The following is a 72,089-nucleotide window of genomic DNA, read 5'->3' as shown; positions in this document are numbered from 1 at the left end:
AAGGGATTCATTTTTTCTCAGTCAATAATGTCTCAGCTGAATAAATTCACTTATGTCTAACGATTCATTTTGGTCATGCCTTCTCCTCTTTACTTTTTATATTTCCATATGCAATGATGGAGATTGAGTACTTGGATCAGCAGAATAATAATAGTTTGGAAGATATTTTGAGAAAAGGTTTTAGCACAAGTGCATCTTGGTTGATACTGGAAAAAAATCACTTTTTTTTTTTTTTTTTCAAGTGGTGTCTCAAGTTAATGCTACAGAAGGCTGACTATATGCCAAATGATGATGGGCCAAATGATCTCTAATCAAGATTATTTATAATTCTTGGAAATTTTATTAAATTCCATTTTCAATGAATCCCAGACCAATCGTTTCTGAACTGTAATGAAGAAGATGCAAAGGATTTTGTAAAACTGTGCGATACTAATTTCAGTCCTGTGCACCAAATCTGTTGATTGGAAAAGGCCATGCTGAGAGCTGAGGTGATGTCTTCGGCATGCGTGACAGCTTGTTCAATTTTCTTTCAAATGGGACCAAGATCACTCGAATCCAATATGTATCAAAGGAGATCCAGTGTAATTATTGGTGTGTAAAGATGATTGAGAAAGCAGTGTGGGCCACAATACCAAGGACTTTGGTGGGTGGATTTCAGTCGTTGATCATGGTGACCATGGGTCTTAGATTGGACATATGATATGCCTTTGACAGATTTAGTGTTGCTCACATTTATTGGGTTTGTTGAGGAGTGATTCCTCTTGTAGCCCTTAGGAACGTGAGATTGGACATAACGGTCATTGGCCTGGGAAAGTCGTGTCCCATAGATTTCAGTACCTTGTTAGACCATGACTGTTATAGGTGGATCAGTCCATAGGATGTACGATCATCTTGTGTGAGGAGACTGACTTGGGTAAGGATGGACGACAATCTCCACCATCAAGAGTAAACTTAATGTTAGTTTATGCCTTGCTCTTACCGTATACAAGAGTGTAAGTGTGGAATGTACAAAGGATTCGAGTTTAGAGTTTTGGTAACTCACATTGGTAGATCGAAATCAAGTCAACAGATTAAGGATCCATTAGCTTAGACTATGATTGTTTATTAAGGTCTTTTTCAACAATTCCTGAATTTCATTGAAAAATTCAACCAATTAATTTCCCAATGTTTCCTTACGTTTTCCAAAATGTGTTATAAATTACCTGATACAAATGATTTATCTCGTGTGATAACCGATACGTATCTACATCCCAAGGGTGCGATACATTACGCGATAACTATATGGAAAACATTAGTTATAATATTCGACCAGTGGCCCACAAACAAATGTTAAATAATAATAATAATAATAAAGATGATCTACCTTTAACAGAAAGAAGGCCAGAGATTCGGTGGCTAGGATCTTCCAATCTAAGAGGTATTTTGGGTCATGATCTATACATGTTGGAGCCTGTCATGTTAATCATGGAAACCACTGGTAAAAAAGACCCAAGTAAACTATACATATCTCCATGTTGAGGATCATATAATTTCCTTGTATAATGTTCGATATGGATTCTTTAGGCAGTTTCAATGTGCTCTAGAAGTTTTGCTTGTGAAAACTTGAATTTTCACCAACCAAACGTTAATTTCCAATTCCTAGCTGTAACCTCAGTTGGCTCGTAATCGTCTAGATGAGCACTTTCACAATGGTCCATCATACAGCTCCTCATATACCTTTTAAATCATCTGACGAGTTGAATGCTGCCGAGTCCCAGCTTGGTGGGACAGTCCATTGCAACTATCCTCGTTGGTAATGAATCTATATCCTGCTTTGCAAATCTCTCTCTCTCTCTCTCTCTCTCTCTCTCTCTCTCTCTCTCTCCCCCCTACAAGTAAACATGGCTTTAACCATAATTTTTTTAGTTTCGGTTTAAAAAAGTGAGGCTAAATGTGTTTTTTAGTCTCGATTAACTACTTAGGAGCCGTTTAGTCCACTTTTTAACTATGGTTGGTAAGAAAATAAGGTTAAGAGTCTACTTTTTCACTTCTATTACAAAAAAATCGAGACTAAAAGTTCATTATTCCACTTCGGTTGATGAGAAACAGAAGCTAAAAGTATGTTATTTCACCTCAATTAATAAGAAATTGAAGATAAAAGTCCACTATTTCGGCTTGATTAGGTTACTAAAGAACTGAAGCTAAAACTGAGTTTTTAGCCTCGGTTGCAAAGGAACTGGGACTATTAAGTCTGTTTTTTCACCTCCGGTCTTTTCCCCCCTCGATTGCAAAAGAATCGAGGCAGTCCACTATTTCACTTCAGTTGGTAAAAAAAGTGAGGCTAAAAGTTTTTTTTTTTTTTGTCGCGATTTGAAACTGAGGCTAAAAGACTTTTTTCTTGTAGTGGTTGGGTCCTTACTCTTGCCCCGGGGCTTATAAGAGTTTCAGCACCAGGTCATGGATTCAATTACATATAAGGTGGCGATATCCCACTAAAGCGTGAGTGTGTGGGGGCGTAGAAAAAAACGTGAGGCTACAATTCTCAGTAGTTCAGTTGGTCCAGACTGTCTGATGTGACTGAATGGTGGACCATGCTCCGAAAATATCCTCAACAGGATAAGCCAACCATTCATTTTGCGGTCTGCAAATAGACGGTCAAAAAGAGTCCAGCAGTGGTCCACATTTAAATGACAAAAGGCCTGACTGGCTAGGATCTTTGAATCTATGGACGACTTTTTTGTTATGCTATGTTATGGCCCATCCACTGTGGTTTAAACAGGAAGATCCTAGCCACCTATCCTGGGCCTTTTTTCAGATCTATGTCTATTATTAGCTATCTATTTTCAGGCCATCTAACGTGTGGTCAGGATTGTTCTATCCATGGGTAAATTTTTATTTTTTTTGGCATAGTCAATCCAGGTGAAACAGACCAGTGGTATGGTCCCCCTTATACAATCTGAAAATTCATATCCATGGATTGAAATTCCTATAATTTCTCTTGGGTGATGATCGGATCACTTGAGTCTTGACAATGACAATCTTCTGATTTTTCATGGAATGGCAATAGAATCTATAATCCTAGAGAAATGATGAAAGCATCATTAGCTGATTTTCACTATCTTTCTTACAAGATAGAGATCCTCTGTCACAATATCAATGTACACATCCCACACCATATTTCTCCGAGGATACCAAGCTACAACCTCCAGGCAGCGCATCAGTCTCTCCAAGAGAACTGGGGCAAGGTAAGCTTCATGTGATATAAGAGGAATTACATCAACCTTGTACTGATGCATGGTATCCTTGAGCCTGATCTTACCTTTGGTCTGGTGGGCCTCAATGTGGATGAGAGATTCCCAAAAAATGTTGCTGATGGAACAATTTGAACCCTCCATTAGTGGCCTGCAAATAGACTTTTTATTTTTTAAAAAAAGCTTGTAAGTACACCCCACTGTCAGTTCACACTTCAGTGTTAGCCACCCCCACTAGGGAATCGATACAATGACCTCAGTGTTGAAACGAGGTATCTTTCATTCAGTCTACCACTTGAGCTATGGATCAGGTTTGCAAATAGACAGTTAAGAAGAGATCTGACATGGGAGATCTTTTGGTTATCTTCCAACCATCATGTGGCCCACTGTATGAATGACTCAGATCACCATATAATCCGTGCTGCACTAAGTTTACCAGGTATCTGGTTCAATACCTGACTCAGCTTGACTTGGGCAAGTCATGACTCGACTGGACACTGGACGAGTGTGTTTGAGTCGCGAGTCTTTTAGGTGGAATTGATACCATTATTACATAATGGTCTCGAGTCATGACTCGACTCAAGACAAGCCTGTTTGGAACATGGGATTAAGGAATTGCATTAGGTAGAATTGACACCATTATTATGATTATATGTCTAGAAACGTCATAGTATTTTGATCATCAAATCCCACATTTGTGATTAAATTCTTCCGTTGGATTTAAAAAAAAAAACACTAAAATGAACCTTGCATTTGGTGGACCATGGAATTGTAATTAACAGACCAGATTTCACAACTAAGAACAGTTACTTGTATTAGTATAAAACTTCATCGTCACATGCATGTAAATGGCGCATATGGATGGATAGCATGGATAAAACACATGCATCAACGTGGGGCTTGCAAATGAAGTGTATTTTGAAATCCCTAGAAATCCTAACATTTCTCCTTCTAGGATTGGATTATGATATCCGGATTAATCCAATACTAACCACCATTTTCAAAAGTTGGACGAAATTTACATTGGATCAAATGCAATTCTATACCACCTAATCTCACCTAATCTCACTTTCCAAACTGGCAGTATATTCTCTCTTCAATCAATTCATGTTTCTTAAAGCTTGATTTCAAGCCCAAGATCTTGAAACATTTTTAAAAAAAATTTAAAAAATAATAAAAAAAAAAAAAATCTCCCATGGATAGACCCTAAAAGACTCACACGAACAGTATCTCAACTAAGCGACCTGGAATTGGCGATTAATGAAGACGATAATGACAACATGTCACATATAAAACAAGGAGCAAAACTACATTAATTGCTTTTGAAGACATTTCCCGGCCCCCCAAGATTCTCAGCCGATCGCATTCCTTCGAAAAGTAATGCCCGACTACCTATGATTGCGTAGGTCCATTTGATTATTATTATTATTATTATTGTTATTATTTAGCTAAAACGTACGCCACACACCATTAGACTACCAACAACGAATTTGAAAGGATGTCAGCAATAAATATCATAGATTGATGTATTCAACTAATATGGAAACCTTTTGTTATGACATGACTATTATTATTATTATATATAGGCACGACTTTGATGCACGCTGGGGTCATCGATACTCATGCAGGCCATCATATCTCATATTTTAAAGATGGTTGGCGGGAATCTAGCAGCATTTTAAATACCGAAATTTTCAAGAGTCCATTTTGAAACACGTTATTAAGATTCCCACCCATATCATTTATGGTCATATATTAATAATTAGCTAATAGAAAATTATTGAATACTGTATAGCCATTTCATTTATTGCCTTGTCTCCTCTCTTCTATCTTATGTCGGGATGATAGAAATGTAAAATGTGAAATTATAAGGTAAATATATGATTTATGTATAAAAAGGGAGTTTGCAAGTGTTCCAAACCACTCGTTTGCTGGGCCCTACTATGGAATTTGGCTCATCATAATCCTAACTTGTGATTGAGTAACTTAGGTAATGGAGAGTAGGAAGTGTTGATTGATGTCTTAAATCTGCAAATCAACTGTCTGCCAATGTGTAACGCCCTAGATTTTAGGTGCCGAGTGGATACTCGACTCCCGATATTCCAGGTGTCACTTATGCTTTGCGGAAACGGATTCTATAGTTTGTTTTACTTGGCATGTGAGCATTCAAGAGATTTACAAAGGACTATGTGACATACTCTGGATTAAATACAAATTTTAACTCAAAATACAACTAACAAGAAAACGTATATACTAGTGTACGGGACTACATCCCAGTAAAAATACATATAGTTCCAAAATATAGAACGTATTGGCCCAAAATCTCATCACTGCCCCTAAGGTGACCTACAACGGCCCGCCCATCAACTGGAAGTACGAGAGCTCTTCCTTTGAGTCCACAAATGCCTCCTTTAATGCGTCGGACTCCACAGTACCTACATCTATAATAATGTCTGGTTGGTGTTTTAAAACACCATCCCAGAGTGGGAGTGAGTGATCAACTCAGTGGTTCCATTAACTCTAAGTTACACATGTTATTGATTCCACTAGCACAAGTAATGATAAAACAAATTAAACACTCAGTTCCTGAATACTCTTATTAATGCACACGTATGCTTTATGAGATGATGCATGCCTTCACAATCCAACACTCCCTCATAGTGACTCCAACTCCTTATTCACAAATGGCTAACACTCTCTCATCATGCGACCTCAATTCCCGAGTCGCCACACCTAAATAATGCAACGTGATGAATGTTCATGTTAGCCAAGTGAATTAATTAAGTCCATTCATCCAACAAAATTGGAGAAGCAAGAACATCTCCATATAATTAATGGTCTTATCCAGATTGCTAGACCCAAGGTAGCCATAGTGGATCTATGCTTGCGATCCTTAATTCATATTAGGGTTTACCACCCAGACGACAACTCTCCAATCAATGTGTGACACAGACCAGATGCACAGGGTTAGGTCGCCCATCAATGGGTGAAGGGCACCCACAAGTGATGTAATGGTCGTCGCCCAAACACATTTGTGTCGCGGTATCATTACAGTTTAATGTACTAGGCTCATGGCCTTATTGGTTGCTTATTAGTCATTATGGGGATGCTCGTCACCCCAGCATAAGCTGATAACACAGACAGTGTGTCATACCATCATGCCCAACTCTTGAGACTTGGGGATCGTATCACTAACGATTATCAGTATGCCTCTCTAAGATATGTGGGAGCTCTATATTCAAGCAGACGCAATGTAACGTCCTAAATTTTCGCTATTATGGATTTCCAAAAACCCTTGAAATTTTTCATTAAGATTAACTTATGTTGTCACTTACTGATTATTAACACTTGATGTTAGCATTTACGCTAGTGGTACCAATAAAGAACCACACCAATCTGATTAATCAATTGTAGGAAGCCAATGAATCTAGCCGATCACTTAAACACCGAGTTTAGCCACACGATTTGCTCACGTAGGGTCCAAATCTAGCCGACCTATCACTGACTAATCGAGACAACCGTAACTAAATAAAGATTAATCCAAAGTCGAGACGAGTAAGGGTCAGATCTTAATTAACAAACCAAATCAATCCAATCTAAAAACCGATCGTTTAGGGTTATTAAGATCGAATCGCCATTTTCACTAATTACGAATAGACCACACTATGAACATAGTTAATCCAAACCCTAATCATTGCGCACAAGAAATCTTGCTACCTAATTCATTTTAGAAATGCCTTGATTATCCAAACGAGCTCTAAATCGCTCATTAGTAGGGCATTAGTTCCAAAACTATAGAATAATATCCGTCTTGCTGGGCTTGACGTCCATCGCGGGAGTCGGACCTGTGTAGTGTCCAGAACTGCTCAACTTGAGCTAAGGGACGAGTGCATGAGAAGTACAAATACCCTAAAGAAAGAAGCTGAAACTTAAGTGAATTAGGTCGTCCACTCTTACGCAAAGTTGAGGATTTCAAACTGTCGGTTTACGACCAAACTTCACAAGTAGAATAAGGATATTTCCCCACACATATCTATATAGCCACGGCCCTGATCGATCATCGGTGACCGTTGAACAAACTTTTAATCATATTTGTCGATCGGCGCATCCAAATAGCGGGCTGATCATATCCATACGTAGATCGTCATTAAGGCTAATTATCCTATGGTGTATATCAATATGTACACCCCATAGTTGGCCCTAGAGGTTAGAAAAACCTTTTTATAGGGCTAGTATAGTAAAAACCTAACCCTTGGGGGCCATTTACACCAAATCTGACACTATATAAGGGCTTCATTTGGGCACCCCCTTCTCCCATACGAATTTTAACAAGAGAAAAGGAGGAGAAATGGAGAAAAAAAGAGGAGAAAAGAGGAGAAAGAGAGAGGGAGAGCTTGAAAGTATGAGGGTTTGTGCACCTTCACTCTCTCACCTCCTCTATAGTAACGTTGTCCTTCATTGGTGTCGATTTAGCAACGATTGAAGGTAAGTATTGAGTTATGTTTGTAGGTTTAGGTCTTGTGTTTGATTCCTTCCGATTCTTACAAGCTTGTATGCTTACTTAGGTTCTCGACAATCTTTTCCCAACGCCCAAACCTTACGAACATCATGAATTGGGCGAAACGTAACAAGGTGCAGACCATTATCTCTAGGTTATCATTTATCGACCCTTGAGGGTCTCAGTTAATGGTGTCTTATGTTGAATGTGTTGTAATAGCTAGCATGTTCATATGTCATGTTTGATTGTATTATATACTATTAGTTGAATATGGATTCTCACATGTTCTATGAAATGTCTAAGGGGTAGAATGTATTGCTTTGTCGATGTTCACATGCTTGATTTATTGCTTAAGTGATTGTATTACTTTATGCATGCTCACACGTTTGATTTAATGCTTTAGTAAGTGTAATACTTTATGGATGCGCACGTGTTCGATGAAATGCCTAAGTGGTTATGTAGTGAAATTTATACTATAATTGTGTGATATGGAGTTTAGTCCATAGAAATACTTAAGATTGTTAAGATGTTGGGTTAGTCAGTAAATTATCCAAACTAAGGGGTGACCCTAGTTAGGCTAGCCACCCTAGGCTTATTTGATCGACTCGGGTAAACACGGATGACCGATAGTAGCTAAACTACACGGGTTGCTTTCACCCAATGTCAGTTGTATGGTGGTTCTCCTAGGTCAATTAAATTAGTTCACTAGCCGACTGATCGTGTATGTTCACAATGTATGACACGACTAAATGAAATTTATGATACCTTGTTTTCAATGGATGTGTCCACTCATAACCGTTTGTGCGATACGATCCCCCTAAGACTCATGAGCCGGACATGGTGGTATGGGACACCATGTCTGAGATGTCGGCCTATGCTGGGATGACGAGCCTCCCCATAGTGACCAGTGAGCACTAATAGAGGTGATAGACCATTGTTTGAATGACCCCTGTTAAATTACTCGCCCGATGATTGCGTGCTAGAGTACCGTTTGAATGACACGGGCGTGAATGGAATTGGGTGACGAGCCCTTTCCTTGTGTAATTTAGTTGTATGTGATAAGCCATACCTCTGTAACACCCCATCCATTGTTCATCCGGGTTGTGGTCCGAGCATGGGTTGGGGTGAACCGTCTAATCCGAACCCCCTTTGAAAATAGCGCTCCAGTCGGTCAGGACAGCATGTTGTGGGTTGTTACAACCTTGAAATTGAGTGATCACATTCGGTTTGGGTGACGAACCATACCGAGTTGATCCTCATACATTTAGGTATCATACTGTACCCTTGGAATTGTTGATTTATAAGATAAACGGGTGACACCTAAATTTAAATCAAGGGAGACTGGTAAGGAGTTGCTACGTGCGGCAACAAGCCACGTGATTCGAATAAGGACTCGTGATATAATGTCGGTATCATAGCTTCGCCAATATGCTAAATGAATTGAACTTAATAATTACTCGGCTAATATAATCATTTATTACATCGTATTAAATTAGAATGTGGCGAAACAAGCATTGAAGTTACACGTTTGAGGGAGTGTTGTCATTTGCGAACCAAGTGGTCGGAGTCGCGTGTGAGGGACTGTTGTTTGGAAATGGCATGCATCATGTTATATCTTCATATGCACATTTAAGAGGAATATTTATGAATTGTTTGATTTCTTGTATATCATTAACTGCGCTAATTGTGTCGATAGCTTGTGTAACTTAGAACTAATTGAACCACTGAGTTAGTTACTCACTCTTACCTGGGACGGTGTTTTAAAATACCCATCATTGATGTAGGTACTAGTGAAACCTCAGACAGGTAGGGTCATATCGGGTTGTGCCAATGTCGTTATGTTTTGAAGAATTGGGTGTAAACTGAAGGCTTTACACTTTAATCGTTTTGGGTATGTATATTGTGGATTGTAGTTTGTATAATCCCATTTTGAGCAATCATCACAATTAGAACTATATTTTTAACTCTTAGCCCTATATTTCTAAATCTATTGTTATCTCTACCTCGCTTTGGATCTGTTAATTCGAATTGCACTACACTGATTATCTGTGTGTGAAATGAATTTGAATCTGAATGAAGACACGTGCATTCTCATTAGGTTAACACCCGAAAACTCGGGATCAGAGTCTTTATACTCGGGTGTCGATTTTTGGGGCGTTACATGTGAACATAAAATGTGGACACACATGGTTGGTTAAATAGTAGACTAGTTTGGTAGACTCGGTGAACCTCGACACAACTGGCACTGGGTGCAAGCATCCCATGTAATTCAACTACTGTCGGTTGTCCGCATTCAGCCTGGGTCAATTGGACTAGTTTGGGGCGGCCGACTCATTTATGATTTGCCAACCAACCCAATTAACCAAATAGCCGCAATTAATTAATATACTAATAAATTAATTATCACAGCTACAGGAAAGTATACAAACATCAAATCAGAAAAATTCTACTTTGTTTGGGCATTTTATCGAACATGCAGGTGAATAATAGGAAGCATGAGTAACAAATCTAACAATTTCAACTTATTCTAACATCCAATTGAACATATAGGCTTCATTACACATGGATAGCAAATCATAGAAAGTAAACGGGCCATACGAGTACACACAGGTTAGCATGCATTCATCCATTCATAGCAGAAATATTAATCATGACATGGGGTTTGATAGACGACAACCTAGGGGTAATGGTCCGTACTTAGAAGTGATTCGTCGAATTTCTAGCGCCGCTCCTAGGATTTGGGTCCATAGATCGGTTTGTCGGTGCCTTACACTAGCGTGGTTAGCTCGCAAGGGCACATGTGATAGGTCTTCAAGGTCCAAATCTCAAGAAAATACTCAATAGTTACCTCTACTTTCACCAGGATAATTTCGGTGGTGTGGCACGGTCACGGCTACTTTGCGAGCTAGCGGTGGTAGTGAACTCTCCGATCAGCCCATCCTTCTCACACCTCATTTCCCTTCTTTTCCTCTCCCCCTACTTTGCTATAGCTGAAATTTCATATGGGAGTGAGTGAGTGAGATTTGAGGCTATTTATAGTGCATGGAATGTGCATAAATAGCCTTGGTGCTTCTTTTTCTATTAAACTTGTCATGGGGGAGGGTGTTTATGACTTATAAGGCCTCAACGGAGGCCCACAGGCTCATCCGCACTAGAGAGTAGGTGTCCCACCATGTGATCTATGTTACATCACAATTTGGCGGTAATCGGACGTTTCAATAAATCGTGGGGACCCCACTTGCGATAGACGGCCGTCGGTGATCGATCGAGGTCGCGGCTATACGGATATAAGCAGAGAAATATCTTTAGTCAGTACCCCAACTTTGACCAGGAATTGACGGTATGAAATTTGTAACTTCATGAAATAACAAAGTAAGTAGTTTCACTAAAGTTCCAGATTTCAGCCTAAGGGATTTGGGCATTTCAAGCACTTGGCTTCCGGCTCAAGTTGAGCAGTTCTGGGTACTTTTTTGGTTCACTGTCCACGATGGGCGTTAAGCCCATTGAGACGAAAATTATTCTATAGTTTTGGAACTAGTGACCCACTAACGAGCGGTCTAGAGCTCATTTGAAAAACTAAGGCATTTCTGGAATGAATTAAGTATCAAGATTTCATGTGCGCAATGATTAAGATTTAGATTAGATAAGTTTATAGTGTGACATATTCGTAACTAGCATAAAGATTTGGTCATAATCACTCTAAGCCTTTGGTTCGTAGGCTAAATGGATAATTGGGTCACTTTAATTTGTTAATTACGATTTGACCCCTGGTTGTCTCGGCTCTGGATATATCTTTAGTTTAATTGTGGTCGTCTTGATTAGTCAGTGATACGTTGGCTAGATTTGGGCTCTATGCGAACAATTCACGAGGCTAGACTTAAGGTTTAAGTGATCAGGCGAATTCGTTGGCTTTCTACGGTTGATTAATCAAATTTGTGTGGTTCTTTACTAGTACCACCCATGTATAGGTTCACATCGAGCATTAATGGTCAGTAAGTGACAACGTAGGCTAGTTATATCAAAAAATTTTAAGAATTTTTTGAAATTTAAAATAATGAAAATCTATGACGTTACACAATGACAGCTCGATGATATCGAAAAAAATTAATTCACAATTGATTGCTAGGCACTACGCTTTCGAAATGATCGCCAACGAGGCGATTAAGATGGGCGATTCGCTGCGGGGTTAAGGAGCGGCATCCACTCAAATATGTGTTGTGCAAGCATCCGGACCTATGCCGAGCTCGTCGAGATGTCCATACGGGCAGAACAAGATGAGGAGTGAGTCTCATGGACCCGCTCACAGCTCGGGCCCCGAAACTGGATGGAAGGACCGTCCTCTTCTCTCGCTTTATGCATGCTCACACGTTTGATTTAATGCTTTAGTAAGTGTAATACTTTATGGATGCGCACGTGTTCGATGAAATGCCTAAGTGGTTATGTAGTGAAATTTATACTATAATTGTGTGATATGGAGTTTAGTCCATAAAAATACTTAAGATTGTTAAGATGTTGGGTTAGTCAGTAAATCGCCCAAACTAAGGGGTGACCCTAGTTAGGCTGGCCACCCTAGACTTGTTTGATCGACCCGGGTAAACACGGATGACCGATAGTAGCTGAACTACATGGGTTGCTATCACCCAATGTCGGTTGTGTGGCGGTTTTCCCAGGTCAATCAAATTAGTCCACTAGCCGACTGATTATATATGTTCACAATGTATGACACGACTAAATGAAATTTAAGATACCCTATTTTCAATGGATGTGTCCACTCATAACCATTTGTGCGATACGATCCCCCTAAGACTCATGAGCCGGACAGGGTGGTATGGGACACCATGTCCGAGATGTCGGCCTATGCTGGGGTGATGAGCCTCCCCATAGTGACCAGTGAGCACTAATAGAGGTGATAGATCATTGTTTGAACGGCCCCTGTTAAATTACCCAGCTGATGATTGCATGCTAGAGTACCGTTCGAATGACACGGGCGCGAATGGAATTAGGTGACGAGCCCTTTCCTTGTGTAATTTGGTTGTATGTGATAAGCCACACCTCTGTAACACCCCATCCATTGTTCATCCGGGCTGTGGTCCGAGCATGGGTTGGGGTGAGCCGTCTAATCCGAACCCCCTTTGAAAATAGCGCTCCAGTCGGTTGGGGCAGCATGCTGTGGATTGTTACAACCTTGAAATTGAGTGATCACATTCGGTTTGGGTGACGACCCATACCGAGTTGATCCTCATACATTTAGGTATCATACTGTACCCTTGGAATTGTTGATTTATGAGATAAACGGGTGACACCTAAATTTAGATCAAGGGACACTAGTAAGGAATCGCTACGTGTGGCAACAAGCCACGTGATTCGAATAAGGACCCGTGATATAATGTCGGTATCCTAGCTTCGCCAATGATGTTTTATTTTTAAACCAATCTGATTTAAATGATTTTAAACTCGCAAGTATACGAATCAGATGTAAATATGGTACGTATTACGAGATCGTTCCCACGAGGACTGGTTGTCACAATTTAAATATACGATTCTTCTTAACTAATCCAACAAATAATTGAGCAAACTACTAACACAAATATATGAAAAATAATCAAGAATAATGAGAAAAATTCAATTAAGGAGAAGACTAGGACTTTCGAATCCACCCCTAATTATCCTAACCCTTGTTTTACCTGTTGATTCACCTTATTCAGATTGATATAAATTAAATAAATCACAAACTATGTCCTTGGTCGGGCACACAGAATGTATAATCCCTTAAAGCATATGGATCACATCTTTCCATCCATGGTCAGGCATGAAGAGATGTAGATTCCTGTTTCTTCCTCTATAGGAAACCTATTCATGGTCAGACACAAGCACCTATAATAAGATTCCAAACAACATCCATAACTAGACTTTGGTTGAGCTCATAGAATGGAGAAGTACGAAGATTTCGGTTAAGCACACTAGAGAAAGAAACAAATCAATCAAATCAGATGAAATCAACACATACAAGAGTCATTCAAATTAGGGGCTTCATCTCAGCCCTAGCTAAGAAATTAACAACTCATGGGATGGAACAAAGAATTTGGAAAGAAAAATATAATAGAAAACAAACACATCCCTTTGATTGCTTCACGTCAAGCTCCTTTGCTCTCTTTCTTCCTTTTCTTTCTTCTCTTCTCTTTCTTCTCTCCAAACCGAGCTCTCTCTCTCTCTCTCTCTCTCTCTCTCTCTCTCTCTCTCTCTCCCTGGCTCTCCCCAAGCTCTGGATCCCCCCCTTACCACGTCCAAAACTCCTCTTATAGGTGCTGGAAGGGCGGTGGAAAGGCTGGAGTTAGTGGAGAGGCTGTCGCAGCAACAGCCGCGTACTCCTTTTCGCAGCCAAGTTCAGACGCAAAATAGCTCTTCTTTCCTCGCACAGTTTCCAAATAAATACCGTACCTTAGGACTTTTTCGAGTGATCTACATGATGGACAGTTCAGATCTGTCATATGATCAAAGATGGTGGGCCACAACTGCCTGGAAATTCAAATTTTCGCGGTCGTGATCAGTGGGCCCCACAGAGGTATTTTAGGAAAAATCTACCCCGTCCATTAGATTCAGAACAAAATTTCAGTCAAGAATGGATGGTTTTGAACGTCCATTGATGCGACCCATAGAAGAAATCACAATAAAATCAATTTTGAACGTCACAGGACAGTCCACTTGTGGCCTCTGTATCTCACACATGTGTTTGTATGAAAATAAACATTCAACATTTTTTTGAAGGGGTTTTCCCCCTCTACAAGATGGACGGCTTGGATTTACCGTACGGGTCATGAGTGGGGCCCACAAGCTTCCGTAAGACGGACAACGTCCGTCCGTTCGCTGCGCCAGAAACGGCAACTGCCGTCTTGAGAGGAAGAAGCAGGTCAGCGCCTGCTGACCCGCCTTAGTCGGTCCAGTGCTTTTCGAGCGTGTGTATACTATGTACACATGATGTACATATGGGGTCCACTGTGATGCTGTCGAGAAATCCAATCCGTCCATCCTGTTTCTCATCTTATTTAAACCGTCTAGGTCAATTTTGAAGTATATCCAGATTGTAGGTGGGCCTAAAATTGGAGATTAATGGGATGATCTATCCATTGGCCCACTTCTCGAGATATCCAATGGTTGAAATTTAATATGTACGGTTTATTTATGGTCCCCAGGCGATGTATGAAGTTTCGAGCCAATCGGATGGCAGGAACCCTGTGATCTTGCATTTTGGAGCAATTTCGAGCCTCTTTAACGTGAACAGCTTGATTTTCTCGGATCCCTAGTGTGTAAATTCTTTAATATTGGTCCTCTGGGATCCTGTCCATCACCTTGGTTACTTCGGAGCATCAAATCCACGCTTTTAGTACTTTTTTTCAGTCAACGCTCCTGATTACACCCTGCAACAAAAACACGATTAAAATATTCCATTAAGCATTATCATATACGTAAAATCATGCAATAATTAGGGTCTGATATGCAATATTCGACCCTTATCAGCTAACATGCTAAATGAATTGAACTTAATAATTACTCGGCTAATATAATCATTCATTACATCGCATTAAATTAGAATGTGGTGAAACAGGCATTGAAGTTACACGTTTGAGGGAATGTTGTCATTTGCGAACTAGGTGGTCGGAGTCACGTGTGAGGGATTGTTGTTTGGAAAGGGCATGCATCATGTTATATCTTCATATGCACATTTAAGAGGAGTATTTAGGAATTGTTTGATTTCTTGTATATCATTAACTGCGCTGATTGTGTCGATAGCATTTCCCTTATTTTCCTCTCCCCCTCCTTTGCTATAGCTGAAATTTCGTATGGGAGTGAGTGAGTGAGATTTAAGGCTATTTATAGTGCATGGAATGTGCATAAATAGCCCCGGTGCTTCTTTTTCTATTAAACTTGTCATGGGGGAGGGTGTTTATGACTTAAAAGGCCTCAACGGAGACCCACAGGCTCATCCGCACTAGAAAGTAGGTGTCCCACCATGGGATCTATGTAACATCACAATTTGGCGGTAATCGGATGTTTCAATAAATCGTGGGGACCCCACTTGCGATAGACGGCCATCGGTGATCGATCGAGGTCGCGGCTATACGGATATAAGTAGAGAAATATCTTTAGTCGGTACCCCAACTTTGGCCAGGAATTGATGATCTGAAATTTGTAACTTTATGAAATAACAAAGTAACTAGTTTCACTGAAGTTTCAGATTTCAGCCTAAGGGATTTGGGCATTTCAGGTACTTGGCTTCCGGCCCAAGTTGAGCAGTTCTGGGCACTTTCTTGGTTCACTGTCTGCGATGGGTGTTAAGCCCATTGAGACGAAAATTATTCTATAGTTTTGGAACTAGTGGCCCACTAACGAGCGGTCTAGAGCTTATTTGGAAAACTAAGGCATTTCTGGAATGAATTAAGTATCAAGATTTCATGTGCGCAATGATTAGGATTTGGATTAGCTAAGTTTATAATGTGGCATATTCGTAACTAGCATAAAGATTTGGTCATAATCACTCTAAGCCTTTGGTTCGTAGGCTAAATGGATGATTGGGTCACTTTGATTTGTTAATTACGATTTGACCCCTAGTTGTCTCGGCTCTGGATAGATCTTTAGTTTAGTTGTGGTCGTCTTGATTAGTCAATGATAGGTTGGCTAGATTTGGGCTCTATGCAAACAATTCACGAGGCTAGACTTAAGGTTTAAGTGATCAGGCGAATTCGTTGGCTTCCTGCGATTGATTAATCAAATTTTTGTGGTTCTTTACTAGTACCACCCACGTATAGGTTCACATCGAGCATTAATGGTCAGTAAGTGACAACGTAGGCTAGTTATATCAAAAAATTTTAAGAATTTTTGGAAATTTAAAATAATGAAAATCTATGATGTTACACAATGACAGCTCGATGATATCGAAAAAAATTCAAGAATTTCACAATTGATTGCTAGGCACTACGCTTTCGAAATGATCGCCAACTAGACGATTAAGATGAGGCGATTCACTGTGGGGTTAAGGAGCGACATCCACTCAAAGATGTGTTGTGCAAGCATCCAGACCTATGCTGAGCTCGTCAAAATGTCTATACGGGGCGGAACAGGATGAGGAACGAGTCTCATGGACCCGTTCACAGCTCAGACCACAAAACAGGATGGAAGGACCGTCCTCTTCTTTCATCGAGAAAAAGGCCACACCCAAACTCTCCGCCCAGGCTAGCTGTCACACCGGCCCCTTCTGCACGATCTACACAGGTGTGCAGCTATTGTGGGACGACGGGTCACTTCGAGCCATATTGTTTTACAAGGATGAGGGACCTTGGTTTCACGCCACCTCAGCGCAACAATAGACCTCCACAGCAAGCATTGCAGTTCCACCTCTACGGACGATGGGGCCTAGCCGGCAGTTCCGTCGTCCCCCTCTACCATAAGTTAAGGCCACCACGATGGCCTATGCAGCGGCCGAACCTTCCACAGCAGGCATAAGTATATGCACTGGCGGCAGAGGTCCAAGATGCAGTCACTCCCACTCCTACGGCCTTCAAGGTGATGGCCCACATATAAGGTACTCCCATATTTCTGTTGGTGGACACCGGGTCACTACTTCTCTCATTTCACATGCAACCGTCAAGCATCTAGGACTACACCCTACTCCATTCGTTGGAGTAAAGATTATTACCACCACCGATACTTTCTCAAAAGCAACGAAGATATGTTGTAATTGCCCCATGGACTTAGGATGCAAAGTGGCGCTTGTGGATTTGGAGTGACAAAGATCTTCCATTATGACGTCATCATGGGCATGGACTGGTTGACCATGATGAAGGCAGAGATTGACTGTGACACTCTGATAGTGAAAATATACAAAGACGATGGCACTTCCCTCACATTCCCAGTCCAGGTTAGCCACGATTGTAGGATTTTGTGTTATGCTTCATTGGAAGACTGTTATGATAAGCCCTCGATAACATGCACACCCGTGGTCCAAGATTTTTGAGACGTGTTTAAGGTTATACCTGGACTTCCTCCTCGACGTGAGATAGGCTTCACGATCGATCTGACTCCGGGTGCCACGCCCATTTCCTTCCCTACTTACCGCATGCCCCCGTGTGAGATGGAAGAACTCAGGTCTCAGATTGACAACTTCCTAGAGTTAGGCTTCATTCGACCCAGCGTATCGCCCTGGGGAGCCCCGGTCCTATTTGTGAAGAAGAAGGACAGCTCATTATGTCTGTGTAGATTACAGGAGATTGAACCAATTGACGGTTCAAAACAAATACCTGTTGCCTAGAATTGACGACTTGTTTGACCAGCTGAGGGGTGCTCAATACTTCTCAAAGATCGATCTACAATCAGGGTACCATCGGCTACGAGTCAGGGACGAGGATATACAGAAAACAACTTTCAGAACCTGTTTTGGCCATTATGAGTTCCTAGTTATGTCGTTCGGGCTCACCAATGCTCCAGCGGTATTCATGGACCTCATGAACAAAGTCTTTCGGCCATTCTTATACAGATTCGTCATCGTGTTTATCGACAACATATTGATTTATTCAAAGAGCCGTAAAGAACATGAAGAGCATCTAAGGGCAGTCCTCGAAACCCTTAAGAAAAATCAGTTGTTTACATAATTTAGGAAATGCGACTTCTGGAAGGAGGAGGTCAAATTTCTGGGACATGTAGTGTCCAAAGAAGGAATATCTGTGAATCTCGCCAAGGTGGCGACCATGCAGGATTGGAAGCAATCGAAGTCGATCACGGAAGTGAGAAGCTTTCTTGGTCTCATCAGCTATTATCAAAGATTCATTAGAGACTTTTCAAAAATAGCTCAGCCGCTATCCCAATTGACCCGGAAGGACCTCAAATTTGCCTGGAATGAGAAGGGAGAGGCGGCCTTTAAAGAGTTGAAAGATTAACTGACGTTGGCACCTGTACTTGTGCTGCTTGAGCAAGGGGTCAAGTACACTGTCTATACAGACGCCTCTCGATTGGACTTGAGTTATGTGCTCATGCAAAAGGACAGGGCAATTGCTTATGCATCTCGGTAGTTAAGAAAAAATGAGAAAAACTACCCTACACATGACCTCGAGCTTGCGGCAGCAGTTTTCATATTGAAAATATAGAGACATTACCTTTATGGTGAGGAGTTTGAGCTCTTCTACGATCATAAGAGCCTTAAATACATCTTTACTAAGAAGGATCTGAATATGATATAGCATCGCTGGATGGAGACGTTGAAGGACTTCAAGTTCGATATCTTGTATCACCCTGTCAAGGCAAATTTAGTGGCGGACGCCCTGAGCCGCAAAAGGGCGCTTGAATTTGCGGCCCCACTTATGGTGAGAGAGTGGGACATGGTAGAATTTGTACAGGACTTCGACATGAAGTTAACCGTGGAGGAGTCATACAAGATCATAGCCCACATCCAGGCCCAGCCAATGATTAACAGTAAAATCGTTGAAGCCTAGGAGGGCGATGAGTTATTGAAGAAGATGAGAGAAAGAGCAAAGAATGATGTAGAGTCTGAGTGGATGATCGGTACCGATGGGGATTTCGGTACCGAGGCCACCTTTGTGTTCAAAATCTTCAAGGACTACGGGAAGTTCTAAACACCGCTCACAACTCCAAGTTGGCGATACATCCCGGTAGTACCAAGATGTACCGAGATCTGAGGCAAAACTATTGGTGGGACAACATGAAGAATGAGATAGCAGAGTATGTGTCCCGATGCCTCACCTATCAACAAGTCAAGGCCGAACACCGCCGACCACCAGGCCTTTTGCAACCAATGCCCATAGCAGAATGGAAATGAGACTTTATATCAATGAATTTTATTTTCAGGTTACCCAAGATTAGGAAGCGGCATGACTCCATATGGGTGATCGTGGACCGGTTAACTAAATCAGCCCATTTTCTGCCGATAAAGATTTCTAACTCCGCTAATGATTTGGCTAAGTTATATATCAAGGAGATAGTGCGACTTCATGGCATCCCATTAGAAATTGTGTCGGACCGGGACACATGATTCATGTCGATCTTCTGGACTTGCATCTAAGAAGCCATAGGAGTGAAGTTAAAGTTTAGCACCGCTTTCCACCCGCAGACAGATGGGCAAACTGAGCGGGTGAACCAAATATTGGAAGACATGTTGCGAGCTTATGTACTGGACTTTTAAGAGAGTTGGGATCAATGTCTCCCGTATGCCGAGTTCGCCTATAACAATAGCTTCCAAGCTAGCATCGGTATAGCGCCTTACGAGGCTTTGTATGGGTGTCCGTGCCAAGCCCCGCATTGTTGGGAAGAGATTAGCGAGAAAAGCTTGCTAGGATCGAATTTGGTGCGGATTACGACCGAAAAGATTGGAATTATCTGGCGCCGCCTCTTGACGGCTTAAAGCAGACAGAAAAGTTATGCCGACACGAGGCGGAGAGACTTAGAATTTGAAGCTGAGGACCACGTATTTTTCAAAATCTCCCCAATAAAGGGTGTTTTACGCTTCGACAAGAAGGGAAAGGTTGCGCCACGATTCATCGGGCCCTTTGTAACGCCCCGGTTTTCAGGACCCGAGTATATGACCCGTGTCCCAAACACCCGAGTGTTAGCTTTAAGGATGGTAGAATTCAAGTGTCTGTTTTTTTTTTCCTTCATCAGAGTAAGCAAATGAGCGTAGTGTGGACAAATCGACATAAAGGAAAATTTCATTATCATTCAAATTTACAAGAAGCTGCCCATAATGACTTATACAAACCAATGTCTCCAAAATTAACAAATAGAAGAATTACATGATCTAATACATGAAGAATAATAGAAAGCATATAAATATAAGCCGCAAGATCACACAGCTCCTTCAAGCATACAGTCAAGCATTCCTGGTGATCGTAACCTGCTTCTTATCAAGTCTGAACATGCATATCACTTAAGCCACCTATACTACCTGTACGGTTTTATATTTGATGGATGAGTGGCCAACTCAGTGTGAATTTCCCTCAAGATTACACACCGCCGCATTAGGTAAGAGATAGTATAAAACATCTAGACAACCAAAATAGAGTAAATGAAGTCTTATTAGGTGCATGGATGCATGAATGCAATCATCGACCCGGGTAAATCTTCCGGACGGTCGGTGCCCCAGGAAAAACATCCAGACAGGCAATGGGGTCGTCACCCAAAGATGTGAGTGGTCATCAGCGCAACACGCAACGTAATCGTATGGGCATGAATGATCCAAGTCATCATCATAAATCGATCGGCTGGTCATTAGCGCAACTCGCAGCGTAATCGTATGGGCATAATGATCAAAGCCATCGTAGTATGTCATGCATGCATGATTAGCCAAGTCATTATTAGTCCATTTACAACCAGCCAATTTAGATAAGCTCAAAGGTCACTACGGGGAGCACAAGGCCCAGCGTAGGCCGACAGCTCGGGCATAGTGTCCCATTACCACCATCCCCGGCTCATGAGGCTACCATCTTAGGATGTTTAATAGAAACTCATCGACTAGTGGCCAATCATATTACAATATATGGGGCTTACCATCGCATGGTTACACAGTATAAAACATCGAATCCATATAGAGAAAATATCAGAACAAAGCCACATAGGGCGAAATGAAACAAGCCACATAGGGCAATTATCAAAATAGGCCTCATAGGGCGAGTGTCAAAACCATGCGATAAAAGACCATCCTTGAAAACCATTTGGACACAATAACCCTGGATGGTAGGCCCACATCAATGGTTCATTTAGACCACCACTCAATAACCACTAAGTCGAAGGTCTATTTTAATCACAACTAGTCGGGTTACATCCCAAGTATGGGTGTACATTTATAGGTGGAGATTTTCCACTGATGTACCAGTTTAAAGTCCATAAGCAATACACAAATAATCCACAAGCATGAACAAATATACAGGATAAACATTAAGCAGGCAATATAGCAATTTGATTTCCACAAGCTAACACATGTGATTATAAGAGAGATATCAATTATAATTTTTAATAAAAACTATTAAGCTAATAAGAAGATGGAAAGCTCAAGGGGAAGAATCATCACCTTGTACTTTGAATCACCTTCTAGTGTCGCTAAGTGCTTGCACCCTTAGAATTGTACCCTACCACAAATCATGAACTTGTATAATTAGGTCCAAGTTCTAATCACTACCTAAGGTTTGGATTTCTTTTAGGGTTTTAATATGGAATTAGGGCTTTATCCTGGGGTTTTAGTTCTAGGAGTCGAACTAGGGTGTAGGTGTAGCTTAAACACAATGTAATAATATGGTTAGTTACAGTTTTAACGTTAATGATATGACTAATATTTGTGACCATGGTAATACTAAGTATTACAATGTAACGGTGTAATTTATTTTTAATGATAATATTCTTAGGTGATGGATACTACACTAACATCGTTAATGGTAACTTTCTTATAATGACTAGCATTAGCGCAACCAGTGTGTTGATGTAGAGCTAGGTTTCCATCCTAGAGTTTAGCCTTAGACTTAGGTTCTAGGATCTACATTGTATTTGGTGTACAATAAATTACAATGTTAATTTAATGATTAGAAAAATGATTATTAACCTTAATGTTATAATTAATGTTATCAACATGGTGATAATAAATACTATGATCTATTATTAAGGCGACACCTATTATAGTACTAAATCAATCGATTTACTTTAGGAGGGAAGGTTGACTTATATCTTAGTTGAGATTAGGAAATCTATTAACCAACTAAACTACAAACTGGAATTTCAATGAGAGGTAGAAGAACGCACCTAGTCGACTCGGTTGAGTCGACTCGACACACCATTACTCGCCTCTCTCTTCTTCTTTCTACCCCCTTTCCTTCTATGAATGACAAGTCTATCAGCCGAGCACCCGCCCTGGTCTTGGGTCATCAGCTAGGTCAACTCAGTTAAGTATTACAGCGACTCAGTGAGTCGAGCACACTCAACTCGGCAGCGAGTGCAACTTGCACTCGCCCACTCACCCTCTCTCTCACAAATCTCCTTCTCCTTCTTTCCTTCCTTCTTCTCTCCTTTCTTCCTCTACTCCCTGCTCTCCTTCTCAGTCACGTCGATTATCTGGACTTAGCAGGACTCAACTCAGTCCATGACTTGCTTGAGTCATGCTACTGCAGCAAACAGCAGCCAGACGCACTGCCTTCTTTCTTTTTCTTCTCATCTTCCTTTCTTTTCTTCTCTTTTCTTTCTTTCTTCCTTCATCAGCTCTGTCCAACAACTCTGCTGGACCAGACAATGTCTGGACTCGACCAGACCGCACCCAACTCGGTCTAGACTCGGTCCAGATTCGTCGGCCGTCAGGCCCAGCTCGATGCAGCAGCACGGTCGCACCTTCCCTCTCTTTTCTCTGTCGTCTTTCTCTCTTTTTCTTCTCCCTGCTGGGACGTCCAGCAGTGAGACTAGCTGAACCAAACCCAGCCCGACTCAGTCCAACCTTGACTCGGCTTGAATCAGCAACGTGGTGCAGCTGCACCACGTCAACCCTCTCTCTACTCTCTTTCCTTCTGTTTCTTCCTCCATTTCTTTTCTTTTCGCCTACTGAAGGTCTAGTAGAAACATTCGGACGTCCAGTAAGATCCGACCCGAACTGCGTCGACTCAGTGTGGTAAAACGCCGAGGAAGAAGATGCAAGCGTTAATGGCAGATTGCAGACGGGGGTTTATTTCTTCAAACTGATTGTTGTAGGTGGTGTGTGTGAGCTCAGAGGAGCTTGTAGAATGGTTGGAGTGAAGCTCCAGGGAGGTTTTCATGGTGGGTTCGAGCAAGGGAGGAAACAACCGGTTTCATGGTTGTGGCTGCGAAAATGGAGGGTGAACTATTGTTCCCCGATCCATACGCCTCTTATGCTCGCCCTAAACCTTTCTAGACCATCGGATCAACAACAAGTGGTCCGGATCTTCTCTGGCCGAAACCACCTCCAAATACGGTGGGCAAAACCGAAACTGAACATGGTTTTGTTTGGAAAACCATAAGAAAATGGACGGCTGAGATAGCCCTCCAAGGGACGGTTGAGATGGAAGGATGCACGGGGACGCGGATTGCCAAGCTGGCCTGCCAAAACAGTTTCCATTTTTTGAGAAGTTTGTGTTTACAGAACTTGTTTGGGCCGGTTCTCGTGTGCATATAGGTGAACCCAGAAAGTGGAGGTTTCATGGTTTTCTTCAGTGCTGAGGGACGCACACGATGGACGGTTCCGATCATTAATATGGGTCCCCTCTGGTGGGCCACCGATCATCACAAACGGACTTCTGTCCGTCCGCTGTAAACAGCGAGGTGAGAGAGAAATCTCTCCATTTTTGGAAAGACGCGGGTCAGACCCGCCTGACCGAGCTCATGGTCCCGTGCACTTCATGCACGGGTGGCCTTCGTGCACTTTCACTCCATGTGAGGATCCACCGTGATTTTTGTGACCAATCCACACCGTCCATTCCGTTTGCAGGGTCCTTTCATAGCCCTTTACCGAAGGCGGGCCAAATTCATGGCCCAGGTGGGGCCCACCACTTGATCAGTAGTCCTAAGGGTGGTTTCCCGTTAACCTACTGGTCAGATGATTTCGAAGCTGAACGTTAACGGCTAAAAGAGTTTAAGGGTCCATTTAAGGCTTTCATCATGCATTGTTAACTAATACCCATGTTAATATGGATTTTCTTGTAATTAAAATAATTAAAAACTCTTACACATATATACTTATAAATATAATTTCTAATATTAACATGCTACTATTTGCATGCTATTAATCACGTATTTATTAATATATAATTCCCAACATACAATATCCTATTACACATGTATGGATTGAAAATTGTACAATGTCTCTTTTAAAATCTCGTTGTTAAATAATATACCATCTTATTAAAATATCTCATAGTTTTTTTTTATAAAATATTTAATACTACGTTGATATTTATAATTCATTTATATTTCATAAAATTATTATCCATCATGCTTAGTGAATATAATATTATTTTCATAATACTTTATGTACATTAAGTATATAGGTGCGGACTGTTTTTTTTTTGTTTTTTTTTTTTTCAACGGTCAAATTTAAACTAGGATGAACATAAGTGTTTACCTAGAGACACTTAAGAAAAATCAACTATTTGTGCAATTTAGGAAATGCGACTTTTGGAAGGAGGAGGTCAAATTTCTAGGACATGTAGTGTCCAAAGAAGGAATATTTGTGAATCTCGCCAAGGTGGCGACTGTGCAGGATTGGAAGCAACCGAAGTCGATCATGGAAGTGAGAAGCTTTCTCGGTCTCACCAGCTATTATCGAAGATTCATTAGAGACTTTTCAAAAATAGCTTAGCCGTTATCCCAGTTGACCCGGAAGGACCTCAAATTTGTCTAGAATGAGAAGTGAGAGGCGGCCTTCAAAGAGTTGAAAGATAAACTGACGTCGGCACCTGTACTTCTGCTGCCTGAGCAAGGGGTCAAGTACACTGTCTATACGGACGCCTCTCGAGTGGGCTTGAGTTATGTGCTCATGCAAAAGGACAGGGCAATTGCTTATGCATCTCGACAGTTAAGGAAAAATGAGAAAAACTACCCTACACATGACCTCGAGCTTGCGGCGGTAGTTTTCATATTGAAAATATAGAGACATTACCTTTATGGTAAGGAGTTTGAGCTCTTCTACGATCATAAGAGCCTCAAATACATCTTCACTAAGAAGGATCTGAATATGAGACAGTGTTGCTGGATGGAGACGTTGAAGGACTTCAAGTTCGATATCTCGTATCACCCTGGTAAGGCAAATTTGGTGGCGGACGCCCTGAGCCGCAAAAGGGTGCTTGAATTTGCGGCCCCACTTATGGTGAGAGAGTGGGACATGGTAGAATTTGTACAGGACTTCGACATGAAGTTAACCGTGGAGGAGTCGTACAAGATCATAACCCACATCCAGGCCCAGCCAATGATTAACAGTAAAATCGTTGAAGCCCAGGAGGGCGATGAGTTATTGAAGAAGATAAGAGAAAGAGTAAAGAATGATGTAGAGTCTGAGTGGATGATCAGTACCGATGGAGATTTCGGTACCGAGGCCACCTTTGTGTTCAAAATCTTCAAGGACTACGGGAAGATATTCTAAACACCGCTCAGAACTCTAAGTTGGCGATACATCCCGGTAGTACCAAGATGTACTGGGATCTGAGGCGAAACTATTGGTGGGACAACATGAAGAATGAGATAGCGGAGTATGTGTCCCGATGCCTCACCTGTCAATAAGTCAAGGCCGAACATCGCCGATCACCAGGCCTTTTGCAACCAATGCCCATAGCAGAATGGAAATGAGACTTTATATCAATGGATTTTATTTTTGGGTTGCCCAAGACTAGGAAGGGACATGACTCCATATGGGTGATCATGGACTGGTTAACCAAATCAGCTCATTTTCTGCCGATAAAGATTTCTAACTCCGCTGATGATTTGGCTAAGTTATATATCAAGGAGATAGTGCGACTCCACGGTGTACCATTAGAAATTGTGTCGGACCGAGACACACGATTCACGTCAATCTTCTGGACTCACATCCAAGAAGCCATGAGAGTGAAGTTGAAGTTTAGCATCGCCTTCCACCCGCAGACGGATGGGCAAACTGAGCGGGTGAACTAGATATTGGAAGACATGTTGTGAGCTTGTGTATTGGACTTTCAGGAGAGTTGGGATGACTGTCTCCCGTATGCTGCATTTGCCTATAACAATAGCTTCCAGGCTAGCATCGGTATGACGCCTTACGAGGCTTTGTATGGGTGTCCGTGCCGAGCCTCACATTATTGGGAAGAAATTGGTGAGAAAAGCTTGCTAGGACCGGATTTGGTGCGGATTACGACCGAGAAGATTGGAATTATCTGGCGCCGCCTCTTGATGGCTCAAAGCAGGCAGAAAAGCTATGCCGACACGAGGCGGAGAAACTTAGAATTTGAAGTTGAGGACCACGTATTTCTCAAAATCTCTCCAAGAAAGGGTGTTTTACGCTTCAACAAGAAGGGAAAGCTTACGCCACGATTCATCGGGCCCTTCCAGATTTTGGACCAAGTTGGTGTGGTTGCCTATCGCTTGACACTACCCCCGCCTCTTGCCGGAGTGCATAACGTCTTTCATATATCAATGTTGAAGAAGTATATCCCCGATCCTCCGCACATCATCAAGTGGGAACATGTGGAGATCAAAGAAAATGTCACATACATTCTCCGACCTACTCGAATACTAGATAGGAAGTAGGTCCTACGCAACAAGGTCATCCCATTGGTCAAAGTACTATGGACCCACCACGATGAAGAAGATGCCACTTGGGAGACAGAAGCAGAAGTCCGCAAACATTGCCCCAGCCTTCTTCAGCAATATGAATAGGTACAAATTTTGAGGACAGAATTTATTTATAAGGGGGGTAACTGTAACATCCCGTCCAACCAGCACAGTGTCATGTGGCGTCCATGTAGGATTTGTCATAGGACCATTCATTTAAACTACCTGTGGTGAGGTACCGCAAGTAAATTAATCTAGGATTAGCCCAATTGAGTAGACCAGACGGGTCATGATAGGACCTAGTGCAGGCCGCCAAACCAGATGGTCGTTTACACTTAGCAACAGCCCGTGCGGACCATATAGTGACCAAGGAAGGTCAAAAAAATCTAAAAATTTAGGGAACCGAAGATCTCGTTGGGCTTGTGGTCCATCGCGCACCATGGACTTAGTGAACACCCAAAAATTAATTATCCGTGCCATTCCAGCAGCACTTATCAAATGCAACCGACCCAAGGCCAGCATTGAAATCTGGCACTCTTAAATGAAACTGAAATGTGAGACGTTTCAGCTGTCGAATTTTTTCTAAATTTATGGTGAATGTCTAATGTATTTTCCTACGCCCGTTCATAAAATCTGGGACCCGATCGTGGAACGGTAACCGTTGATCGCAAATCGGACCTGTACGATCAAACCTCATATCCAATCGTTCTCAAATTTTGCATGACCCTTCATCGAGCCATGGAGCACCTATCTTATAAGTTTCATGGCCAGAGGGCCACTAGAACTCCTCCAATCACCGGAATGGACCCCACAGGGCCATTTAAAAATCGGAACCGTATGGTCAGACCCCATATCCGTTCATCCGTTTGTTCCCAAAATTTGCATGACCCCTCATCGAGCCATGCAACACTTACACACTAAATTTGGTGGCCAAGGGGGGTGTTAGGGCCACCCCAAACCCAATAAGGAGTTCTAAAGGGTCATTGTGGGCATTTTAGGAAACTTAAGGCTAAGAGGCCCAAGTCTAGGAAATAAAGCCCTAGCTCTCTCATAACTCTCTCCTTTACTATAACTACCAAAGAGAGTAAAGGGAGAGTAAGAGAGTAAAGAGAGAAGAAAGAGAGAGTGAAGAAGAGCAAGGGTGGAGCATAGATTGAGGTGGAGCCCAAGGAAGCCCCATCTTGCAACTCCCTACCTCTTCTACAAGAAAGCCCTTCACCACAATCGCAAGAATCGCTCCATTGATCATATAGGTAAACCCCTCACCCTTTTTTCTTGAAACCCTTGAGTTGAGAAGGGATTTGCATGAAATTCTAACATGCAAATGTGTGCTTTAGGAATTTCGGCCAATCGACCCCAAATACACACTCCTAGGTCGTCTTCCAAGTCTTCAACGATCTATAGGTGTGGACTATTATCCTTAGGTGGCCTAGCACTAACTATATCATGAGCCTAATGATTTTGATTGCTTGGATGATATATTTGAAATTCTAAAGAAAACCTAGGAATTGTATGTTTTGCTTAGATTGCACGAAATGGTATGTTTTGTTTAGTACTCACATGATGTTGTTTTTACTTCTCACATGAATTGCTACAATGGTTGATTACATGCTCATGTCTTATTGATTTTCTCATAAGGTATTACTTTATAACATGTACAATTCCTTAATTCTTGTGCTATTTGATTCCATGAAGTGTGGGAAGTGCTTAACTTCCTCACTAACCCACACCACACACTTGTACCCTTAATTCACATCATGATTTACTTTGCTTGGTAGAGAAATTCGAGATTTATGTTGGAAGATATGAGCGTATGCTTCTACTTATATCGGATGATAACCGTGATTGTGGCATGCTATAAAATTACCCTCAACCCTTGGGTTAGTCAGAAAAATGAGGAGAGTGAAGATGGCCCCATTGGCAGGGCTATCCTGAGGCTAAACCCATGGATTTGGGCGGGTGTGTGTGGGCGAGTAATTAGACTACATGAGTCGCTCGTACCCAATGTCGTCTGTCATTTGCTTACCTGAACTCATGTGGTCTAGCCTACTTATTGACCCACTTTTTTTGTTAACCCTATCTGCTCACTTATGAATGGAACTTGGAACACCCTACAACCGTTGTAGCCAAGAGATAACCAAATTGAAGCCAATCCACCGACTCGTAAGTCAGACATGGTGAAATGGGACACTGTGGCCGAGCTGTCCACCTACGCTAAGGTGACGAGCCTCCCTGTAGTGACCGCGAGCGATCCCTTTCTTTGTACTCCCCATGTGATTGAAGTCAGGGATGAGGAACCCAACAGGATCAAGGATCGCGGTGCCCTTACCTCGCACGTTGAGGGGCCCTGGCACCGCAACCAGTTCAGGGCATTTGATACGTGGGTGTATTAGTTTCCCCAACCTGCTGGATGAATGAAATTAACTAAGAACTTGACTAACATTATCATCGCATCGCACTAGCTAGGTTGACGACTAGGCAGTCGAGGTTACTCTGAGGGAGTGTTGGTCATACACGATCGTTAGATGGAGTCGGTCGAGGTAGTGTTATGGCGAGGGCATGTATCATATCATCTATCATGCACATGCATTAATAAGATTAGTTAGGTACATTTGAATGATTGTTTTTCATTAAGTTTATAATGTAATTGATGCCTGTTACAACTTAAGATTAATAACAATTACTGAGTTAATCACTCAGTCCCACTCTGGGATGGTGTTTTAAAACACCAACTAGACTCACCCATATATGCAGGTGATGCAGAGTATGAGGAGCCCGGTGACGAGAGCCTCGAGGAAGAGGACGAGTTCTCCTACTTACAGTTGATGAGCAGGTCTTTATTGGCTCAGTAGATTGGACGTTGGATCGCTGAGTAGTAGACTCAGCTCTATTCTTTTGGACATACTATTTTTTTGTGATTTTGTTGGGCAACGCCTGATGCGACCCATGTATATTTTTGGACCTGTATATATATATATACTTGATCTCTTTCATTTCAGTAGACATGTGTGGTTATGCATAATGTATCAGAAAATTCCAGGCTGCGCATTTAAACCTGATTAAACACATATTAATGAAAATCGGTTATAAGTGATACTCGGGAACTCGGGAGTCGAGTGTATGCACGACCCCCGATTTTCAGGGCGTTACAAGCAATTAGGGATGAAAACGAAGTGTTTCTCCCACCTTCTGTTTCCAAAGGAAACAATTCAGATAGAAAACGCAGGGATTCGAGCATCTTCAAATGCTCAAAGAGCTTGCTGCTCGTTGATGCTATTTCCTTCTATGAAGCGAGTGTTGGGTTTTTTTAAAATAAGAAGAAAAGGAAATTGGAAAAGAAGGATTGTGGCTTTGGTGATTGTTGGTGTGAATGGTGATGCCTCTTGGTAAAGTGAGCATCTTTTGAATTTGAAGTGGAGGGATGCCATTGTTGGAAAGACACCACCATTCACCCCAACAAAATGGGATAGCAGAACGGAAAAATAGGTCTCTCATAAACATGGTAAACTCTATGCTCAATAATGTGGATTTTAGTTCAGGATTTTGGAGAGAAGCCCTATTGACTGTCTGTCATATCTTTAATAGGATACCTCACTCTAAGACTTGTAAGACTACATATGAACTATGGAAGAATATGATTCCTAACATCTCATACTTCAAGGTATGGGGTTGAGGAGCCTTAGTTAGGCTTACTGATCCTAAAAGGCCCAAGATAAGGTTGAGATCTCTTGAGTGTATTTTCATAGGATATGCACAAAATAGTAAGGCTTATAGGTTTCTAGATGTAGAGTCTAATCATACGATCCCAATAAACACTATTATAGAATCTAGAGATGCCGAGTTTTATGAAAACTCATTCTCTTCTATGACTAAAAAAGAGATAAGACCTCAAGATCCTAGTACAAGCAGTAGTTCTTATATACCTGATCAAGATATCAGCAGTCTCGATAAAGAGGACATAGAACCTAAAAGGACCAAGAGAATCAGAAAAGGTACATCTTTCAGACCCGACTTCTACCTTCTGCTAATAGAAGGAGATAAAGATAACATAACAAAGGAAACCACATTGGTTTGTAACATAGAAAATGGTCCAGTAACAATAGATGATGCACTTAAATATCAGGATGATTCCTTTTGGAAGGAAGCTATAAATGATGAGATGGATTCTATATTGCAAAATGGAACATGGAAACTTGTGGATCTGCCCCCAGGATCAAAGACAATAAGTTATAAATGGATTTTCAAAGAAAATTAAGACCAGATGGAACTACAGAAAGGTTTAAGGTTAGATTAATAGCTAGAGGATTTACACAAAAAGAAGGTATTGATTTTTTCAATACCTATACTCCAGTAGCAAGGATATCTACTATCCGAGTTTTAGTTACTCTAACATCCATTCATAAGTTCGAAATCCATTAGATGGATGTAAAGACAGCTTTTCTAAATGGTGCCCTCGATGAAGAGGCTTATATGGAGCAACCAAAAGGTTTTATAATTCCAGGACAGGAAAATAAAGTGTGTAAATTGATTAAATTGCTATATTGACTTAAACAAGCACCTAAGCAATGACATGAAAAATTCAATAAAGTAGTCACCTCATATGGCTTTAAGATTAATGAATCTGATAAATGTGTATATTCAAAATTCTCTGATAATAAAGGAGTAATTATATGTCCCTATGTAGATGGAATGCTAATCTTTGGTACATGTTTAGAAGTTATAAATAACACTAAAAGATTCTTATCATCTAGTTTTAACATGAAAGATATGGGTGAAGCAAATGTAATTTTAGGTATCAAGCTATTAAGAAACAATGATGGTATAATTCTATCTCAATCACATCATATTGAGAAGATACTTAAAAAGTTTGATCACTGTGGTAAGAACCCGATTTTTACTCTTTTTTATTCTAATATCAAGTTAATTAAAAATGAAGGTCGTAGTGTATCTCAGTTAGAGTATTTCAAGGTGATTGGCAGTCTTATGTATGTCATGATTTCTACTCGACCTGATATTGCTTTTGTAGTAGGTAAATTGAGTAGGTTTATAAGTAATCCAAGTTTAGATCATTGGAATGTTGTTTCTAGAGTACTCAGATACTTGAGAAAAACTATTAATTATGGTCTACATTTTTCTGGTTACCCTAGTGTACTTGAAGGGTATAGTGATACAAGTTAGGTCACTGATTCTAATAAATCCAAGTCTACCATGGATGAATTTTTACACTTGGAGGAGCTACAATTTCTTAGGGATTTAAGAAGCAAACTTGCATATGTCACTTTACCATTGAATCTCAATTCATAGCTTTGGCAGCTAATAGTAAAGAGGCAGAATGGTTAAGAAATCTGTTATTATAAATACCATTATTGGTAAGGCCTGTACCACCGGTCTCTATCTACTGTGATAGTGAAGCGACACTATCAAAGGCATATAACAAGACTTATAATGAAAAATCCAAACATATTAGTCTAAGGCATAATTTTGTGCGGCAACTACTTAGTGACGGTGTTATAACAATACAATATGGAGGGATGTCATTGTTGAAAAGACACCACCATTGATGAAAAGACATCATGGAAGAAGATGTCTTTTCATGAAAAGAGCCTTAAACATCTCTTGTGATTCTATATAAATCCATCTTTGAGTCAATCCGAATTCACAATTTCCAACAATCTCTCTTCCATCTTCTTCTTCTTCACCATTTTCGTTTTTGGAAAGATACAGTTTTCAGGAGCTAAATTGCAAATAGTTTTTCAGGCAGTAAATTACAAACAGTTTTCAGGAGGTAAATTGTAACAGCACAGAAGTCACGGTTGTACGCTGTAAAAGTGTGTTCAGGGTGCGGTTTTTCGATTTTGTAGGCCGAAACCCACATTTCTCCGGTCTTGGAGAAGAGGTTTATTATATCCTGGAGGCAGATTTGCTGTAACCCTCTTGCAAATTGGTTTAATCACTACTAGGGTACGAATATCGCCTTAAAATAGCGACATCGTAATGCGCCTTAAGCATGTCTTTAAGTGATTCATTTTCTACTTTTCCGCCTCAATAAAAAACAGCGAACAAGGAAATCTCATTCCCGTCTATGAGAACCCAGATTTCATCACCCAAGCCCCTTTATTGGTGAAACCAAAGCTCGTATTGCCATCGATTTTGGAAAACCACTCATTGGTACTGGGGAAGACGGTGGAACAGGGGTTTCTGCTGTGGGTGTTTCCAACATTCTGGCAGCTCCGACGTCCCTGGCGACGTCTTCCGACACTTCCCTTTCTTCTTTAGCGACAGAAAAATCCATCGTCTGCAGACGGTGGTTCGGTGGAAATGAATTCAGAAGCATAGTCGGAAAAAAGAGTACCTGTGAGCCATCAGCAAGATCGGCGACAGGTGGGTGTTCCTGGAAATCCGGCAGCTCCGGCGATCTCTGCGTCGATTTCCGACGCCCCCTTTCCTTCTCCGGCATCAGATATCTCTGATTCTTCCACTCTCTTCCAACGGTAAAAAAAAGTTGACCGTTGCGAGAACAGGAGTGTCGTGATTACATTGGGCCGGTGCCAGCCAGTGTGGGCTTATGTCATGTGCTTCTCTTTAATCCAACGGCCCACAAACGTTTTCTCTGGTAGGTCAGGCACGACCCCAAAATTTCGGAAGCGGATTGGCAGGTGTTGCTGGTGTATTGACGTCAGCAAGTTCTGTGGGTCTGATCATGAGGCATATTTTATATCCAAACCGTCCATCCATTTGGCGAGCTCGTCTTAAGACTTGAGACGAAAAATAAGACAGATCTAACTATCAAGTGGACCACACTACAAAAAGAAGTGGGAGATTGAACGTTTACCATTGAAACCCTTTTTGGGGTCACAGAAGTTTTGGATCAACATGAAATTTTTTTTTTTCCCTTTTCATCCAGGTCTTTGTGACCTTATGAACAGATTGGATGGAAAATAAACGTTATGGTGAGCCCTACGAATTTTTTAACGTGAAAATCATTATCTCCACTGCTATTTGTGGTATGGTCCATCTAATCTTTGGATATGATTCATCTTTTGGGTAATGCTCTAAAATGATCTCTAAAAATAGATGAACGGTGTAGATATAATAAATACATCACTGTGCGCCCATGTAACTTTGATCTCCTTTGAACGGCTCGTACAACTCAGAGCTCGAGGATCGTCAGTGCTCGTCTTCGCACGACATGTACCTACAGCAGCTATGTAGCTGGTGTGTGGTACATCAGCCAATCCGCTTCCCAAAATTTCCTCTCTCAAAATCAATCGTAAGTGGGCCCATTCTCTCTTCTCTTGGAGGCCCATTCAGGCCGTGCCAAGTGCTTAGTCATGGGCCAGGCCAATTTCAAGGCCCCACCTCGAGTCAAAATAAAAGCTTTTGAAAAGCCCAAGATCCTATTTCAGACCAGAAACTTACTGATAGTGGGCTCAACCTCGAGCCCATCTCAAAGTCCATATGTGGGAGAGATCATGGGCCCTATTGTAAGTTGAAATTCGAATTTAAGTTCCTCCATTGGTAGGGAGGCTACTGTCATGATCCAAGGTGGACAAGGAATGGGTAATGCTTTAGAGAGTGGAAATGCTCCATCAAATGAACCTTCTACTCAGAGTTGTGCACAAACCGAGTATGGACATTTTTGGTAATTTATTCAAAAAGTTTTCGGGGAACGCCTGGCTATTCACTATTCTGTCGGTGAGCGATTTCATTCTACTCATTCGCTTGCCTCCAATCCACTGCTTGAAGGATGTTGGGCTATGAAAGGGTGACTCGTTCTGTTGATCGCAAGTGGCGATAAATGGAGTTTGACATGTATGATCCTCCATAATTAGATCATCAAATTCTTTTTTTCTTTTTTCTTTTTAATGGACTTCTCGAATTGTATCTTCACCAAAGCACTGAATTGTTTATAACAAAAACATGAAAACACACTTGGTTAACTTGCTCGTATCAACTTGGATAAGCTTGACTTGACTCGGCTTGAAACTGGGTTTGGATACTGAATCAAGCTGAATTTTTGAACTTGAAAAAAATTTGAGCCAATTCGGAGCTAGCCCGAGTTCAACTCAAATCGAATCAGTCCATAATTCAAACTCGGCTTGAGCTGGCTCAAGCTGTTGACCAAACCGGGCCAAGCTGGACAATCAAGCTCAAGGACTGATCCAAGCCGAGCTGGGGTTGGCCGATGGCCGAGCTGAGCTGGTTTATGCTGAGCTCAACTCGGTTGGACTCGTATACCACTTCTACTAGGCTGAAATGCTCCCAACCTGGATCCCTACTCATGGCTCAATGGTTGACTCTGTTAATTTCAACATTGAAGTCATGGGTTCGAGTGCTTATTGTGGTGTGTGTAAAAAAAAAAAATCCCAACCTGACGAAAATCTACCTCTGGATTAAATTCCCCCATGCCTCGGATCCTTTCAGTGTTGTCTACTAAGGAAGATACCTAAGGTGTCAACAAGGCATGAGGAAACTCCTTGGTGGGATATTTCCTTGGGTTGAGGCCTTACCTTTTAAGGGTTGAGGGGCTCTTGAAAAGGCATAAAACGTCCCAAGCGAGGTCAATTTTCACTCTTTAGAAGATGATTTTTGTTGAACATTAAACTAATTCTATGCCAAAGGTAGGGATGACAACAAATAAGCCTATACGTAAATGAATTTCACACCTAGGTCAAGGTGCAGATGAGATTGCTCTCATTAAATTTGTTGTGCCATGGCAGCCTGTCATCGGATGTTATCTATGGCTTGAAAGCTTGAGCTCGAACTCGACTCGAGTTGGCCCAAGCAACTAACCAAACTGGGCCTAGCTGGACAGTCAAGATCAAGGACTGAGCCGAGTTCAAGCTAGAGTTGGCTGCTGGCCAAGCTAAGCTGTGTTATGCCAAGCTCGACTGGTTCAACTTGTGTATAACTAAACTTCTACTACGCTGCAATGCTCCCAAATTGGGTCCCTACTAATGGCTCAGTGGTAGATTCTGTTAGTTTCAACACTGAGGTCATGTTTTTGAGTCTTATTGTGGTTTGCGGTGTGTGTGTGTGTGTGTGTGTGTGTGTGTGTGTGTGTGTGTGTGTGTGTGTAAAGAAATGCCCCCAACCTGACGAAAATCTTTCTCTGGATTACATTCCGCCCATGCCTCCTCAAAGCCTTCACATTATTGTCTTCTAAGGAAAATACCTAAGGTGCCCAAAAGGAATGAGGAAACTCCTTGGTGGGATATTTCCTTGGGTCCAGGCCTTACCTTTTAAGGGTTAAGGGCACTCTTGAAAAGGCGTGGAAAGTCCTAAGAGAGATCAATTTTTACTCTTTAGAAGATGTTTTTGGTTGAACCTTAAACTAATTCTATGAGAAAGGTAGGGGTGACAACAAATAAATCTATACATAATTGAATTTCACACCTAGGTCAAGGTGCAGATGAGATTGCTCTCTTTAAAATTGTTGTGCCAATCAGTGAAGAGAGTTATAAAAATTCTCTAAGCAGATTTCCCAATTGAATACAATAGTGCAAGTGGTCTTTGTGGCAATTATCCCTTTGGGCCAGCCAGGGGGGTGCATACAGGCCTGGGTATAATGTAGCATATTTCACAAGAGTATACAATTAGCTAAGGTTTACAAACCACTTCACAACCTTTCTTCCTATCCCAATGTGGGTCTAAAGAATTAAAAAAAAAAACACAAAAAATAAAATAAAATTATAGTTATTCTCTCCTTTTTCAATGTAATTTTTATAAGGTTTTGAAATACCTTTAACAGTATTTACTTTTAAAATTTTAAATACTTCAATGAAAGTTAGGAAAAGTTCTTGAGAAAGGGCCATGGTTCGTAAGTGGACACCCTTTAGTGCTTAAATGTTGGACCTCAAAGCTTTCTCTTCAAGAAGAGGAATTGGATACCATACCACTTTGGATTAAGCTACCAAATCTAAATTTCAGTTTTAGATCTGAAAATGGCTAAAGCAAATTATCAAGTACCATTGGTAAACTGCTTTTCAAAGACAAACTAATTGCAAATGGTACTCAGCTTGCTTTTGTGAGTATTTGTGTAGAAATGGGAATAAACTCAATCCACCCTGTCGGCATTGATATCATTTGTAAGGGTTCAAAATTCAAACAAAAGGTTGAATACTCATGGAAACCTTCGGCATGTGAAAAAATGCTCCGCATTCAACCAATCTAAACTGCCTACACAATGCTCCCACTAACAAACCAAACTCTATGAAAGTGTGGATAAAAAAGAAGACTGATACTACTACTATTACAGAAGCCATCAGACCTAATCACAAAGAAAACTCTATGGGGAAAAACAATTCCTTTAGCCTTGTAAAAATTCAAGGTAAACCTCATGCTTTTACCATAGCTAATAGCTCAAAAGGTGAAGAAATGCTAAAAAACCCAAGTCCCGAAGGAAAAAAAGGACATCAAAAGAAGTTTCAATATCATTCAAATTCAAACAAATGTATGGCATTGTCTGATCTCGAAGGCAATTCAAATGTTGATAGTTTAGTTATGTCTGCAGTGTCATAATAGATTGACTCAGCCATTAGAAGTAAATCTCATTCTTTGGTGCTTGAAGATCATCCTACTCCACACCAAGGGAAACGCAAAACTGCAGTTGTAATAAAATGAAGGCCCTTATATGGAATGTTAGCAAAACAAAAAACAAAAAACAAAAACAAAAACAAAAACAAAAACAAAGAAAAATAAAATCAAAGATTCCATATATTTCTTGTTTGAATTTATCTCTTATTTACATCCTTGAATCAGGAATCAAACATTTATTTAGGAAGCGTTTGGATTGTAAGTTACTTGAGATAAGGTACTTACATGATGTAGGGAAGGACATGTAGAGGTCGAGCACCGTCTTCCTTGGGAGGATAAGTACTCCGAATTCACAGGGCTTCTCTAGACTCTCACAGAGATGCCTCGAATCCACAAGGCAAAGAAGAAAATAGAAAATAATTTCTAGAAATTCCAAAATAATTAATCGATTCTCGAAAACGAGTTTACAACCTCTTAATTAGTGACATGAACCCTAGGAAGGAGTTTCGGAATCAAACTACAGCTAAAACTGCCAAAAATCGTGACTTACTATAAATAATAAACTTACTACATGATTTCCACTAGACCTTATAGTTTTCAGCCAAAAATAGTGAGTGTCCTATTTGGCTCAACCATGCTATTCTCCTAAATTTTCTAAGTACTTTTCATGTTGGACACAACTCCTAAAGCCCAACAAATGAAGAGTTACAATCAAACTAAAACTTACTATAAATATTAAAAAACAAAATTAAAATCGATTTTCGACCATCAATCTGATGGAATCTCGCAAATTCTGTGTGGGTTGGTTGGCTAAAGTAGCTTCTCCTACCCTAAAATCATATATGGTACATCGAATAACTCATTCTAGTTTGAGAGATATGCCTGTCCGAATCGCTTTCTCATCCAATTGGGCCTTCTCTGGTCCATCTTGGCCATGAAATTGTCCACGACCCGCCCTACATCATTATGCCTTAAGTAGCTTATCTTAATTTTTACTTATTAAACCGAAGTGATTAAGTGCCTTTAAGTAAAAGAGTTACTTATAATTGATCTTAAGCCAAACTTATCTCAAAAGACTCAAATAGGTTACATATCTACTGTTGTAAGTAAAAAAAAAAAGAAAATAAAAAAGTAACTTATTTGGTGCTATCCAAGTGGGCCATTGGTGTGCAGATCCTTTCTTCCCAAAAGTTGGATTGTGTTACTAATGTTGAATGTTGTTCAAAATGCAGGATCATCATAGCTTGGAATTCTAGCATCTCGCTAAATGTTTCATCCCAATCTGACCAATTCATAAATTGCAAAATCAATTTACTTTGTTTTCTGGTCATCTTATATTCACAGCCGTGTATGGTGCTAATAATTCTCGCTAAAGATCTCTTTGGAATACTGTATCTCTCATAGGCTCTAGTGTTGCATTCCTTGGATTCTTCTTGGGGATTTCATTTGTATGCGATTCTCAAAAAAAAGAGCTGGGGTGTTGATACAGAAGCACGGCATCAGAGTAACATGACTGTCTATCTATGGTTGCCATTGAGAACATTCATATTTCAAATTATATCTTTTCTTGGTCTAACTCTAGCTCTTGTATGAATAGAACTGTCTATAGACTTGATAGAATTCTTTTGACCCGAAATTTTTCAATAATTTTCCTAACTACAATGCTACCTACTTACGTCTAGGTCTATCAGATTATGACCCTTAAAAATGAATAAATAAAAATAATTTAATTAATTTTTTTAAAAAAAAAACAAACAAAGTAGGATAGTAGTTTCCTAAAAAAAACTCCATTAAGTTATATCAATCAATGGGGAAAATGGAGGGTTTATATTCCAATGAAAGGAATTCATATGTTTGTCGTTTTCTCCAATTGAAAAATGTAAGAATACCCTTAAATTTTGAATCAATAACAAGCTTAAACTCTCATCTCAAATTATTGAAGCAAGCAAGTCTTATATGACATTCAAACTCGTATTCCATTTGACCTTTCGTCTTTGAATATCGATATAAAAAGAAGAGGCAAAGTTAACATAGACCATTTGTCATGCTCTGAATTTCAGGGGTCGAATATACACTCGATCCCTAATATTTCGGGTATGAACTTTTGTTTTGTAGAAACATGATTATTTTGTATAATTATATTAACATCCAAATAATCATAAGAGATAAATTAAACAATGTATAAAAGTCCAAGAATAAATGTAACTGAGTCAATGATCCAAAATATACATCCATCCAAACACCGGAGTCGACTCAGTTGGGAACTCCAATATACAGGACCAAAAATGTGTAAGGTATGAAGTGTGAAGTCTCCGGCCAGAATAAACGCACCGGACTATTGCCCATCCAAAGTCTGAAAATATGGGAACCCCTCCGTAGGGTTCACATAGGTTTCATCTAAGGCATCAGCCTTGGTGGTACTTGTGTCGACAAAGTTGTTTGGTTGGTGTTTTAAAATACTGTCTCAAATGGAAGTGAGTGATCAAATCAATAGTACCATTTTTCTAAGTTACATATGTTATTAATACAATCAAGCACAGATATTGATAACATAACAAAACAAACAGTTTCTTAATCTGGTTTATTAAGTGCATGGATGGCATGATATGCGGATGCATGTTTCGGGAATAATGACAATTTTAATACTTCTCGTCAACCCCATAATTCACAAAATATTCATCATGTTGTCATGTAGCCCATCGCTGTTAATATCATCATCCACAAAAACATCTATCCTATTGTAATGTGGCCCGTGACTACCATTACCAACGGATATCATGATATGCATAATTGGCCAATTTTTTATTAATGCAAATTCAAACAATATATTGGCCACATATGTTTTTTAGAAAAATTTGTATGTGAATTGTCATTTGGTAACTCGATGGTTATTGAGTTTATATGACTTACTACTGAAGAGAATATTTAGCGAACAAAGAAAACTCAATCTACAAACAAGCAACACTTAAAGATCTTGTATCTAAACATGTGTGAAGGGGAGAAGTGGCACATATTGAACGTCATTGGTTTCTTCGTATATGTTCCATGCTTAGCATGATTGATACCCATGCTCCAACTTTAAGGGAAGTATTAGATTATTACATGATATGTATGTACAACTGTAATACTATAAATAACCATCAAAATAAATTCATGCATATCTGTTAAGAATTTCTGTAAATTTTTATAAATCTCCCAACTTTTTTTATATATTTTGAGTCATTCTCAATTAAATAAACACAATACATGATTTCTATAATGTAGTTTTTGATGCATAACACTATTAAAAATGAGTTGACTTGAGAAGGACTCGTTCAATTCTTGAAGCCCTACTCTTTACAGACTTGTAAGGGAAATGATGCCGTGGTCTTAAGAACTATGGTCTTTAGTTGTTGTGGCACCCCCATGTTGTGTGCATGGCATACAATGCATCCACGATGGTCGCTCCACTATTAAATAAATATAAAAAAATGGGACGCTCCAAAATTCCAACTGATCTAATGATTTAAAAAAATAATGTAAAAATGCCCCACAACTTACAAATTCAAGTGACAAACACTCATTGTAGAATGGCATGAACTCTAGAGTTTACCATCATCATCATAGTGTGACGCTATTGGATGGTTTGAATAGCGCATACACATACCACGTGACACTAAAACTTACTATGACAGTTTTTGGGTGATTTGTTTTTTATGGTGTAACCTACCTGTGATTGAATGGCCTGATTTTTAAGTAGGGTGGATATCATGGTGGAGTGAATCTGCTGTCCAGGTTGGATGGTGCATGTATAACACATGGCCCATAGAGACAACCGTGACTTACATCATCCTCCCCAATGTTCATGGTGTTCATATGAATTTAGTACACAGATAGGGCCCATGGTTTAGCGATCTAGATCATTGGTTTGATATCTCAAGATGGATTGACCATGCATCAAAGTCTCTTCACTGATCAATGCGTTGTAAATTGGTGGTTAAGAGAAGAAATGCAATGAAGGTCCCACTCACCTAAATTATTTCAAAAAATGTGTGGGTAAGATCTTTCAATTTCGGAAATTTTTGGGGTACTGCAGTCAATGAAAGAAAAGATCAACTTGTGATTGCCGGTTAGAGCAATGTCATGGATGTAAACTAGATATATACAAGAAGCACCATTATACAAGAGTTTGTGTTGTTGATCTTCTGCTCTTTCTCCCCTTTAGATGCAAATTTAGAGATTGAAAAGTTGCAAAAACATAAAAGAAGTTTGAAGATTGTCTTCTATAGATGTTATTAGTGAACTTGGACTGTGAAGCTTTACCATCCACAGTTTTTCAAATTTTCATTTATTATTAATTTTTTTAACCTTGTCGCGTCTTATTTGAAGTTTCGTAGATTTTTTATTTTTTATTTTTACATTTGTTCAAATTTTCTTGGGTTTTAACATAAGAGAAAAAGAAGCAATCGACTGATCCATCCTCCCACCTGAACGGATTATATCGAATGAAAAGGCACCATTTGCAAGCGCATGTATAGGCATAGGACCCACATGAAAATTGCAAAAATGACATTTCATGCAAGGAGTCTTTACTTTTTCACTATAGGTTCCATATCGCTGGATGCTTGTTGGACTAAATCCGCATCCTTACTTTACAACCTATGCTGCTCTTAAAAGCTCAACCCTTCTTATTTTCATTGCCCCTATGAAATTATTATAAAAAAAATTGTTGTAAAGTAATTTATAATGCTTCCAAATATTAAGGGCATTTTAAAATAATTTCATAGCCTTGTTTTCCTAGTTTTTCCTCTCTTTTTTTTTCTTTTTTTTTTTCTTTTGGATTTTTTATGTAAGTATTTCATTTTCATCGACCCCATGAAATTACATAAATGCCTTTTTTTTTAAAAATTTAGCTATTAGAGTTTCTTTTGGTAATTGTTTAACCTTTTAAATTTAAACATGTATCCTTAAAAAGTTTGAGATTTCAAGGATGATTAAGTAAAAATCATAAAACAGGTTCAAATCCTTACCTCAGTGATAGACTCTAGGGGTGTTTGGTTCGTGAAATTGAATAGTATTAGATGGGATTAACATCATTATTGTTTAATGATTGCATGTTTGGAAATACCATGGTATTGTAGCCATCCAATCCCATGTTTGGAATAAACTTTTTGCTATGGGAAAACAATGGATTAAGCAAAATCATGTTTGGTGGACCATGGAATTGTAATCAAAGGACCAACTTTGCAACATATGTCGCTCACTTGTACACATATATAACAATAATGTCACGTGTAAACAGTGGATATGGATGGACGGCATGGATAAATACATCCATCAACGTAGGGCCCACACGTGTAGTGGATTTCAAAATCCACAGAAATCCTGCATGGGACCAATCCATGGGACTAAATGCAATTCTATCCCACCTAATCCCATCCTCTCCAAATGCTAAATGGAATTGCATGGGACCAGGTGCAATTCTATCCCTCCTAATCTCATCTAATACCGTGTGCCAAACGCCCGTAGATGGTGAAATCCCATGGGTGACTTGTGGCACCTTACCATATTTTCCACTAACATGCCACTATTGTCGTACATCACTGCCACTCAAAGGGTAGGGTTCGTCGCTACAAAGATCGCCTGGCTCAAAAATAAACCTATTTTGCTCATCAAATGGGCCACAATGTTAGAATCAATGGATAGCCGTTGGTTTGACTCGACTTACAAACATAGCCCACCTAAATGGTGAATTAGCTTCATTTTTTACAAAGATGACGTTCATAGTGGGGCCTATCTCTTTGATGGTATAGATTTTCTAAAAAGGTATCATGTTGTCAAGAAAGGGGGCAGCAGTACCACAAAATTTGATACAGTTGCAGTTATCAACTGCCCATTTCTTTGGTAAAATTGTGAAATGTTTTTTTTTTTTTTTTTTTTAAATAGCTTGTTAGTACGCCCATTGTCAGTTCACACTTCACTGTCGCTCAAAAATTGAGAAAAAGATGGGGTAGAACAGCCATCTTTTTATAAGATACATGGCTGGGTGATATTATTGATTGGGTCCATCCATATCAATAAGATGGATGACTATGTTTTAAAAATAAAAACATAAGATAATCCCATCTATTTAGGGGTGTACACCGAGTTGAGCTGACCTCAGCTCGACTTGGGTCGGCCGCTAGCTAACCTCAGCTCGACTTGGGTCGGCCGCTAGCTAACCCCAGCTCGAACTCGGCTCGGCTCGGTCCTCGAGCCTGACTGGCCAGCTCGGCTTGGTTCGGTCAGCGGCTCTGTTCGGTCAGTAGCTTGGGGCAATTCGAGCATCGTTCGAGCCAAAATCGATCCTCTGTGGCATTTTCACAAACACATACAGGGCACTTTCAATTTCTCATTGTATGTAAAACAGCAGCAAAGTATTTCATCAAATACCTTATAGGCAACATCAAAATCAAGGAAAAATGGTATTTGTTTCATATACATACCTTCCTTACCACTAGCCAACACTTCGTTGAGTCATTTCATCAAACACTTTGTGAGCAACATCAATGTCAAAGTAACCGAGTCACCGAACTAGTTCGATCTACGTTCAATTTGGGTTGGGGTTCAATCCGAGTCGAGTCGAGCTTGGGCAAGCTCGAACTCGGTTTGAAAATTTTTTCAAGCTCAAAAAAATCAGCTCGACTCGGCTCAAACTCAGCTTCAAACCGAGTCGAATCGAGCTTTTTCAAGTCGAGTCAAGTCGAGCGAGCTAACCGAGCTAACTCTGTTCATGTACACCCCTACATCTATTATTTTTCTATGGTTCATCCCACTACATATTTGACAAGTAACTAATTTCATTTTACATCATTAATTAAATAGACAAAAAGAAGATGGTTAGGATTGCCTAATTGTTATGATTCTTGATATTTAAACTATCCATGCTAAGGCATTATATATGAGCAGACTGGATTTGTGCATTGCCCTGCCACATGCCACATTTCATTTCTTCCACGCTACCATGTTATTGGAATTGTGCCATGGAAAACCAGTGTTAATTTTATAAAACTAACGATATGGATGGTATCTAATGATAGGGCGATCTTGATTGTAGATTATGATGGCTATGGGCCTAAGATAGACCGGGTACATTACTATAATTAATATCTGGGAGTACATTAAATGTATATAAGATGGGTAAAATTAGTGAATTTCTATAATCATCTATGGGGACTCTAAAGTGAACATAACATTCGCCAAGGAAGAGTTGTTGGCCATAGATCTCAATACCCTTGTTGGCCATAGATCTCAATACCCAATTGAGTTATAGGACAAATCCGTGGTTATTATCTTTATTTTGTGGTCATCTTGTGTGAGCATACTGATGATGGATTGGGATGAAAAGTCTCCATCAAGCATGACCATGAGCCGTAGTGCCTTTGCCCCACCCCATCAAAATGTAGTAAGCTCTCGATTTTGGACCTATTGAGCACTTTCATTAGTAAATTAAGTTCAAGTCTTGAAACTTGGCCTAATTGCCATCATCTTACATTCTTCATCCAACAAACTTCAAAGACAACCATTAATGGCAATCATTATAAGTATTGTTCTTTTTTTTTTCCTTTCCTTATCTAAGGTGTATAATCTTTGTTGGAGTATTAGAGTCCATTAATATACATTGATACACCATCCTCTAACTACTTAAGCTTTTAGAGTAAGTGATTGTTTAATATGGTATATCAAAGTGGAATCTCTTGTATTCGAATCCTGAGAGCATCAAATATATTTGATTTTCCTAATTCCCCGTGCGAGAATATATAAGAGGCTCGAGCTTTTAGAGCAAGTGGTCAGCTTTATTTCTGAACTTGATTTTACCATGGGAGAATATATTACAGAAGCAACCATTACAAGATTGTGTACCAATGTATATCAAGGGACTCTACCAGTCCAACAATCCTTGAAAAAGCTGGATAACATTGAAAAAGATAACAAAACAAGGACCCACGAACTGACTGATCACCATATGGGTTTGAAAAAGATAACAGAACAAGGACCCACAAACTTACGGATCACCTTACAGGTAGGCCAGTAGCATACAGGCTTGTCCTTGTCTACTCAAACAATGTGTTTACCCGTATGGTCAGTATCTAATCCTTGCCCCATCAAATGTAAATTGCATTAAAAACAAGAGTCATATCAAATGTAAGTTACATTAAGTACAAGAGTCATATGTGGTGTGGTATGAGTTAGATCTGCCTCAATTTTTATCTGAACATACATTAAAATGATATTAGAAAAGGGATGAATGGGGTAGATAAATTGTAATGGGCCTGCCCACGGAACTGCCCGTTCGTGGCTAGAGACTAGCGGGGTAGGACACAATCAGCGTCGTCTAATTTTAGTCTCGTGCCTTAAATGACCTGACAAAACTTCAGAGTTGGCTCCACAAAGCCCATGCAAACATGCTTTGTGTGGGCCTCATCTCTGTCATTGCATATGGCCTAATCAAATCATGTCAGGAACATCAGCAAGCTATCCTGTGTTGGCCTCACAATCCGAATCTATGGCAGACTTTATCAGCTTTTATTCAAATTAATTACATGGGATGGTCGAAGTTGGCAGCTGTAACCACTCACGTGATTGGGAAAGAAATCTCTCTTTTTCTTCTTCTTTTTTCAATAGTTGAAGTTGTTTTTCAGCCAAACATGAACAAATATAGCAGTTGAGCTAAAGTAGCCAAAGCTACCAAAAAAGAAAGAAGAGGATTTGAAACATTCAACAGCCATCTTTTAAAAAAGAGAAGGTAGGGAAGAAAAGCAGAATCCAGCCTTTGGAAATGGATAAAGAAACATGGTCTTGTGCACCTGATGCACTCATGAAAAGGTCATACATTTGATCAGACCGTCCATTTTATTTTCCAAGCCATGGATGCATTGGTTAAAGATGGTCAGATCAAAGTAATTCTTGTAAGGCAAGCAATCCCATGTGGGGCCTACCAAATGGATGCTCTAGGTTGATGATGGGACCATAGTTAAAACTCAGGGACTCGATTTGAATCTCTGAGTGACTCAGTCTAAACTCAGCCATGACTCAGTCGACATGACTTGTAGAGTTGCAAGGTCCTCACTCCTCAGGTTTGGTTCTGGTTGAAAAGGCGTCAACTGACACAGGGATGAACATGACAAGGTCAATCACCGTCTTCCTCAAGGATAACTACTCCGAATTCACGGAGCTTCTCTGGACTCCTCACAAGACTTCTCAAATCCAAGGAAAAAGCAAGGAAAATATAAATAAATTCTATAAAATTCGTTTTTTAATTGATGAATAAAATAAATGAGTTTACAACCCTTTAAATAGGGATACTAAGCAATGGGAGAAATTTCATAATCAAACTACAACTATAACTCCTAAAATTCGCGACTTACTATTTATAGACGATCATGATGTCTACTAGACCCGGCGTAGCAAGGTTAGGTGGCTAAATTAGCTCGTCCTACCCCAAAATCATATATTTTATATCAGATAACTCATTCCAGATTGCGAGATACGCCTGATTTAAGGTCTGACGGTCCAGATCACTTCTGGCGTCGACCGGGCCTTTTATGATCCATCTTGGCCATGAAACTATCCACGACCCGCTCTACATTGCCAACCCAATTTCAATTTGGGTTAGGTTGGGTTTGGGTTGATCAAATTCTAGTTGGGTTGGGTCGGGTCAGGGTGGGAATAATCACACCTGATTGGGTCGGGTTGGACAAAGTTGGGTTGGTTGGGTTGAGTATAAAGGACCTTGGGTTGGGTTCAGGTTGGGCACCTCAGGTTGGAATTCAGGTTGGGTTGGGTCCTCTTGGGCATTGGGCTTGACTAACCCCCAACTCCCAACCCGCCCGAGTTGCACCCCTAATGAGTTAGGATGACTCGAACTGAGTCACTCACCAGAATCAAGCCATTATGAAGAATGACAGACGGGAAGTTCAAACCCGAGACCTCTCGGGGGCACATTGCCGTCTTTAACCAGCACACCATAGACTAGTTATAAATATTTTTCTTGAAATGTAATACAATTAGGAAAAATGTTATAAAATTATCAAAATTAATTATCAGATACTGAGTTGAGTCAAGTGAAGACTCGCCCGAGTCTTTGAATCCACCTAACCCAGCTGAACATGTCTTTGAGTTCTTGTGCTTTTGAACTATATATGGACCTTTTATATATTTTAATGTATATGGGTTAGAAGTATAAGTTCCCCCAATCTGCATGATCTTTGTTTGGTGGGCCATGACGGTCCAGATCGATGTTTCGATTGGTCATGCTTCCAAATGCAGCTGAGTGCTTGTCAGCTACATCAACTGTAACATTTATCTTGGATGAAAACAAGTACAAAGAGAATGTCTAAAATTCAAAATTGTGGTAGTTAAGCAATCAGTTATCACAATGAAAACACAATCCCAACTAAAAACTACTCAATTCCTCACAATCACATGACACAAACACCCTCATTCCAAAATCAATCTGTAATAGAATCAAGCAGTCAAACCTCCAAATCAAATCATTCCTATGTTTTTTCTTTACACAAACAACTAATCTAACTACCCTTTTTTTAATTCTATAAAGCAGGAGATTCTAATCTTCCAATCCATTAGAAAAAACCCAGGAAGAAAAAAAAAAAACCAAATTAGAAAAAACCACAATCTATATCGGCGAAGGCCGAGTCTCCCACACATCAAACACATTCTCCTCACTGTGAAGAACAAACAACCGATCGCCCCCGATCGAGAAATCACAAATCGACCCTCCATAGCTCCTCCTCAGCCTCGACGTCAACACCCAATCCGGCCCACAGAACACCGAAACGCTATCGTTCATCGATGAAAACAGCTGCCCACCATGGGCTGCCAGCTTTGGGTAGCACAGCTCATCAGGCATGTTGCCTTTCAGAAGCCGGCTCCGCGAGCTCCACCTCACACTCCCACCATTACTTCTCAAGTCCAAGAACCCCAGATCATCGTGCTGGTTCACGACGCAGATCGATCCATTCTCCTCCATTGCAATGGCATCAAGGACCCGTTTCTCATCGACGGTCCTCGGCGCCCCAATATCAGACCAGGACCAAACCATGCTCTTATCTCTGAAGTCCAAAAGACTAATGTAACAGTTATCTTTTCTAGGAAACAAGGTAGCAACCATCAAACAGCTGCTTCCATGCAGCCATTGTAGCTTATCAGCATCACCAAGAGACCAGCCAGGAGATTCATACAAGAAATCAAGCGGTTTTCCTATCATCTGATCCCACACTCCAATCCCATACTCATTGCTCCTACCTCTACAGCTAGCAAAAATTCTATAATCTGTGCTAAAACTCAAAGCTCCAGCAGTATAGCTCTTCAATTGATTGTCATGACTTACCTGAAACTTGTGCCTGAGATCGCCAGTCCTCGAACTGAAAGCTCCCATCCCTCCATCGCCGCGACCCAGCCTCTCACAAGCGCTGATCACAATGCTCTCTGAATCGATGTAGCCCACATCATTGACCCGTTGGTAGTCGAGGTTGATTGGGGGATGTTCTTCGAGCATCCAATCATAGACATGGACCATGCTGCCGTGAGCGACGCAGCATCCGCCATCAGGGCCGGCGCGGATTGCAGTGCCATCACCTGGGGCCTGGCCGGCGACCGAGCTGGAGAGACGAAGACGGTTGCCATCGAACGGGCCCCACTTTGCGGAGCGCACATGATCGAGCAGGCCGTAGAAGGAGGCTTCCCGGTAGAGGAGCTTCTCGGACATTTTCGGTGGGACGTGAAGCTCGCCCGTGCGGAGGAGGTCTAGGAGGACGGAGAAGCATGCCGGATTCCGATCGATGAAGTACTCGTCCGGCCTGTCGGATGGTAGGTTCCAGTCCTCGTCGAGCATCGCTCCGAGCAGCGAATTGCGGCCGGCGTTGGCGAGAGTTGTCAAGGTTGTTTCAAAGATCTTTCCGCCCACATTGAATCTCACCCTATCTCTTTGAACTGCCATTGTTTTAACATCAAATTGGAAAAAACCCAGATAGGATTTAGGAAGAAACAGAGACAAAGCAGGAAACTGAAGAATAGATATGAAGATACTGATCTGATTTTTATGAATTTGAGACAGAGAGAGGGGGGGCAAAACCGACGAAAAGGAAGAAACTATGATCTGATTGTTGGGTAGTACATGAATAAACTTCTGCTGATGAAAGCAAAGAAAGGAGAATTAAGAAGATGAGAAATCTAAAATAAATGCGAATTGCAGCAAAAGAAAACGCAAGAAAACAGATAAAATCGATGAGGCTTCCAGAGATAATCCGACCGAAATCAACGAAATTAAGATCTGGGTATTGGATATTGAAGGAATAAGATGAGAAATTGCATATCGAAATCGAAAAAACTAAGATCTGGGTATTGGAGAAAGCAGTAAATTCTTAGATAGAAACAGCAAAATAAGAAGAAAAATCAAAGATTTGCAGTCTCAAATATCAATGATTTCCGAAGAAACAAACCAGGGGGAGAGAGGAAATCGAAGAGATTAGACAGGAATCCGAATGAAATCGAAGAAAATGAGATATGGGTATTGGAGAGGGAGGGATTCTGGAGGTGGGTTTTTCATTATGTGGGATTTGGTGATTTGGATTCAGAGATTTTTGGAGCTGGTTGGATTTCGAATTTTCGGCTGTCTCTTTTTTATCGGTTACTTCCTTTTTCTTTTTTTTCTTTTTTCGCTTGTCTTCGGGTGGTGTCTTTTGGTCTTGTCTTCTTTCCCAACGATTTTGAACTTTCTTCATTGATTGAAAGGAAAAGTCTGAGGCGATTCGCACGAGTGGAAACTGAAGTAGGAGATTCGTTTCATACGTGCTTGCTTTGGTCTATGCGAGATCACGTCCATTCATGAATGGCCATTTCCTTGAACATGCCTTTACCCTGTAACGGATGGACGTGAATTTCCTAAAATGCTTATTATCGGGACCATCACAAGAGAACTCTGATGGCCCACTGCGATCTTAGTGTAATGTCAACTCCATCCATCAATTTAGCCAGGTTGCTTGTTTAGTCTAATTGATTAAATGGTATATCTAGAAATATAATAGTATTTTGGCATCCCGATCTTCTTTGGGACAAAATTCCTGCAATGCGAAAAACACTTGATCAAGCGAAATCCTATCTGTTTGGGAGCTTGGATTTGGAACCCCTTGGAATAAAAACCCCCTGGATTGGGAACCCCTGGATTTGAAATTCCCTGGTGTGTTTGGTCACTCCTGAGTGTGAATCAACTTTAATCCAAAAGTATATATTTCCAGGGTTTGAATTTAATTACTAAATTAACTTTAATATCTCTAATAAGTGAGATATATAATTTTTTACACAATGGTTGTGATAAGCCCACTGAAATATATGCCTTGTCAAAATAATGAAATTCCAGGCCCTAGATGGGCCACAAGCACAATATCATGTCTGAGTGACTAACCAACAATTTTTAATTGTTGATTTACATGGACAATGCTTGCACGGTGTTGACCATCATTAGTAGACAATGTGCCCAATAGAATAATAGTGTATGGTAACACACATGATAGTGTATAGTGACACACATGTTACACCTGAACTATTGAAATGATTTTAGGTGTAATCCAAGCTTTTACTGTGGATTGCAAACCCCCTCTTTTGAGGATTTGAAACACCCTAATTTGAAACCCCCAAGTTACTTTATGCTACCAAACAACCAAAGGATTTGAAACTCCCATTGAATCCCTTCTAATCCTAATTGATGGACTATTGAATTATAATCAACGAAAGTAGCTACTACATGTATGTAATCTTAAGGAGGAATGTTTTCTTGTCTACATTATTACGTGAGCAGCCATGCACAATTTTGCACTAGTGTCTTAGGCATATAATATGAATGGTCTAAATGATGCGTCACTCATTGAAATTTTATAACTCCAATTTTCAACTTGATCCAAAACTCTAGTAGGCTATAGAAAAGATAAATGCAAATCAATGAAGGAAACTGTTTACTTTTATCATGGCCCACCAAAGTTTTGTATTGGACTAAAAGTTAGGCTTATGAGGTTTTAAGGAGTGCTGCATCACATGGACCATTCAGATTATGTGCCTAAGATGTATGCAAAGGTGCACTAGGGTGCTCACCCAAGAAGGTACACGAGTGAGCATTCCTCCTATCATGTGTATAACCAACAATGTCATGTGTAAAAGGTATACATGGATATATGCTTTAATGTGAGGGCCATCATATGTAATGGATTTCAAAATTCCTGTAAATTCGACACAATTCCATACCACCTAATTCCAACCCTTTTCATCCTCCCCAAACATCAAAAGGAATTTGCATAGGATCAAATGTCATTCCATCCCATTTAATCCTATCTAATACCATGCGCCTTAAGCTCAAAAATTTGAGATGAGAGTTGTATAAACTAGGGCAGCCTTACCCAAAGTCCTACTAACCTCACCTGAATATTTGTGTGGCATCAAATCCATCATCACGTTGGTCAAATCAGATGTGATTTGAAAAGAAAACTAAGGCAAATTTAAAACTCAAGTGCGTCACACTTGCTTTGGGATTGATGAAATTAGGTGGTATGGAATTGTCAGTGGTCTAATGTGAATTTCATCTGCATTAGATTAATCTAGGTATCATGTCCCACCAGGAGATACAACAAGATTTTTAGTGAATTTTGAAATCCATAGCATACGTGGGTTCCTTGTGATGCATGTGTTTAATCTTTCATCCATATGTACCTTTTACACGCAATATTTAAGTTACATATGTATATAGGTGACCATCATTAATTGTGAAATCTGCCATGCTGATTACAATTTCATAATCCACCAAACAGAAGTTTCACTCAATGGAATTTTTTTTCTTCAAATGAAGATCCCAAACATAGACCTTGAAGGTCAAAAATACTATAAAATTTCTTGACATTAATGGACAGGGGCTTTGAGTGGCCACCATGATGTATGGGTTTTATCCACACCGTCTATCCATTTCTCCATGTCATTTTAAGATAAAGGCTCAAAATTGAGGCAGGTCTAGGTATCAACTGGACCACACTATAGTTGAAATTTTCTATGGCCCACCGTGATATTTATTTACAATCCAACCTATTCATAAAGTCACGTAGTCCTGGATGAAGGAAACAACAAATATCGGCTCATTCAGAACCTACGGGGGTTCCAAGAAATTTTCAACGGTAAGAGTTTAATCCCTTTTATGTGGTCCACTTGTGTCTTGGATCTACCTCAGTTTTGAGCCCATACCATAAAATAATAGAGAAAAATGATGGACGGTGTGGATAAAACGCATGCATCACAGTCGCTACTCCGAGCCCCTGCCTATTCCTATCTTAGGACAAACAGGGGTAGGAAACAATCAACGTTCATTGTTTTATAGGGGCGACAGAAGTTTTGGATGGATGTTTGTGTTTTTCTTTCGTTCTTGTGGGAGTCACCTTATGAACGGATCAGATGGCACATGAACATCACGGTGGCCCAATAAGTGCAACTGATGAACGGACTGGATGCCATGCAAACATGGCAGTGGGCCCCACAGTTCTTGTTATAGAGGTGCAACATATGTTGGAGGAAAGTCGCGTCCCAAACTGAGGCCGGCGCACCGTTGATTGTATTCGAGGAAGGTGTACGGTCAAGAAAAGGTGGTCCAATCTGGGTGAGATGATATAGAAGATAGAGTCTACCGTGCATTTGGGACTGTCCATCTAGTTGATCCAACGGTGTTGGTAACTTCAAAACATGCTTGGATCCTAGCCATCCAGTTTGTGGCCTTCAAAGCAAGGTAAATGGTTTGTTATTGGCATCCATCATCATAGGAAGTGAAGAAAAGCAAATCTTTAAATCATGTGGGATCCATGATATGGCCCACTCAGGTGGATGGCCCAGATTTATACATCACCGAGAAAAGTGTATGGAAGAGAGAGATCTCTATCTTGTTTCAGTTTCCCTGCGTGCAATCTGATTTCTCTCACTGTAAATATTCTCATTCACTGTGGGCCCACCTAATGAACGGTCAAGATATCACATGATTGCTCCGTTGGCACGTTTGACACGGTAGTCTCTCTTCAAGCTCTCCACGCGCGAATCGCCTCGGCATTTTCGTTACTAGTGTGGTGGGTTGCTGCTTTAGAGTAGTTAAATACCGCAACGAAAAGTCAGCTGCTCGCTTCTATCTAAAGAAAAGAGGAGTAATTAAATACTCAGGCGGTGTATGGCACTTGATACACAGGCACATAGAAAATGTATACGTGCGAATATTAACTCAAGTTAAATTGTATGAATTGTGGTAAACACTCTCAATAAGTTACAATCCCCGAATCAGAGTCATTGAATAATCCTAACCTCTGATTTGTGACCACTTGCTTGTGGAAATAGGACCATTGGATGGTTTTCATTTTAATCGTCCAATACATGTCCACCAAGCAGATAATCATATAATCAAATAAGCTTATATTTTTTTCATGGTACATATTTATAATTTGGACGGTTTAATTTGACTTACTATTATAACACGTGTGCAATTTTTAAGTGCCTTTGCATCAACTATCACAGCCTACCTGAGTATAATAGGTTTTTTCTCGAGAAGAAAGCGTGTCAACACCGGGAGTCGTTTCGAGTCGTTTCTCATCGGTTGGATTTGGGCCCAAAAAGACGCGGAATTTAAGTGATGATTATCAATGGGTAGGACTTCAAATCACAACCGCTAATTTGTCCTTAGTAACAAATGCAGTTGCCACGTCCACAGCATCGTGAACGCCAATCCAAGCGGTCCAAGTTGTGGGCCCCACAGTGGATTCATGGCAGGGTGAAGATTACACAAATTGGGATAATCTTAATTGCCTATTTTCGTCCCTTAATTTTGGATCTCTGATCATTTTCTGGTCATCGGCTCCTTGGTTGGCTGGTGTACTGTACACCAGCTAACGCTCGTCGAGCTCCGAGTTGTATGAAAGGTTCGAAGGAGATCAAAGTTACATGGGCCCCATAATGATGTATTTATTATATCCACGCCGTTCATACATTTTTCAAGATCATTTTAGAGCATTATCCAAAAAAAATGAATCATATCCAAAGATCAACTGGACCACACCACAAATAAAAGCGGAGATACTGATTTCACTGTTAAAAAAATCATAGGGCTCCCTATAACGTTTACCTTCCATCTATTCTATTCATAAGATCACAGAGACTAGGATAAAGAGGAAAAACAAATTTCATAATGATCCAAAACTTCTTTAACCCCAGAAGGTTTTCAATGGTAGATGTTTAATCCCCTACTTCTTTTTGCAGTGTGGTCCACTTTATAGTTAGATATGTCTTATTCTTCACCTCAAGCCATACTAGGGGCTCACAAAATGGATGGATAGTTTGGATATAACACATAACTCATTATGGGACCCATAGAACTTGCTGACGTCAATACACCAGCTATATAGCTAGTGTGTGGTAATCTGCTTCCTACATGAGGTGGGTCCCACCACAGAGATAACCGTAGAAAAATTCAACCTGCTCTGATCATCGGCAGACACCCCTGGATGAAAAGAACGAGTGGTTGAAATAGGCTAATGGTCCACATTCAATGTACTAATTTTCCACCTTATCAGGTGGCATAGTTCATGAATACAACCATCTTTTCAGGGAAGCGGATCATGTGTTACTGGGTAACTAAACCTTAGTGGGTGTTGGCCTCACTGTGGGGCCCACCTTAACGTATGTGTTGTATATCGACACTGTCAATCAGTTTTCAGATCTCATTTTAGGGCATGGTCCCACATTGATGTGGACCGAGCTTTGTAAAGCCTACAGTATGTGTTTCATCCACATCGTCCATCCATTTTACCAGCTCATTTTAGTGTTGGGTCCCCAAATCTCAAGTGGACCACACTTACCCGGGTAACACCTAATCCGATCTCCTTCAAAACGAGGCCGCGGTGACCCAACACCACTAATATCTTAGTGATCAGACTCTGTGGGGCCACCATGATCATTGCTGTTTATATGTTTTGCCTGTTCATTTTAGCATATGAGCCCAAAATTAGATCACATCCAAAGCTCGAGTGAACCACATCGTAGAAAATAGTAGGTATTGAATGCCTACCATTGAAAACTTCAATTAGCCATGAAAGCTTTAGATGAAGCTTAGGGCCTGTTTGGGAGCTTGGATTTGGAACCCCTTGATTGAGAATACTTGAACTGTGTTTGGCCCTTTGGAATGAGAATTCCTTAATCTAAAAGTAACTGTGCATAATATATTCATGGAGGTTTGAATTTAATTACTAAATCAACTGTAAAATCTCTAATTAGTGTATGTATATAATATTTAACACAATGGTTGTAATAAGCCTGTTGAAATATATACTTTATTCCAAAAATGATGAAATTTCAAGTCTCAAATGGCCCCTAAACATAGGATCACATCGGAGTGACTAACCGACAATTTTTAACTATTGATTTACATTGACAATTTTTTTACATCCCAAATTATTCAATTGAAGTAATTATAGTGATGCACTTGATAATTTAATTGTTTTGTGGTATTGGGTCAACAGGCACCACAGCTGACATTCCCAATCGCTTGTCAGGTTTGCATGTGGGCATGTGAAGGTGCCTGTGTAGAGGGATGCGTGTAGGGCTAGTATAATTGGGAGTGGATTAAGTGCGCCCCGGCTCCCCCAACATTGATGTAGCAGTGACCGTGGGACCCACCTAGACGTTTGAACTGTATATCCACACTGTGCATCTGTTTTGCCGGTTCATTTTAAGGCATGAGCAAAAAAAAAAAAGCAGAATAAAATCTCAGGTGGACCTTATCATAGGAAACAACAGTGATTGAATGCTCACCATTGAAAGCTTACTAAGGCCCACCTTAATGCCCAACGTAACGTTTATATGCCATCCAACCTTTTGATAAGGTGACATGGTCCTAGATGAAAGGAAAAAACAAGTATCAGCTTGATTCAAAACTTTGTGGCCTACAAGAAGTTCTTAATGGTCATTCACCACTGTTTCGTATGGTGTGGTCCACTGAAGATTTGGATCGGATATATTTTTGGCCTCATGCAATAAAATGAGACGACAAAACAGTTGAATGGCTTGGATACACTATGCATACATCAAGGTGGGCACAACGATCAGGGCCACACCTTGTTGGGAGAGGCTGGGGCTGCACCAAATCCCTCTCGGTAAATCTAAAGCTGACCACATCACAGACAAAACAAACGGTGATTGACCATTAAAAACTTATTGTGGGCCATGAAATTCTTGAATCAAGCTAACATTTGTTTTCTTCCCTTCATCTAGATCCCTGTGACCTTGTCAACAGGTTGGATGTATAAACATTTAGGGGGTGGGAATTAAGGTGGGCCCTAGAAAGTTTTTAACGGTGGGCATTCATTTGTCAGTGTTTCCTAAGCTATGGTCCACCTAAGATTTGGATCTACTTCATTTTTTAACTTATGCCTGGCAAAACAGACAGACAGTGTGGATATTGACATATATATTAAGGTGGGCCCCACCATAAGGGCTGCACCATATTGGGTGGGGCCAGGCCGCACCTAAACGGCTCTCACCAGAATTAATTTTCTTCGCGAGATATGCACCGGTGCTCTCATAGCATTAGTTGTTATAGAGGCTCCCTGTTGCACTGGGACCCACCTTGGGACCCTTGGACATTCACTCAACTGATCCAGGCTCACTGGATTTTTATCCGACATAGATTAGATAGGGAGGCCCTCACCACCCTCAGCTGTGGTGTGATGATGTGGTGAGATTTGATTGGTGGATCGTATGCAGTCAGATACGCCCCATCTTTGACAATGCAGTCCCCACCAATCAAATCTTGCCATGTCATTACACTATGGAGCACAGCTCCAGTGGATCCACAATGCAGGTAGCTTATATCCATGCCGTCCATTCCTTTTTTTAAAGCTCATTTTAGAACATGATAATAAAATAAAATAAAAGGCAAAGACAACCACCTATGAGAAGGAATTCGCCGTGGAATCGTAAGTTACCGACGAGATATACGAATGACTCAAATATCGCATATGTCCTCATTACAGATGAGGGGATCTGTCTATTCTTAAGGAGGCTCTTAATGAGCCGGATGCCAAGAAGTGGAAAGCAGTGATGGATGATGAGATAAACTCTTTGCATAAGAACGAGACGTGGGAGCTGGTGGAGCTTCCTGTTAGTCGAAAAGCTATCGAGTTTAAGTGAATATTCAAGAAAAAACATGATAGGTACAAAGCAAAGTTAGTAGAGAAGGGATACGCTCATAGGGAATGTGTCGACTTCACTGAGATATTTATGTCGATTGTGAAGCAAGTATCTATCAGATTCGTGTTGGCGTTGTTTGCCCAATATGATGTTAGGTTGGAACAGATGGATGTGAAGACTGCCTTCTTACATGGAAAATTAGAAGAGCAGATCTACATGAAGCAACCAGAGGGATTCGATATAAAAGGGGCAAAGAACAAGGTTGGCAGGTTGAATGGATTGTTATACGGCCTGAAACAGTCACTAAGGTAGTGTTACAAAAAATTTATTCCTTTTATGATAAATCAGAAGTTTACTAGGAGTGAGTATGATCATTGTGTCTATTTCAAGACACTGAGTGGTGGCAAAGCCATAATCCTGGTGTTGTATGTCCATGACATGATGATAGTCAGTCATAATATGTTTGAGATCGACTTATTGAAGACTCAACTATCAGGAACATTCAAGATTCAGCATTGATACATACATAGATAGGAAGAGGAGCAAACTTTGGTTATAACATGAAGAATATCTTGAGAAAGTATTGATCAATTATGGCATGGACAAAGTAAAGCCGGTCAGCGTTCCCCATGCGGCTCACTTCAAGCTTTTCTAATAACAATGTCCTAAAACATATATTAGGAAAAGCAGGTTATGTCTCGTGTATCTTATTCAAATGTGGTTGACAGTTTGATGTATGTCATGGTCTATACGAAACCAGATATTTCACATGATATGAGTGTTATTAGCAGATACATGTCTAACCCCGGAAAGCAACACTAGGAGGTTGTAAAATGACTACTTCGATATATTCAAGATATGCAGGACTATGTCTTATCTTTTGAAAAATCAGGGGCAAACTTAATAGGGTATGTAGATTTTGATTACATGGGCAGTGTGGACAGTAGAAGGTTGACTTCTGATTATTCGTTTGTGCTAACGGGTTGAACGATCAGTTGGATATCGAAGATTCAGTCTGTAGTGGCTCTTTCCACAATCGAAGCTGAGTATATGCAGTGACAAAGGCATTTAAGGAAGGTGTTTGGTTGAGGGGGATGATAAATCGGTTGGGGCTTTAGCAAGAAGTTGTGCCAATAAATTGTTACAGCAAAAGCGTGATTAATTTGGCTAAAAATTATATTTATCACACATGTACTAAACACATTGATGTTCGTCGCCATTTTATCCGACAAGTGCTTAAGGAAGGAGGTGTGACTCTGGAAAAGATTCACATGAGCGTGAATCCGGTGAACAGTTTAATAAGGTAGTTCCCTTAGAGAAGTTCAAGTTCTGTGCAACTTCTCTGGGCTTGGCGAAGGCGTAAAAGGAAGACAGAAAATGTACGAGAAGCAATGGTTGAACTATGATGCAAGGCAGGATTAGAGAAGAGACAAAAAGGTACAAAGATTGGAGATTGAAGACATGGTGGATATTGTTTATTGATGTCTTAAATCTGTAAATCAATCGTCTATCGATGACAGCTCGATGCCATCGGAAAAATCTGAGAATTTCACAATTGGTTACTGGATACTTTAAGTGTCTTGCTCAATACCATTGAAATGAGTTCGATGTCATCAACAAGTCGTCGACAACATCGAAGTCCCATCAAAGTGCTATCGAGAAATTTTAAAAAATCCATGTTTAGTCGCTGGAATGTTTTGGTGTTTTGTTCGATGCCATCAAAGTGACATCCAAGGTATCATCGAATGATCGCACAAAAATTACGCAGAATCGCGTTAGTGCATGATTTGTTTTTTATTTCGATTGTTATTCGCCTAGAGACTACATATATGGTTGTCTTCGAGAATAGGGTGTATCAACATCTTTCTAATTCATTCCAAGGGTTTCAATAGTATAACTTGGGTGATTTGAGGCTTGTTCGAATCGAATAATCTTTGTCTTGTACTTTTTTGATATCATAGTGCATATCTATTGCTTTATGCCATGGTTCCTGAAAGAGTTTTTCCACGTTAAATTCAAAGTCTTTGTGATTGGACTTGATTATGCTGTTAAAATACTTTGCTTGATTCGTCTTTGTGTGCTTCTTGAAGGTTCATTCAATATTCATTTTATGCAAGTGGAGTCCATGTCTAGGTAATCCAAACAGTTGATATGGTGGGCCACACCCTGGATGGCCCACCCCCCAAAGTCCTCCAACTTGCAAGATCCTAGCATAGAATGGTTGGCCTTTTTCATGTATGTGAACGGTTGCCGACTTCTCTATCGTAACATTTATTTGTTGTGCCACCTATTTAAGGGCTAGGATTTGTTGGTGCATTAGCCGTCTTCGGTGAGGACCGTAAACAGTTTAAATCACTGAATTATGGGACCCAATTAAACAAAATGATAACCTGCATGTACATTTCAAGCTCTTAAAATATTGGATCGGCGAATCCTTCCGTGGACCAACAGATTTACTATATTTCAGTGGATGGTGCATGTACTTTGGCGGGAATCTTGTTAAATAAAACACTAATATATTACTAGTAGTAATATATTATTCTACTGACAATGAGATTTACTCCAAACCTGATATGATTATTTAATGGTATATGAGTTTAATGGGTTAATCGCTCAGAGAAGAGGGAAGCGGATTGCGTCCTGCACTCGCCTGGACAGAATCGGTCCAGGCATGGGCTCTGTGGGGCCCACTGTGATGTATGACTTTTATCCACACCGCTCGTACATTTTTTCATATTATTTTAGGATATTATGCAAAAAATGAGGCATATCCAAGTCTCAACCGGACCACACGGTTGGAAATGAACTCGCACCATTAATAACTTCTTGGTGGCCACAGAAGTTTTAGATCAAGATGAAATTTGTGGTTTACTTTGATCCCCGTTTTTTTTTTTTTTTATTTTTTTTATTTTTAACCTTATGAACGGGTTGGATGGAAAATAAACATCACGGTGGGCCCTAGGAAAGTTTCAACGGTGGGTGTCATTATTACTGCTTCATCCTGTGGTGTGGTCTACTTGATTTTTCGATCTGTCTCATTTTTGGGACAACACCATAAAATGATCTGGTAAAATGGATGAGCGGTGTGGATAAAAATCATACATCACAGTGGGCCCCACAGAGCCCCTGCTTCCAAGGAAGACGGACTGAGTTTGTGCGTAGAAAGAGCTTCAAACAATTGAATTTTGCCACATCCATGAGTTTGATATTTGGCAAAAGGTTGCAAGTAATCCAAGTGGTTTTTCCAAATTAAATGTTTATAAAATGAGAAAATCTAGGCCGTGACTCACACGCAAGTGCCATCATGGCATGCTTTTTACTATTCATCAGGTGGGCCCCTTTTGCACATGTCATAGTCAAAAGGATTATGCTTGTCCACTCATCAGGTGCATTATTTTTTCGAACCACTTTCGGCGTCATGTATTCCAACCTGATTTTTATCTGACACAGGACAGACGGGGCCACCGTAATGTACGGCCTTTATCCACACGGTCTATCTGTTTTCTAATACCATTTTAGGGTATAATTCAAAAAATGAGTCAGATCCAATGTTCAAGTGGACCACACCACAGGAAGTACCGGTTCTAATGATGCCCACCGTTGAAAGCTTCCTAGGGCTCACTATGATGTTTATTTTCCATCCAACCTGTTCATAACATCGTACAGACCTGGATTAAGGGAAAAAAGAAAAAAACAAATATCACCTTGATAAAAAAAACTTGAAGTTTTCAATGGTAGGCGTTTAATCCCCATTGTGTGGTCCACTTAAGCATTGTATATTCCTAATTTTCAAGATTATAACCTAAAATGACATGTAAAAATGGATGGAAAGTATGGATAAAAGCCATACATCACAGTGGACCCTCAGAGCCCCAGGCAGTGGTCCACATCCTCTGACATGGGCCATGCTTATGGTGGGTCCACCTAATGAATGGCTGGTATCTTGCAGGTGTGGGGGCATATGTTCCCTGAATGACTTATATCCAATCTCTCCTCACGCGGGTCGCTTTAGCATATTTGAAATAGAATACAAAACGAGGTGGGCCATGAAGGTTAAAGAGGTGGGAATGGCAGGAAGCACCGTGGGGCCCACAAGAAAGCTGTAGTGGCAAAGCAACTGACTGGAACCCAAATATCATCATTACATCTTGCTCAGATATGAAAACGATCTGAACTGCTAGAAATTAAAGCGAGTGGTTTGCTAAGCTCACACGCATGATGTGCAATAATGCTCTTGTACACGCCACACACGTGCCAGCATGGAAGATCTGATCCATCAATCAGAATGGTACCATGGTATTGATGTCATAGTCCAAGAATCAGGTTTATCCACTGATCAGGTGGGCCGTAGTTTGCATGACAAATGTACGGCTCTGAAAAACTTGGATGAAGTTTTGTAAACCATTCAGATGTTTGCAATGTTGGAGTTCATACGCTGATTGGATCTGGTGGATGGATTAGATCTCGCACATGTGTACCATGTTGCCACGTGTGGTGTACCGTGGAGTTTTATTGCATGCGCATGCGCGCTTAGGAAAGCTCGTTTGCTACCGTACATCAGGCAATGTTGCTTTTTCTTTACTTAGATGTTGGATTTGGGCTGATGTTACAGTAATCCAAGCCATTGATGTGATGGGCTTCATCATGGATGGCTGATATCCGAAAGAAAAAAAAAAAAACAAGTCTTCAAAATCAGAAGATTCTATCATTGGCCCACAAAACAGTGGTCCATATTCAAATTAAAAAGAATAAAACTGTCAAAGGCATATTCCAATCGGGGAGTTTTTTACTCTCTTTTTAGTATCCTCCATCCGGGAGCGGATTGGCTGTGTGGGGTCCACAGATATGTCCCAGGCAAATCAACTTCGTCCATCTGTTTTGAAAGACCACAATAGGACAGGATGCTAAAAATCATGTAGATCCAGGACTCAGGTGGGCCACACCATCAAAACAGTGGGAACAACAACGTCCACCGTTAAAACCTTCTTAGAGCTGACCATTGTATTTATATTCCATTCAAACCGTTCATAGAATTATTACCACTCATATAAATATAAACTGTAGGAACAGATATCATCCCGATATAAAACTTAGGTCACCACCAGCCGTTCATTCCCACTGTTTTGTGTGGTATGGCCCACATGTGTGAATCCGCCTGAATTTGGAATCCTGTGCTATCGTAGTCTTTCAAAACAGACAGACAGAGTGGATTTGTCTAGGACATCTATATGAGCCCTGCACAGCTCCGAATATACAAACGGTCTGGATCATTGCAGCCCGACCTCATATCCAACAACTACAGCCCCGAATTTTATATATATATATATAAGCTCAAATTTTTAAAAAGACAGTAGTTTTCGGATGAGCTGGCAACGCGGATTCGGTGCTGACCCAACACTATGCATTTTATTGGCCACGTGCCAATGTTAGAGATGAGCACGGTCGACTACGCAAGTGGATTCCAACAACACCATGTAGTTACGAGGTATAAGGACTCTGTGGCCCCACCTTGATGCATGTACACCGTCCATCTGTTTTGTGTGCTCAATTTAGGGCATGAGGTCAAAATTGAAACATGTCCAAAGCTCAAGTGGTCCACAAAAAAGATAACCGAAGGAATTGAATCCTTATTGTTGAAAACTTCTTACCGGTTACATAAGTTTTGTATCAAGCTTATAATTGGTGTTTTCCCTTCATTCACATTTATGTGTGACCTTAGAAACAGGTTGTATTACAAATAAACATCACAGTCGGCCCAAAGGCCTCAACAGTGGGAATCATTATCTCCATTCCTTCCGATGTGGTCCACTTGACTTTGGATATGCTTCAATTTTAAGTGCGATTGGTCAGTTCTACCGGCCCACTGTGATTTATATGTTTATAGGCGCCGTCCACCCCTTCTCTCGTGTCATTTTAAGGTAGTGCACAAAAATGAGGCAGATCCCCCTCAAATGGGCCGCACTAAGTAACAAACTTGCTGCATTAAATGCACAACGCATCAAATGGGCCCGGATTAGATACCTTCAAGGTTAGTACCCAAATGGCTATTGAAGTTACCTCACCAAGCTCTATGAACCCCACCATGATGCATGTGTTATATCCATACAGTCCATCCATTTGGAGAGATTGTTTTATAGCATGAGAAAAATAATGAGATAGATCTAAAGTTCAAGTGGACCCCACTGTAGAAAACAGTAGGGACAATGACATCCACCATTCAAAACTTCTTAGGGGCCATAGAAGTTTCCGATCAAGCTTATATTTTTTTTCACTTCATCTATGTCTATGTTAACTTAATGATGGGTTGGATCTAAAAACTACATCATGGTGGGCCCTATAAATGTTTCAACGGTGGGTGTGACTGATCCCACGGTTTTCTGTGGTGGGTCCACTTGAACTTTAAATCTATCTCGTTTTTTTTCTCATGCCATAAAATGATTTCTACAAATGATTGAACGGATACAATACATGCATCATGGTGAGGTCCACAAAGCTCGGTGACGTCACTTTAGTACCAATTTGGCTACTGTCATGGTCAGTATCTAATCCTTGCCCCCATCAAATGTAAATTGCATTAAAAACAAGAGCCATATCAAATGTAAGTTACATTAAATACAAGAGTCATACGTGGTGTGGTATGAGTTAGATTTGCCTCAATTTTTATGTGAACATACAGTAAAATGATATTAAAAAAGGGATGAAGGGAGTAAATTGTAATTGGCCTGCCCACGGAACTGCCTGTTCGTGGCTAGAGACTAGCGGGGTAGGACACAATCAGCGTGGCCTAATTTTAGTCTCATGCCTTAAATGACCGGACAAAACTTCAGAGTTGGTTCCACAAAGCCCATGCAAACATGCTTTGTGCGGGCCTCGTCTTGCATATAGCCTAATCAAATCATGTCAGGAACATCAGCAAGCTATCCTGTGTTAGCCTCACAATCCGAATCTATGACAGACTTTATCAGCTTTTATTCAAATTAATTACATGGGATAAGTTGGCAGCTGTAACCACTCACGTGATTGGGAAAGAACTTCTCTCCTTTTCTTTTTCTTTTTTTCAATAGTTGAAGTTGTTTTTAAGCCAAACATGAACAAATACAGCAGTTGAGCTAAAGTAGCCAAAGCTAAAAAAAAAAGAAAGAAGAGGATTTGAAACATTCAACGACCATCTTTTAAAAAAGAAAAGGTAGGGAAAAAAAGCAGAATCCAGCCTTTGGATATGGATAAAGAAACATGGTCTTGTGCACCTGATGCACTCATGAAAAGGTCATACATTTAATCAGACCGTCCATTTTATTTTCCAAGCTATGTATGCATTGGTTAAAGATGGATCAAAGTAATTCTTGTAGGCAAGCAATCCCATGTGGGGCCTACCAAATGGTTGCTCTACGTTGATGATGGGACCATAGTTAAAACTCTGGGACCATAGTTAAAACTCAGGGACTCGATTTGAATCTCTGAGTGACTCGGTCTAAAGTCAGCCATGACTCAGTCGACATGACTTGTAGAGTTGCAAGGTCCTCACTCCTCAAGTTTGGTTCTAGTTGAAAAGGCGTTAACTGACACAGAGATGAACGTGACCAGGTCAATCACCGTCTTCCTCAAGGATAACCACTCTGAATTCACAGAGCTTCTCTAGATTCCTCACAAGACTTCTCGAATCTAAGGAAAAAGCAAGGAAAATATAAATAAATTCTATAAAATTCATTTTTTAATTGATGAATGAAATAAATGAGTTGACAACCCTTTAAATAGAGATACTAAGCAACGGGAGAAATTTCATAATCAAACTACAACTAAAACTCCTAAAATTCGCAACTTATTATAAATAGTAAACTTAGTATTTGTAGACGATCATGAGGTCTACTAGACCCCGCGTAACGGGGTTGGGTGGCTAAATTAGCTCGTCTTACCCCAAAATCATATATTTTATATCAGATAACTCATTTCGGATTGCAAGATACGCCTGATTTAAGGTCTAACGGTCCACATCACTTCTGGCGTCGACCAGGCCTTTTCTGATCCATCTTGGCCATGAAACTGTCCACAACCCGCTCTACATTACCAACCCAATTTCAATTTGGGTTAGGTTGGGTTTGGGTTGATCAAATTCTAGTTGGGTTGGGTCAAGTCAGGGTGGGAATAATCACACCTGATTGGGTCGGGTTAGACCGAGTTGGGTTGGATGGCTTGAGTACAAAGGACCTTGGGTTGGGCACCTCAAGTTGGAATTCAGGTTGGGTAAGGTCCTCTTGGGCATTGGGCTCGATTAACCCCCAACTCCCAACCCGCCCGAGTTGCACCCCTAATGAGTTAGGATGACTCGAACCGAGTCACTCACCAGAATCAAGTCATTATGAAGAACTACGGACGGGGAGTTCAAACCCGAGACCTCTCGGGGGCACATTGCCGTCTTTAACCAGCACACCATAGACTAGTTTTATATACTGACTGGAACCCAAATATCATCATTACATCTTGCTAGAAATTAAACGAGTGGTCTGCTAAGCTCACGCGCATGATGTGCAATAATGCTCTTGTACACACCAAACACGTGCCAGCATGGAAGATCTGATCCATCAATTAGAATGGTACCATGGTGTTGATGTCATAGTCCAAGAATCAGGTTTATCCACTGTTCAGGTGGGCCGTAGTTTGCATGACAAATGTACGGCTCAGAACAACTTGGATGAAGTTTTGTAAACCATCCAGATGTTTGCAATGTTGGAGTTCATAGGCTGATTGGATCTGGTGGATGGATTAGATCTCGCACCTGTGTACCATGTCACCACGTGTGGTGTATAGTGGAGTTTTATTGCATGCGCATGCGCGCTTAGGAAAGCTCGTTTGCTACCGTACATCAGGCAATGTTGCTTTTTCTTTACTAGATGTTGGATTTGGACTGATGTTACAATAATCCAAGCCATTGATGTGATGGGCTTCATCATGGATGGCTGATATGCGAAAGAAGAAAACAAGTCTTCAAAATCAGAAGATTCTATCAATGGCCCACAAAACAGTGGTCCATATTCAAATTAAAAAGAATTAAACTATCAAAGGCATATTCCAGTTGAAGAGTTTTTTACCCTTTTTTTTTGGTATCCTCCATCCGGGAGCGGATTAGCTGTGTGGGGTCTACAGATATGTCCCTGACAAATCCACTTCGTCCATCTATTTTGAAAGACCACAATAGGACAGGATGCTAAAAATCATGTAAATCCAGAACTCAGGTGGGCCACACCAACAAAACAGTGGAAACAACAACGTCCACTGTTAAAACCTTCTTAGAGCTGACCATTGTATTTATATTCCATCCAAACCGTTTATAGAATTATTACCGCTCATATAAACTGTAGGAACAAATATCATCCCGATATAAAACTTATGTCACCGCCAGCCGTTCATTCCCACTGTTTTGTGTGATATGGCCCACATGAGTTTTGAATCCGCCTGAATTTAGAATCCTGTCTCATCGTAGTCTTTCAAGACAGATAGGCAAAGTGGATTTGTCAAGGACATCTATATAAGCCCTGCATAGCTCCGAAAATACAAACGCTCTGGATCATTGCAGCCCGACCTCATATCCAACAACTACAGCCCCGAATTTTGTGTATATATATATAAGCTCAAAATTTTAAAAACGACCGTAGTTTTCGGATGAGCTGGCAACGCGGATTCCGCGCTGACCCAACACTATGGATTTTATTGGCCACGTGCCACTGTTAGAGATGAGCATGGTCGACTACGCGAGTGGATTCCAGCAACACCACGTAGTTATGTAGTATAAGGACTCTGTGGTCCCCACCTTGATGCTCTATCCACACCATTCATCTGTTTTGTGAGCTCATTTTAGTGCATGAGGTCAAAATTGAAACATGTCCGAAGCTCAAGTGGTCCACAAAAAAGATAACCAAAGGAATTAAATCCCTACTGTTGAAAACTTCTTACGGGTCACGTAAGTTTTAGATCAAGCAGATATTTGTGTTTATCCTTCATCCACATTTGTGTGTGACCTTAGAAACAGGTTGTATGACAAATAAACATCACAGTCGGCCCAAAGGTCTCAACGGTAGAAATTATTATCTCCACTCCTTCCGATGTGGTCCACTTGACTTTGGATATGCTACAATTTTAGGTAAGATTGGTCACTTCTACCGGCGGGTCCACTGTGATTTATCTGTTCATACGCTGTCCACCCCTTCTCTCGTGTCATTTTAAAGTAGTGCACGAAAATGAGGTAGATCTAACGCTCAAATCGCCACACCAAATAATAAATTTGCTGCATTAAATTGACGACCCATCAAATGGGGAGCGTATTAGGTACTGATACGGTTAATAGATATTGAAGTTATGTCACCAAGTTCCGTGGACTCCACCATGATGCATGTGTTATATCTATTTGGAGAGATCATTCTATAGCATGAGAAAAATAATGAGATAGATCTAAAGTTCAAGTGGACCCCACTGTAGAAAGAAGTAGGGACAATGACATCCACCATTCAAAACTTTTTAGGGGCCATAGAAGTTTCCGATCAATCTTATATTTTTTTTCACTTCATCTATGTCTATGTTAACTTAATGATGGGTTGGATCTAAAAACTACATCATGGTGGGCCCTATAAATGTTTCAATGGTGGGTGTAATTGATCCATCCATCATGGTGAGGTCTACAAAGCTCGGTGACGTTACTTTAGTACCAATTTGGCTACTGTGATGGTCAGTATCTAATCCTTGCCCCATCAAACATAAATTGCATTAAAAACAAGAGTCATATCAAATGTAAGTTACATGAGTCATACGTGGTGTGGTATGAGTTAGATCTGCCTCAATTTTTATGTGAACATACAGTAAAATGATATTAGAAAAGGGATGAATTGGGTAGATAAATTGTAATTGACCTGCCCACGGAACTGCCCGTTCGTGGCTAGAGACTAGCGGGGTAGGACACAATCAGCGTCGTCTAATTTTAGTCTCATACCTTAAATGACTGGACAAAACCTCAGAGTTGGCTCCACAAAGCCCATGCAAACATGCTTTGTGTGGGCCTCATCTTGCTTTGTGTGGGCCTCATCTTGGTCATTGCATATGGCCTAATCAAATCATGTCAGGAACATCAGCAAGCTATCTTGTGTTGGCCTTACAATCCGAATCTATGGCAGACTTTATCAGCTTTTATTCAAATTAATTACATGGGATGAGTTGGCAGCTGTAACCACTGACGTGATTGGGAAAGAAAATCTCTCTTTTTCTTTTTCTCAATAGTTGAAGTTGTTTTTCAGCCAAACATGAACAAATATAGCAGTTGAGCTAAAGTAGCCAAAGCTACAAAAAAAGAAAGAAGAGGATTTGAAACATTCAACAGCCATCTTTTAAAAAAGAAAAGGTAGGGAAGAAAAGCAGAATCCAGCCTTTGGAAATGGATAAAGAAACATGGTCTTGTGCACCTGATGCACTCATGAAAAGGTCATACATTTGATCAGACCGTCCATTTTATTTTCCAAGCCATGGATGGTTAAAGATGGTCAGATCAAAGTAATTCTTGTAGGCAAGCAATCCCATGTGGGGCCTACCAAATGGATGCTCTAGGTTGATGATGGGACCATAGTTAAAACTCAGGGACTCGATTTGAATCTCTGAGTGACTCGGTCTAAACTCAGCCATGACTCAGTCGACATGACTTGTAGAGTTGCAAGGTCCTCACTCCTCAGGTTTGGTTCTAGTTGAAAAGGCGTTAACTGACACAGGGATGAACGTGACCAGGTCAATCACTGTCTTCCTCAAGGATAACTACTCCGAATTCGTAGAGCTTCTCTGGACTCTTCACAAGACTTCTCGAATCCAAGGAAAAAGTAAGGAAAATATAAATAAATTCTATAAAATTCATTTTTTAATTGATGAATGAAATAAATGAGTTTACAACCCTTTAAATAGGGATACTAAGCAGCAGGAGAAATTTCATAATCAAACTACAACTAAAACTCCTAAAATTCGCAACTTATTATAAATAGTAAACTTACTATTTGTAGACGATCATGAGGTCTACTAGACCTGGCATAGCGGGGTTGGGTGGCTAAATTAGCTCGTCCTACCCCAAAATCATATATTTTATATCAGATAACTCATTTCGGATTGCGAGATACGCCTGATTTAAGGTCTAACAGTCCAGATCACTTCTGGCGTCGACCGGGCCTTTTCTGATCCATCTTGGCCATGAAACTGTCCATGACCCGCTATACATTACCAACCCAATTTCAATTTGGGTTAGGTTGGGTTTGGGTTGATCAAATTCTAGTTGGGTTGGGTCAGGTCAGGGTGGGAATAATCACACCTGATTGGGTCGGGTTAGACCGAGTTGGGTTGGATGGGTTGAGTATAAAGGACCTTGGGTTGGGTTCGGGTTGGGCACCTCAGGTTGGAATTCAGGTTGGGTAGGGTCCTCTTGGGCATTGGGCTCAATTGACCCCCAACTCCCAACCCGCCCGAGTTGCACCCCTAATGAGTTAGGATGACTCGAACCGAGTCACTCACCAGAATCAAGCCATTATGAAGAATGACAGATGGGGAGTTCAAACCCGAGACCTCTCGGGGGCACATTGCCGTCTTTAACCAGCACACCATAGACTAGTTATATATATTTTTATTGAAATGTAATACAATTAGGAAAAATGTTATAAAATTATCAAAATTAATTATCAGATACTGAGTCAAGTCAAGTGAAGACTTGCCCGAGTCTTCGAGTCCACCTAACCCAGCTGAACATGTCTTTGAGTTCTTGTGCTTTTGAACTATATATGGGACCTTTTATATATTTCAATGTATATGGGTTAGAAGTATAAGTTCCCCTGATCTGCATGATCTTTGTTTGGTGGGCCATGACGGTCCAGATCCATGTTTCGATTGGTCATGCTTCCAAATGCAGCTGAGTGCTTGTCAGCTACATCAACTGTAGCATTTATCCTGGATGAAAACAAGTACAAAGAGAATGTCTAAAATTCAAAATTGTGCTAGTTAAGCAATCAGCTATCACAATGAAAACACAATCCCAACTGAAAACTACTCAATTCCTCACAATCACATGACACAAACACCCTCATTCCAAAATCAATCTATAATAGAATCAAGCAGTCAAACCTCCAAATCAAATCATTCCTATGTTTTTTCTTTACACTAACAACTAATCTAACTACCCTTTTTTTAATTCTATAAAGCAGGAGATTCTAATCTTCCAATCCATTAGAAAAAACCCAAGAAGAAAAAAAACCAAATTAGAAAAAACCACAATCTATATCGGCGAAGGCTGAGTCTCCCACACATCAAACACATTCTCCTCACTATGAAGAACAAACAACCGATCGCCCCCGATCGAGAAATCACAAATCGACCCTCCATAGCTCCTCCTCAGCCTCGACGTTAACACCCAATCCAGCCCACAGAACACCAAAACGCTATCGTTTATTGACGAAAATAGCTTCCCACCATGGGCTACCAGCTTTGGGTAGCACAGCTCATCAGGCATGTTGCCTTTCAGAAGCCGGCTTCTCGAGCTCCACCTCACACTCCCACCATTACTTCTCAAGTCCAAGAACCCCAGATCATCGTGTTGGTTCACGACGCAGATCAATCCATTCTCCTCCATTGCAATGGCATCAAGGACCCGTTTCTCATCGACGGTCCTCGGCGCCCCAATATCAAACCAGGACCAAACCATGCTCTTATCTCTGAAGTCCGAAAGACTAATGTTAACAGTTTTCTTTTCTAGGAAACAAGGTAGCAACCATCAAACAGCTGCTTCCATGCAGCCATTGTAGCTTATCAGCATCACCAAGAGACTAGCCAGGAGATTCATACAAGAAATCAAGCTGTTTTCCTGTAATCTGATCCCACACTCCAATCCCATATTCATTGCTCCTACCTCTGCAGCTAGCAAAAATTCTATAATCTGTGCTAAAACTCAAAGGTCCAGCAGTATAGCTCTTCAATTGATTGTCATGACTTACCTGAAACTTGTGCCTGAGATCGCCAGTCCTCGAACTGAAAGCTCCCATCCCTCCATCGCCGCGACCTAGCCTCTCACAAGTGCTGATCACAATGCTCTCTGAATCGATGTAGCCCACATCATTGACCCGTTGGTAGTCGAGGTTGATTGGGGGATATTCTTCGAGCATCCAATCATAGACATGGACCATGCTGCCATGAGCGACGCAGCATCCGCCATCAGGGCTGGCGCGGATTGCAGTGCCATCACCTGGGGCCTGGCCGGCGACCGAGCTGGAGAGAAGAAGACGGTTGCCATCGAACAGGCCCCACTTTGC

General features: G+C 40.6%; 2 protein-coding genes and 1 pseudogene across 2 annotated transcripts; 1 reads left to right on the top strand and 2 right to left on the bottom strand.

Annotated features, from left to right (window-relative positions):
- The first annotated feature begins 26,490 nt into the window (after positions 1-26,490).
- LOC131254884 (uncharacterized) lies at positions 26,491-26,988 on the top strand. The gene has a single exon (XM_058255584.1). The coding sequence runs from the start codon at positions 26,491-26,493 to the stop codon at positions 26,986-26,988; it is 498 nt and encodes a 165-aa protein (XP_058111567.1).
- Positions 26,989-47,903: 20,915 nt separating this feature from the next.
- Positions 47,904-50,251, bottom strand: LOC131256972 (BTB/POZ domain-containing protein At2g24240-like). The gene has a single exon (XM_058258094.1). The coding sequence runs from the start codon at positions 49,523-49,525 to the stop codon at positions 48,203-48,205; it is 1,323 nt and encodes a 440-aa protein (XP_058114077.1). The 5' UTR covers positions 49,526-50,251; the 3' UTR covers positions 47,904-48,202.
- Positions 50,252-70,764: 20,513 nt separating this feature from the next.
- Positions 70,765-72,089, bottom strand: part of LOC131256971 (BTB/POZ domain-containing protein At2g24240-like) — a 1,986-nt pseudogene continuing 661 nt past the window's right edge.

Source organism: Magnolia sinica, chromosome 9, assembly GCF_029962835.1.
Source record: "Magnolia sinica isolate HGM2019 chromosome 9, MsV1, whole genome shotgun sequence".
In the NCBI taxonomy this organism is placed as follows: Eukaryota; Viridiplantae; Streptophyta; class Magnoliopsida; order Magnoliales; family Magnoliaceae; genus Magnolia; species Magnolia sinica.
This window is presented reverse-complemented; position numbering and strand designations above follow the sequence as displayed.

What these genes read in the sequence shown, in the direction of transcription:
- LOC131254884 (XM_058255584.1), top strand. Translation starts at nt 26,491, where the DNA reads ATGACGCCTTACGAGGCTTTGTATGGGTGTCCGTGCCGAGCCTCACAT.
- LOC131256972 (XM_058258094.1), bottom strand. Translation starts at nt 49,525, where the DNA reads ATGGCAGTTCAAAGAGATAGGGTGAGATTCAATGTGGGCGGAAAGATC.